The following is a 72089-nucleotide window of genomic DNA, read 5'->3' as shown; positions in this document are numbered from 1 at the left end:
CGGAACCAAGAATCACTGAGCATCACTGGGTGTGGCCCAAAAACGAAACAAAGAAATATAAATAGGGTCGATCTATCAAGGAGAAGACTGTGGTCATACTGGTAGGATCTAAGCTTATTTAGGTAGTGGGTACTTATAAAGTTGGAAGCTGAGAGCCTAGGAAACAGATGTTTCATTCTATGAAAATGGAACCATTTTCTATGGTTTATTCTCTGCTAGAAATACTGCTGTTTTCATGTTTTGGGTTTATGGGCATACTGTTCACACCTTCTCTGGGAAATCATTCCAAGTTTTGGAAGGGCAGGAAGCAATAGAATTAAGGTCCAGTGAACTTTCTACCTTTAGATTCCTTTTTGCGAGTAGGTTAGATGGCTTGGAAAGCAGAAATGCATGCTTTGCACACAGAAGCTCTGGGTTTGTTACCCATAACTATTTGGTCCCTGGGACACAGTGCCAGCAGTGGCTTCCCTAAAAAGATATAGAAATTCCTTTATGCTACCGGCATCTTCTGTGTTGTGTCTTTTAGACATGGTGCAAATAGGCAGGAGTTGGATGTTTTAAGTGTTGTTGCTCTGTCACATGCTGGATTTACTTTTGTTATCAGTATTCCATTTTCTGCCACACTATGGGAGAAGGCAGCATTCTGTTGCTTCGAGGTGAGTATCTGCTCTTCTACAGGTTATGTTATGTGAAGTAAGACTTGCAGTGACACAGAGTTCATGACATTAGGAACTGTAGCACCATCATAGTGGGTCTGTCTTCACATTGGACAGAAAGTTCTGGAGAACAATTCCTGATTAGATGAATAATGGACACATTCTTAGAACTCAAAACAAGACAGCTACTACTACTTACCCCCCAAATAGTCTTATCCTTTTCGGCATAAAAATTTTGAGTGATATTATGTCCAATAAACTTTCTAAAATCATGGAAACAGTTAATACCTATGTCATCCACCAATATAATAGCTGCTAGCCAAAAGTGGCTTTGAGCACTTGATCATTGGTTAGTATGATTGGGAAGTGAATTTTTAATTCCATTGAATTTTATTTAGTGTAAATTTAAATGTATACATATGACTAGGCTACTAAATGCACTTTCAGATAATTTTACTGTGGTTTACAAATGGCATGTTGAAAAAAATAGAAATTACAACATACATATATACACACTGCTAATATTGTATAGAGTTTCTCTCCACCAAGTCTGTGCATATCTATTACTTTTTTTACCATAGCCATTTTCTCATAATCCCCTAGAAGAATAATCTTCTCATTTTTTTATATCTTATAGATGAGAAAACAGTCTCAAAGTACTATGTGCTATGTATAGGTTTACGAAATAATCAAGCAGTGGGACCTGGCCTCTCAGATATGACTCTGAGCCCAGAGAAGCTGAGGTTGAGATTACAAATCTAACAATGTAGTATAGCCTCAAAACCTTTATACATGTACAATCCATCTACTGGGTTTACCTTACTGTGGCTCACCAAAAAAGCAAAGCCTGAGACAGTTTTTTTTTTTTCACGTAATTTTGGGAAACAATCCCCAGTAACAGAATCGGGTGTCTGGTAAGTGAAATATAAAAGAAAATAACACTATTCCAAGAGTGTGTTATTGAGTGTAGGTGACCATGGTTCGATTCTACAGAATTATGTAGTGTGCATATCAGAATTTTGCCACAGACATGCTGAAGATGGATATAATTTGTTCTCCAGATGCTGTTTCCATTAGTCAGAGATTTCTTTGTTTTGTTTTGGGTCACACCTGGAGATGTTCAGGGTTTACTCCTGGCTCTATGCTCAGGGATCACTCCTGGCAGGGCTTGGGAGACCTATATGAAGTGCCAGGTATTAAACTCCAGATGGGTGTGTGTAATGAAAATGCCTTCACTGCTGTACTATTACTTTGGTTCCTGGTAATATTTTTTTGCTTGTTTTTGAGTCATATCTGGAATTACTCAGGGATATAAAAGATGTGCACAGACTAGGGTGAATAGATTAAATAGAATGGTAGGGGAAAGTCAGAAATGGGAATGAGAAGAGACTATGAAGCTCTGAGTATAACTCTAAAACGAATGGGTCTAACCTTTGATTCTGTCAGTGAGCTGGAGTCTACTGGAGTGCTAGACACTGACATTTCTTTTGTACATCAGACATGGCACTGTTTTAATGTATAGCTTCATCACTCTCTTGTCCCTCTTTTCCTGGTTGATTTTATGCCACCTCAATAGAGTGAGTCTAAGGAAAGCAAATGGTTTTAAAACAGGCTTAAACAAAATATAATTTATAATTCAACCACATTCAATATACTGCAAGTATAAATTATTATTATTCCATTTATTTTTGAACACCGTGATATAGAACTTAAGAACATAAACTCTGAAGTCAGCTTTCTGATTCATTCCAGTACTTATACATGCTTGTTTTGTTGACTAGGACAGATTATTAAACCCCTTTGGGAGCTTTAATAATCAGAAGAAAGTGGAAATGCATATTTGCTCTTTATTGATCGTTTGTTCACTGATAAAGAATTATTAAGTATTCTATACATGCAAGGCACTGCTCTGCCTGTTTAGCATGCATGCCTGGGTCTGACAGTGCTTCCATTGTTTATGCCAACGTTTGAAATTCTTTATGCTTTAAATTCTCAAACCATCATCTTCTCTTTTTTGATCCTTCCGTTCCTATTAATGAAACCTTATTTTATGTTTAAGATTCGTCCTCTTTGACAAGCCTTTAAATGTTGGCGTATTCTAGGAGTCACTTAGTTTAGGGTATATTCTCTTACCAAAACATTCTCCTTCAGTACTTTGGTCTTCTGATTTATTTATTTTTTAATTTTATTTTTCATAAAGTTGTTCACAATAATTGATTATATTTAATATTTCAATACCAATCCCACCACCGTTATACCTTCCCACCACTATTATTTTGAATTTTCTCACCTTCACTTAAGCATGCCCCACAGGCAGATGCTAGATAATTTATTTTGTACTGCTTGTTACGAATAGCATGAGATGTCGCGCAGCCGCTTTTGCAGCTGTTCATTCCTGGAATTTTAAAATTTTAAATAATTAGGATCCAGATTATCTCTGCAGCGAGCTCATCAGTTCATTTGTGAATCTCTGAATCATGACCGTTAATGCACTTAAATGGCACCCAGGGCAGTTGGTGAACATGACAGCCAGGACCACAAAGGGGCAGAGGTATGGGAAGGAGCGACTCATCTTTGAGACCTTGAGTTTTCAATCACTGATGGTAGGGCGTTTGCCTTGCACGCAGCCAATATGGCCAACCCGAGTTCGATTCCTCCACCCCTCTCGGAGAGCCTGGGAAGCTACCCGTGATGTATTCGATATGCCAAACACAGTAACAACAAAGCCTCCAATGGAGACGTTACTACGCTCGAGCAAATCTATGAACAATGGGAGGACAGTGATAGTGATAGATCCTGTGTACCGGGTTTTTCATTGGGTTCTGGAGATTTGAGGCCGCCAGGATTCAAATGGGGCAGGTGGGGGAACCCGTCTGAAGCACCCTGGTGAAACTGACCTGGTGCAAGGTCTGGAACATCTCTGAGTGAGATGCTCCATTCCAAGATTCATTGTATTGGTCTTCTGATTTAAAATACATATAAAAGCCAATTATTTTTAAATATGTCCTTCTACCTTTGACTTTTATATTTATTTATTTACTTATTTATTTATTTTTACTTTTGGGGTCACACCCTGGCATGCACAAGAATTACTCCTGGCTCATGAACTCAGGAATTACTCCAGGTGGCGCTCAGGGGACCATATGGGATGCTGGAAATCGAACCTGGGTTGGCCACTTGCAAGAGACACCCCCTACCCACTATGCTATCGCTCTAGTCCCTTTGACGTTCCCCCTAAGTTCTTATCTCTTATAGTTGACTATTACTTTTTATCTGTTTTTCATTTTGGCCATCTCAGAGAGTAAATGTAGGGCTTCACCCATGTAAAGTAAGCCAGTGCTCTATTATTGAGGATAATTTAACTCCCACCTTCACAAACTTAAATTTTGTATTTACAAAATACTTTTAACTTAACATGACCAAAGGAGAGCTATTGATATTCTTTAATCCTGTCTCATCCTTCCATTTTATTTTCCCTCCATCTTCCATGTTTCATCAAATTAATTACCATTACTAATTAACTTTTCAGGTCCTAATTCTGCAGTCAACGAATATTACATACTATATTCAATACTGTGTCAATATTATCTTCGGTTTAAGGGCTTCTGAATATAACCACTTCTAGGATTTTCATGTATGGGGTGTGGGTTGTACAGTGCACAGATAAATACATAGATGCCATAGATATATTCACTTATCAATAAAATTTTTTGTTAGATGGACTAAATATTTCCACCACTTAAAAAAAAAACAAATAAATTCCCAGAATATTTGAATAGAATTTAAATGCCTTGAAAACTGAATGACCTTTTTGAAGTCCAATTATGAACAGCTTTGTAACTGTGTATCTCATGGTGATTCAATAAAATAAATAAAGTAAAACAAATAAACAGAGTTGCTTAAATTAAAAATAAATATTCTTATAATGATGCGAGGAGAACAAACAGTGACCCTACTTACTGCTATAATTCTAGGTCAAGCTACTAAATTCATCTCCTGCTCAGATGCTAAAATTTGTACAGTTTATTTTGTTGTGTCCGCCCCTCTCGGAGAGCCCGGCAAGCTACCGAGAGTATTCAATATGCCAGACACAGTAACAACAAAGTCTCCAATGGAGACGTTACTGGACCCGCTCGAGCAAATCGACGATCAACGGGAGGGCCTTTACCTTTTACCTGATAAAGGTGCTTTTTCAAATTCATTATTTTTCTTCATGTTCACATCTTTCATGGCCTTAGCATAAACAAATTGGAAAGTTTAAAGGCACCATCTTTGGTCATGGAATAAGACAGGAGAATTGATTACTGGAACTTGGCCTCATTCATCTAGTACCAGATTTATTGACATTAACTAGCTGGAGACTCACCCAAATAAGTTAAGCTTATATGAATTGCTTTAAGATTCTTTAACTAAAGACCTGTTTTCCAAAGTAAAAGAATATGCTTCAAAGAATCAATATTTTATGGGAATAATTAAAAGCAAAATTCACTGTACCTTACTGTGTTAGTGGAGTAAGTCCGCACAGTTCTTCCGGTCACCTGGATATTTTGAATTTATATACACTCTTTTTCCTGAGCTTAGTTTTGGACTTTGCTCTTTCTGGAGTCAGTGATTCATGTAACTGTAGCACAAGAATCACCTTTATACAAATCACAACTGAATATCTAAACTCTCAAATCTTTACTCAGCTTGACAGCCTCAGACAGTTCCAAGAAGAAGAAGATGTCTAAGTAGAATAAGTTGTCTCTTAGGACAGAGCTTCTAAACATGATGACGAAAGAAAACAATGCATTGTTGAAAAGGGAATTCCTGAACAGACCCTGTCTCAAAATTAATCCCTTTTGGCCCTAATTATTTCTCTTAGTTGCTACAAACATCAAGATTTCAATTAAAAGTCAGAGCCCATGCCTATGAAATTCCCATTTACTAGATAATAACAAGAACCACACTATTCTGTGAGATGACTTGGGAGAGGAAGAGGAATCGTTACCAATATTTGAAACCAGAGTCTGAGAATTTGTAGTTGCTGGGCATGAGTGTGTCACCAAGATGACCTCCTCACTGTGCTGGGAAACTGACTAGCTCTGCTTGAAATAACAAAATTACAGCACTTGGTGAAAGTGGAGAACAACAGAGACAGAGTTCAAGAACTCAAACACATCAACCAGACAGAAAACCAGAAAATCTCTCTAGAAACTTCTAGGGGAAAATGAGGTGATAGGGTCCACAGTGCACAGAAGTGCTGTGGACCCTATCACCTTATCAGAAATTTCAGTTGTGCTAAAAATGGCAGCAGCCCCAAGCAGAATTTTTTTCCTTGTAGAACTTAAAAAAGAGAGTCTATGACACATCTATGAGTGAGTCAATATAATTTTTTTCTTTTATATTCTTGTGTTATAGGCTCCAGTGAGACTTTGAAGGTGAGAGGATGGAAAAATAATAATAATAATATAATAATAATAATAATAATAATAACATAATTCCTGAGGGCTGAGAGTAAGATGTTATTGAAGTAGGAATGTGATTTGGGTCTAGTTGTGTCTCTGCCATCAACCAGAGCTGCCTCTGTTACTAACTAGTGTTGTTTAAGCCTTCATGAATTATGGAGACATTCTTGTCTTTCTAATAGGAAGGTCTCATGATTTCGGATTGTGAGGGTCTTTCCAGGAAGAACTAAAGATAGCCCCCTTGTTTTATTTTTCTTGGGTCAATAGACCCTTTAGTACACAATCATATTGGATATGAAGCACAAGTAAATCTGCTGCCACCAAGATGGTGTGAAGTTTCCAAATCAAGTCACATGCAGTTAATCTCTGTTATTCTTTAGTTTTCTTTTCAGCAAAGTGAGAGGGTGAATTATGCAATACTTATGACCCTCATAGATATAATTTTTGAGAATAGCCCAAATGAAGTGAAAGTTGAAATGATTATACTGAGAATTTTGCCTCATCATTTATTAACTATATTTACTGAGTTTCGGTCATAATCCAAGAGCCTCTCCTGTGCAGAGCTAAAGAAACATGGGTTCAGTCTTAAGGAGCTTGCCTAAACTAATATGTAGTTAAACAAATATCCTCACAGAGTGGTCATTATTACAATGGTGAGAGCACAGTGGAATGCTCTTCTTTGTAAAATGTGAGTTCAATGAAGTATCTCTCTTGTTTTACTATCTAGTTGTTCAAAGAGTTTGTTTAGTTACTAAATCTATATGTTTTTAGTATTTACTTAGTCATCATGATTTACAAAGCTGTTAATAATAGTTTCAGGCATATAATATTCCAACTTCTAATCCACTACCAGTGTCTGTATCCTTCCAACAATGTCCCAAGATCCCCTCCAACCCCCCACCCTGTCTCCATAGTAAACTCATTTAAGTTACCACTAGTCTACCTCATTATATTCCCACCTCAACTTCCCTTTCCTTGACATTCTCATTTCTGTAATTCAGTACCAAGAATTTGTAGCTACTCTATACTGTCAATTCTATTGTTTTATTACTCTATCTACAATTGATATATGATAATATCCATTATTTGTCCTTTTACCTGTGACTTATTTCACTTTGCATGATGTCCTCCAGTTCTACCCAAGTTGTAGTAAACTGCATGCCTTTATCTTTTCTTGTGGCTGCAAGGTGTATATGCATCACACTTCTTTCTTTCTTTCTTTCTTTCTTTCTTTCTTTCTTTCCTTCCTTCCTTCCTTCCTTCCTTCCTTCTTTCTTTCTTTCTTTCTTTTTCTTTAAATATTGATGAATCATCATGAGCTGCAGTTACAGACTCTACAAATTTTCATTATTATGCTTCAATCAAACAATGTTCGAGTACCCATCCCTCCACTAGTGCCCATCCTCCACCATCAATATCCCCAGTGTCCCTCCCGCTTCCCACCCCTTCCCACCCCCTGCCTCTGTGGCAGACACATTCCATATTACTCTCTCCTTCCTTTTGGATATTATGGTTTGCAATATAGACACTAAGAAATATTCTTGTTTGGTCCATAACCTACTTTAAGCACGCATCTACCTTCCTTAATGATCCCTCCAACCATCATTTGCTTAGTGATCTCTTCTCCATCCCGCCTGCCTTTTCCCCCAGCACAAGAGATCGGCTTCCAAGCCATGGGGCCACTCGCCTAGCCTTTATCTCTATTATCCTTAGGTGTTATTCTCTTATTATGTTACTTTATATTTCACAAATGGGTGCAGTCAATCTGTGTCTGTACTGCTCTTTCTGACTCATTTTTCTTAGCATGATACTTTCCATGTTGATCCACTTATATGCAAACTTCATGGTTTCATCTTCTCTAACAGTTGCATAATATTCCATTGTGTAGATATACCAAAGTTTCTTTAACCAGTAATCTGTTCTCAGGCACTTGGATTTTTTCCAGATTCTGGCTATTGTAAATAGTGCTGCAATAAACATACAAGTGCAGATGTCATTTCTACTGTGCTTTTTTGCATCTTTGGGATATGTTCCCAGAAGTGGTATTGCTGGGTCAAATGGGAGGTCAGTTTCTAGGTTTTTGAGAAACATCCATATTGTTTTCCAAAAAGGCTGGACCATTCGGCATTCCCACCAGAAGTGAAGGAGAATTCCCTTCTCCCCACATCCACACCAACACTGGTTGCTTTTTTTTTTTTGGTTGGGGGGGGGGGGGATGTGTGCCAGTCTCTGTGGTGTACATCACACTTCTTTATCCACTCATTGTTGTTGGAAATTTAGATTATCTACATATTCTGACTATTGTATTAAAATAAGAAAGGTGAACATATATCTTTTTAATTTTTATTAGTTATTGTGTAATTGGACTGGAACTATAGCACAGGAGGTAGGGTGTTTGCCTTGCATGTGGCTGACCCAGGTTCGATTCCTCTGTCTCTCTCAGAGATCCAGGCAAGCTACCGAGAGTATCCCGCCCACACAGCAGAGTCTGGCAAGCTCCCCGTGATGTTTTTGATGTGCCAAATACAGTAAAACAAGTCTCACAATGGAGACATGACTGGGCCTGCTCGAGAAAATCGATGAACAATGGGAGGACAGTGCTACGAGGAAGATCATTCTGTGTTGTTCTCAGTCTCTCTCCTTCTGACTTCACTTAGCGTGATACTTTCCAGGTCCCTCTACCTAGCATGACTTTATCTTTACTTGTGGCTGAGAAACATTCCATTGTGTATATGTACCATAGTTTCTTTTTCAGTCATCTGTTTCATCTGTTCTTGAAACAACTTGGGTTGTTTCTGAATTTTGGCTATTTTGGATATTGCTGTGAGAAACATAGGGGTGCGTTCTCCATTTTGTTTTTGGCTTCTTGGAGTACATTCCAAGAAGTGGGGTTGCTGAATCAAATGGAAGCTCAATTCCTAGATTTTTTTTAGGATTTACGATTGCCCAAATTGTTTTCCTAAAAGACAAGACCAGTTGACATTCCCACCAATAGTAAATGAGAGTCCTTTTGCCTCCACATAAACACTACCACTGGTTGTTGTACTTTTTTGATGTGTGCCAATTTCTGTGGTGCGAGAGGATACCTCGTTGTTTTGATTTGCATCTTCTTGATTGTTGGTGATGCCCAGAATTTATTCATATGCCTTTTGGACATTTGCATTTCTTATTTAAGGAAGTTTCTATTCATCTCTTCTTCCCATTTGTTGATGGGGTTGGATATTTATTTCTTGTAAAGTTTTACCATTGCCTTATATATCTTGGATATTAACCCCTTATCAGGAAAAGGGTTGGGTAAATAATTCTCCCATTCCATGAGCTATTTTGTTTTCTGGTCATTGTTTTATTTGAAGTGCATTCAAATAAATGTTGAATTTGTTTATCCTTGCTTCCACTTACTTGGCCAGTGTTGTTTCATCCTTAAAGATGTCTTTAGTTTCAATACCATGGAGAGTTTTGCCTACATTTTCCTCTATGTATTGTATGATTTTTGGCCTGCTATCAAGATATTTAATCCATTTTGATTTGACTTTTGTTCATGGCATTAGAAAGAGGTCTGAGTTTAGATTATTTTGAATGTAGCTGACCAGTTTTCCCAGCACTACTTGTTGAAGAGGATTTTCTCACTCCCTTTAATTTTTTCATTCCTTTACTGAAGATTACTGGTCAATAGAAGATTAATTGGTCAATTAACTGGTCCTTTATTGAAGAATAAATTGAGGGTTTCAGAATATTCAAATCTATTTCATTGATCTAGGTTTTTTTTTCCTTTTAATTCCCATACCATGGTATTTTAATTACCATCACTTTATGGTACAGTTTGAAAGTTTTGTTTTATTTATTTATGCTTTTTGGGTCACACCCAGTTATGCACAGGGATTACTTTTGGATTTGCACTCAGAAATTACTCCTGGCGGTGGTCGGGGCGGCCATATGGGATGCTGGGACTTGAACCCGGGTCAGCTGTGTGCAAGGCAAACACCCTACCCACTATGCTATCGCTCCAGTCCCTACATTTTGAAGTTGAGGAAAGTGAATTCCTCCTTCTTTTTTATTAATTTTGTAGACTGCCACTTCACTATACAAATCGCTGGCTATAATAATAATAATAAATTATTATTTTATAATAATTTTTCCTCAGCATGGTGAAGGCTGGTCCTGGGGGTCTTTGGCTGCCAGAGCCCTGGTCGGGGTGGGGAGGAAAGCTTGACCGGCTCCCCTCCAAGGGGCTCCGGCGAGGGCAGCCAAGCGCGGGGGCAGGAGACTGCACTGTTCTCTTCCGGAAGCTGGTTTTTATAGTCTCTGGGTCTTGGGTGTTGATGGGATTACACGGTGCCAAACTCCAGTAGGCGGGGTCATACCCACCAACTGGCCCCCTGGCGCTGTGTAATCCCATCAATGGCCAAGACCTAGAGACTATAAAAACCAGCTCCCGGAAGAGAACAGTGCAGTCTCCTGCCCCCGCGCCTGGCTGCCCTCACCGGAGCCCCTTGGAGGGGAGCGGGTGGAGCTTTCCTCCCCACCCCGACCAGGGCTCCGGCAGCCAAAGACCATTCGCGGCCGCGCAACATTTTATTATGACATCTTATTATCTCATTCCTACTTTGGACAAACTGGCAGGCTACTGAATGTAGCCTGCCCACACGGCAGAGTCTGGCAAACTCCCCGTGGCGTACCCAATATGCCAAATACCAGTAACAATGATGGGTCTCATTCTCCTAAAGAACCTTGAATATAATCTCAGAACTAGGATGAAAGAGACGTTACTGAGGCCTGCTCGAGGCAATCGGCGAATAACAGGATGATTTGTGATTTGTGATTGTGAATAATTTTTCCTACAGTCTTTAGGAATTTATAAATATAGTATCATGTCATCTGTAACAAGTGAGAGCTTCAATTCTTCCTCTCCTATATGGATGCCCTTAAATCTTTTTCTTGCCTGATTTCTATGGCAAGTACTTTACTATATTAAATAGAAGAGCTGAGAGCAGGAAACTTGTTTTGTATCTGATTTTAGAGGGAAGGATTTCAGTTTTTCCCTATTATGTACAATGCTTGCTGTGGACTTGTGGTAAATGGCTTTGAGTATGTTGAGCAAAGTTCCTTAAATTCCCATTTTGCTAATTATTTTTATTATGAATGGTTATTGGATCTTGTCAAATACTTTCTCTGCACCTATTAATATGATTTATGATTTTTATTTTTCTTTACTTGATGTGGTAAATTATGTTGGTTGACTTGCATAAGTTAAACTGTCCTTGAATCCTCAGAATGAATCCCACTTGGTCATGGTGTATGGCCTTTTTGGTAAGTGTTGGATTCTATCTACTATCTTTTTTATTTGATAGTAGAGTAGCTTTGCATCTGTGTTTATCAGGGATAATGGCCTGTAATTCTCTTTTTTGTGCTGTCCATGGCTGCTTTTGGTATTTGGATGATATTTGCTTCATAGAGACTGATAGCAATTCTGTTTCTTCAATTGCCTGCAATAACCTGTATAGGAGTGGCTGTAGGTCCTTTTTAAAGATTTGAAATAATTAGCTAGTGAATCTATTTGGAACTGGGCTTTGGTTTTTTTGGAAGACTTTTGATTATCTTTTCAATTTCCTCAAGAGCGATAGGTTTGTTCAGGTATTTAAATCATCTCATCTTGGTTCAACATTGGGATGTTAGATGGGTCCAACAATTTATCCATTTTTTCTAGGTTCTCTCATTTTTGTGGCGTAGTGTTTCTCAAAGTAATATCTGCTGACCCTGTGTATTCCTGTGGAATTTGTTGTTACTTCCCCTTTTTTATTTCTGATTTGGTTTATTAGGGGCCCCTCTCTTTGTGAGTCTTACAAGTTGTTTATTGATCTTACTTTTTCAAAGTATAGTTCTTGGTTTCATTTATCTTTTATATTGTCTTTTTTGGATTACAGCTCATTAAGATTTGCCCTAAGTTTTATTATTTCCTTCCTCCTGCCTGATTTGTACTCTTTTGTTAGTAATTTTACAGTTTCTTCAAATGTACACTCAAATTATTTTTGTGGGCTCTTTCTTCCTTCCTGATTAATGCCTTCACATTATAAAATTTCCTCAACACTGTTTTTGCTGTGTCTCACAAGTTTGGTAGCTCATGTCCTCATTCTTGTTTGGTCCTAGAATCTTTAAGTGTCCTCTTTGATTTCCTCTCTGATCTATTTGTCATTCAATAATGAGCTATTTAATTTCCTGTTACTTTTCCATTTTGGTTTTTCAGTGCATTATGGTTTGAGAAGATAGTTGGTAATATTTCTACCTCCTGACTTTATGGGGGTATGTTTTGTGTCTGAGCATGTGGTCTACCCTGAAGAATGCCCCATATGCTCTGGAGAAAATTGTGTATTTTGCTTTTGGGGGATAGCACTGCAGCACTGTCTCTCGTTGTTCATCAATTTGCTCGAGCGGGCCCAGTAAAGTCTCCATTGTGAGACTTCTTGTTACTGTGTTTGATATATTGAATACATCACGGGTAGCTTGCCAGGCTTTGCTGTGTGGGCGGGATACTCTCGGTAGTTTGCCAGACTCCCCAAGAGGGGCAGAGGAATTGAACCCGGCTTGGCCGTGTGGGCCACATGCAAGGCAAATGCTCTACTGCTTTGCTATCGCTCCAGCCCTAATCATTCCATGTAAACTGGAAATAAGAAGGAAAAAACTCACCTAGCATGCCTGCTCATATACAGAATGATACTAAAGAATGGAAAGTCAACTAGGTGACCGGCTCTAGCTTATATGATAGCCTCAAGGCATAATCATTAATTTAAAGCACTGTTAACACTGCTTAATATTTTATTTTATTTTAAGTTTTTGCTTTTGGGATCACAACCAGCCATGCACAGGTGTTACTTCTGGCTCTGCACTCAGGAACTACTTCTGGCGATGCTCAGGGGATGCTGGGAATCGAACTTGGGTCAGCCACGTGCAAGGCAAACACCAAAGCCACTGTGTTATTGATCCTGCCCCAACTGTTTAATATCTTAAACTGAGATATAATTGACAAGTGACGTTTTTAGTACAATATAATGATTCATCATGGGGGATGAAAAGTCATATATATGTATTTCTTCCTCCATATATATATATATATATATATATATATATATATATATATATACAAACACTGTCCTCCCGTTTTTCATCAATTTGCTCAAGCGGGCCCAGTAACATCTCCATTTTGAGACTTGTTGTTACTGTGTTTGGCATATTGAATATGTCACGGGTAGCTTGCCAGGCTCTGCCGTGCAGGCGAGATACTCTCGGTAGCTTGCCAGGCTCTCATACACACATGGAGAGAGAATTAGAATTGTATCTACACATACCTGTACATATACATATCTTATAAATTTATTACAAAATAAACACATATTATATATATATATGTGTGTATGTGTGTGTGTGTGTGTGTGTGTGTATGTATGTAAAACCCCTATCTTCCTTTTATTCATTCGAAGCAAGTATTTATTTACTGAACTTTAGTCTGGTTGATCTATCAAAAAGATGACAGAATGGTGCTGAATTTTCCAACCACTATTGCATAGCTATCTATGTCTTTCTTCAAGTCTATTGGCAGTTGTTTTATGTAGTTGTTATATGTTCTTTGCTGGTTTCTCAGGGTGCATATATGTTTATGAGTTTGGCGTATTGACATATTCCTGCTGTATAGTCCCCTGATCATTAAGAAATGACCTTCAACTGTTTCTTATTACATTTTGTGTGCTTGAAGTCTATTTTGTAGGATATCAATAGGGCCAGTAGGGTCGTTTTTCGGGGGTTGTTTGCTTGAAAAATTGTCTTCCAACCTTTGACTTTGAGTTTCTGTTTGCTCTAACTATTCAAATACATCTCTTGAAGATAGACGAAAATTGGGCTCAATTTCTTCATCCTGCCACTCTATGTCTCTTAATTGGCTCATTTAGTCCATTGACATTGATAGAGACTATTGTCAAGGAGTTTGTTTCATCTTTATGCAGATGTTTATTGTGTTTGTGGAATTCATCTTACCTTAAAGTAGCTCCTTTAGTTCTTGTATCTATAAACTTCTTGAGCTGTTGTTTATATATGAAGTTCTATACTGTCCCTTCAAATCTGAATGATCTGGGTAAAGTATTCTTGGTGAGTCATTCATTTCATTGAGGTTTTTTTTAAGACTTTTTTTTTATTATATCCCACCATCATTGTCCTTGTGTTTGGAGAGTTTAACTTGGCAGTTCTGGTATAAATCTTTAGGATGCTCCTTTCATATAATTTCCTTCTTTAATCTTGATTCTTTCACTACTATATCAATATCAAGTGTTTTCATCATTCTGATTAGGATGTACCTTGGGTATTTTTATTTGGATGTCTTTTAGCTGGACCATTCTGGTTTTCTGGATCTTGGTGCAAGCACATTTTAACTGTGGGAAATTCTTGGCAATGATGATTTTGACTGTTTTTTCTCCATCAGAGTTGCCTGACTGGCTCTTAAATTCACCCCAAAGCTCTCTTGTCATATGATCATTTATTTTAAAGATTTTATTTTCCATCTTCTGAGGTTTTCTGTACCTCATTCTGGGAAGCTCACTGATTCTGTCTTCAGCAGCTGTCACTGTGCTAATCAGGTCTTCCAGTGAGTTTCTCATTTCACCTACCAGTTTTTCTGTTTGTAGTTTTCTCATTTCTGCTCTCATGTCTTCTTGTGTTTTATTGGATATCCATTGCATAGTTTCTTTGAGGTTATTAAACACCCTACTAACTTACACTCTGAACTACTTTTCAGAGAGATTATATAGCAGATTGTTACTTATAGGGTCTCAAGAATAAAAGTCTTCACCCACTAATAGAGTTGGGGTTCTGTGATGCTTTACCATGGTTCCTTTTGTAGTGGGGGTGTGTCTTTTATACTTCACTGTTGTTATTTTCCTCACTGCTAGTGAGGTCTCTGTAAGAGTTTTATGGGGGAAGGTAGAATATCTTGGGGTTGCATTAGAGGCGCTTGCTCAGGAAGCACACATTTTGGCTTTCCTACTCTGACCTGTGGGAGTAGTGGGGATTGAAAAACCCCAGGATCTATCAGAGATGAATTATAGTGATCCTGCTGGGATACTGATATGTCCCCTATAGCTCCAGTTAAACAGCAAAATACTAATCCTTGGTTCTGCCCCATGGTTCTGGAAGAATTAATAGCAAAGTGGATACACACCAACTGATGAAAATCTTAGAATATTAAGTATCTTAAATGTTAATTATAATTATCCTAAGTTAAATTTTTTATCAAATTATAAATTAAAATGTTAATATTTAATAATTAGAATTTTAAAAATTATTGTGTAAGAGAATTGTATTTATTAATTGTATGTGTTTATTTAATGTGTTAATGTGCATTGTGAGTTTCTGTAAGGAAGGTATAAAATTAAGGGTGAAGGGTTAGAGAGAGTAAGAGCTAGTATAAGGTTTAAGGCAGTTGCCTTGCACAGAGCTCATCCCAGTTCAATCTCCTGCACAGAATATGGTCCCTTGAAAACTACCAGGAGTTATCCCTACGGGCAATGTCATGAGTAAGTCCTGAGTACTGCTGGGTGTGGAACCCAAAAAATACAAAGAATATGGTGTGAACAGTACAGAGCTAAGACTTCTTCACTGCAGCTAAGCAGCTCACCAAGGTTCAGTACCCAGCATAACATATTGTCTTACAAGCCACAACAGGTATGATCCCTGAGCAAAGATCCAGGAGTAAGCCCTGAGCACTGTTAGGTAGGACCACCCCCCTCACACTCACCCACCCACCCCTCAAAAAGTGCCGCTTTAGAGGCAGGCAGGAGAGGGAGGGTAACCTGCACATTGGTGGTAGGAAATGTACACTGGGAAGGGGCAGGTGTTGTAACATTATATTACTGAAACCCAATCATGAACAGCTTTGTAACTGAATCTCACAGTGATTCAATTTAAAAAAAATTAAGGGATAGAATTACACACTTACTTAAAACATCTGTTGAAATTCACTTGGGAAATAAATACATTTTCCAAACTGAATTATTTATAGTTCAAAAATTTCTAGTTCTAAAAATTTTTAAATTTTACTTTCTTGTCCTTACTATTATGGACATACTATTATGTGTGATATCATTTTCTTCTTTGAGAAAAATAGCATGCATAACTGAAAAAGGGCATGGAGCCTATCTAAGCCCAGGTTGTAATTCTTGAGAGGGGGTAAAGAGAGAGACAGAGAGAGAGAGAGAGAGAGAGTGAGAGAGAGCATCTACTTTCTATCCAATATCTTCCCAACTGAAGCAATCCCTCATCACCCAGACACACCGTGTAAGGTCTCAACCTGAGAAAACTAAGTGCTCGTTTGGAAGGTCACAGGCATGAGGTATCAATAGCCAAGGTCAGAACCTTTTATGAGAGAACCAATTGCTGGTTTCCTGACGATGCCAGCTTCTTAGAAAGTTGTCTTTAAACTTGTTAATGTTGGGGTCTTCTGTCCAGGTGGCATAAACATGCAGATACAACAATAGAGCAGTAAATTTTACTTCAATCTAATTTTATCCTCTAAGGTCATGGGCTTAATCTTTTGAGTTCAATAGACCAATCTATTATTTCAGTAAAACTGAGGGTCTGTGCTGACTAATAAGGCCTCAGAAGAACAGTTTTATAGACATCAGTTGTAGCACTTGTCAGAACTTTTCAAGGTCTGCCCTTGTCCCAAATGGAGACTTTTCACATGTTTCCTAGAGCTCAGGACCTTTTTAACTTCAGCAAGCTCTTGTTAACTGCCAGTCCTTGCCAGGCTTTCTCTTTCTTTCGTACAGATTTGCTATTTTTTTCATCTAATTAAAAAACTCATGTCTCCAAACTCTTCATCTCATCTTCTATACTCTCTCTTCTTTTTATGTGGAGAGTATCATGCTAAGTGAAATGAGTCAGAAAGAAAGGGACAGATATAGGACTGCACTCATTTGTGGAATATAAAGTAACAAAATGGGAGGCTAACACCCAAGGATAGTAGAGATACAGACCACGAGGAATGCTCCAGGGCTTGGAAAACAGCCTCACGTGCTGGGGGAAAAGGCACTTCAGATAGAGAAGGAACCATCAAGTAAAGGATGCTTGGAGGGCTTGCTTGGGATTGGAGATGTGTGCTGAAAGTAGACTATATACCGAACATGATGGCCACTTAATGCCTGCATTGCACACTACAACATCCAATGGAAGAGAGAGAGTAAAAGGGAATATGCCTTCCACGGGGGCTGGGGGGGGGGGGTGCGGAATGGCATGGGGGTGGTGGGAGGGATATTGGGATCATTGGTGGTAGAGAATGGGCACTGGTGGAGGGATGGGTACTTGATCATTGTATGACTAAAACGTAAGCATGAAAGTTTGTAAATCTGTAACTATACTTCACGATGATTCATATATATATGTACATATATACATATATGGGCTGGAGCAATAGCACAGCGGTAGGGAGTTTGCCTTGCACAACAGCCAACATGGCCAACCCGACTTCGATTCCTCCGCCCCTCTCAGAGAGCCCGGCAAGCTACCGAGAGTATCTCGCCCGCACGGCAGAGACTGGCAAGCTACCCGAGACGTATTCGATATGTCAAACACAGTAACAACAAGTCTCACAATGGAGACGTTACTGGGCCCGCTCAAGCAAATTGATGAACAACGGGAGGACAGTGCAGTGCTAAAATATACTATATATATATATATATTAATTACTCACCAGGTTGAAGATGCACCTTTACCCACATATTATTTCAAGTATTTCCCACCCAGTATCCATTTCTCCAAATCAGAACTAGACTAGACCCCATCTGGCAGAACTGTAGAAAGTATTAAGTGACAAATTTTTATTTCTGAAAATAAAAAGATGGGAAAAAATAACAGTACATATTAATGGACCCTTCAAACAAGGGCTATTTCCTAACAACCCTTGGTATTTGTCTTTATTTTTAGAATGTCCTCCTGCAGCTTTTATTATCACTCTGCATTTGCTTTTGACAAGGTTCATAGAACAGAGGAGAGAGGCAAGAAGCAGAAGGGATGGGAAACAGTAGTTCATTACCAAAAAATAAAAAATACAAGAATCTACTATGGAAAAATGCCTGGGGAGTACCCTGGAATCTAGTAGTGACAAACGTCACCTCTAGTGACCTTGATTCTTTGTGCTGATCCTTTGAGTCCTAAATGGAATGCACCCTTTGATAACCATTGACTTCTTGGACTGGTAAGTAAAACACAGATCCTAGTGTGGGAGCACAATACCAAAGGGAGACACAAATGTTGAGGTGTTATGATGAAGGCATTGTTTTTTTCCTACCCATCAATAACCAAAGTTATCTTCAGATATTCAAAGTATACCTTCTACAATAGGAACCTATCTAGAAGTCTTTTCTTTTATTTATTTATGTATTTATTTTTAATTTTTATTAGTGAAACACCATGAGGCACAGTTGTAGACTTACAAATTTTTGTGATTGGGTTTCAGTTATACAATGATCAAGTACCCATCCCTCCACCAGTGCCCATTTTCTACCACCACGGTTCCCAGTATCCTTCCAACCCCCCATCCCCCATCCCACCCTGACTCTGTGGCATGGCATTCCCTTTTGTTCTCTCTCTCCTTTTGGGTGCTGTGGTTTGCAAAAGAGGCATTGAGTGGCAATCATGTTCAGTTTATAGTCTACTTTGAGCATGCTTCTCCCATTCTGGGAGGATCCTCAGATCACTGTGAACCTTACAAAGCTGTTCATGATTAGGTTTAAGTCATACAGTGTTTCAACACCCATTCCTCCACCAATGTACATTTCCCAGCACCATTGTCCCCAGATTCGCTCTAATCACCCCCCAGGAAGGCTTTTCTTAAGTAATGATCACTGCATCTCCTCCTCGAAGCTATTTCTTCAGCAAGAAGCCCACAACTATTGTCACAAATTCTCTTCATCATTATCAAAAGTGTTGTAATCTGAAGTTGTAAATACATAATGCACACAAGAATTTGGGTAAATAATGACGCCAGATATTGTGACTCGAAAGTCTTTGTCCTCCCTTATAGTACAGAATCATGTTAAATCAAAATGAACAAAAACAACCAGTTCTGATACAGATGCAGGGAGAAAGGGACTCATTCATTTTTGGTGAGAATGCTGATGGTCCAGCCATTTTGGAAAACAATATGGGCATTCCTCAAAAACCTATGTGTTGAGGCGGAGCAGTGTGGGCCAGGCGTGGGCAGATTTCCTCATATTCTGGATTCTGACTGTTTATAATGAATGATACATTGGAGGTAGATGTCATTGGTTAAAGAGTTGAAGTTAATGGAGAACAGGCAACAGTGTTTTTTTCTGGCATTGTCCCTCCTGTAGCAGGACACTGATTAAGCATAGAATGGGACAATCCAGATAGAGGAAAGCATGATGGAAGCCATGAAGGGACTGTGTATTTTAAATGCAGGCACTCAACAGGCGGGTCCTTTATTAGTCCAAACAAAGAAAAATTTTGGAGCAAACTTTCTGACTGCATTGAAGAATCACTATGTGTTAGAAGATTGATCAGAGGAAGTTGAAAAGGCACACAGTTACCATTGGGAAGAAAACAGTGAAGACCATTGGTTTTGACTCTGTGAAAAAATGGCAGAGTCAACTGAGTAAGTTGCAAGAAATTTCTTTGCGGAGCTGTGCTGTAAAAAGTGCTGGTGACAAAGAATAAGTTGCCAAAGTGTGTCCTAACATTAGGGAGCTAGATATGTCGAAAAACCTGCTGACATCCTGGGATGAAGTGGTCCATATTGCTCATCAGCTGGAACATCTGGAAGCTCTTAATCTCAGTGAAAATAAACTCAATTTTCCCTCTGGTCCACCATCTCTAATTGGAACATTTTCAACACTGAAGATTCCAGTCCTTAACCACACAGGAATAACCTGGGCTGAGCTGCTCCAGTGCGCCTCTGAGTGGCCAGTCCTTGAGGAATTGTACCTGGAAGCTAACGATATTTGCATTTCAGAAAGGCCAACTGATGTTCTACAGATGGTCAAGATACTAGATCTTTCAGTTAATTGATTAATTGATGAAAACCAGCTATTTCTGATAGCACAACTGCCCAGATTAGAACAATTAATCCTTTCTGACATTGGAATTTCTAAAATACATATTCCAGATGCTGGAATTGGGTATAAAACATCAATGTTTCCTGCCTTGCAATACTTTGTAGTAAATGACAATCGAATATCACAATGTTCATTAATTAGTGAGCTGGATAAATTACAGAGTCTTCACTCTTTGTCCTGCAAGAGAAACCCTCTGACTAAAGAAAGCAAAAAGGAGACCAATTGTCAAGTTCATCTTTGTCCCTGAAGACCCTGAACAAATGTGAGATTCTGCCAGAGGAAAGGAGAAGAGCTGATTTGGATTATCGAAAGAATTTTGGAAATGAATGGAAAAAGGCTGGTGAACATCAGGGTCCAGAAAAAAACAGACAAAATGAAGAATTTCTTGCAGCCCATCCGAGATATGAGCTACTCTGCTACACATATGGCATACCTGAAGATGGGGAACTCAAGACGTAACAACCATTTCTGCTCAAAAACCAACTCCTAACACTGAAGATAAAAGTTTCTAATCAACTTGATCAGAAAGACATAGAAAAACAATTGCCAGGTATGAGCCGGCGGTTATGGGACAACTGCGGCCTCATGGAATGGGGGGCAGAACCATCACATCTTTCACGCCCTACCAAGGCCACGAGTTGCCCCCCATGAGTGGCTCTCCAGCACAACCATAACCCCAAAGTCACATGGACCTAAATCAGAACTCAGCAGCTTGTGGCAGAAATATGAATGGACTATGTATTAAACCTTGGCATGGTGCCCCCCTCCACACCGGGAGGGAAAGGGTGTCTGAGACTTCCACCTCCACACCCCCCTCCCCAGAAGCATGGTGGCCGCCACCTCAGAACTTATTGGACAGCTAGGTATGAGCCAGCAGTGACAGGGCAACTGCAGCCTCATGGTATGAGGGGTGGAACGGGCACATCCTTCATGCCCTACTGAGGCCATGAGTTGCACCACATGAGAGGCTCTCCAGCACGGCCATGGCCCTAGAGGCACACAAACCAAGATTGTAATTATCTGACTTTTGGCAGAAATCCCTCCAGACTTAATAAGTAAAATATCAGAAATCCGAAATTGCGTGGCCCATTATATGGTCTGCATAGCCAGCAATAGAAAACAAATTATTTCACAATGCCTTTTCAGAAGTTCTGATTTTTGGGAGGGAATTACAAATAATAATGACTCATCTTTTGTCGAAATAATGAAGGTAGTTAAAGTAGAGAGAGAGTTAAGTAAAAATCATCTGCCTCACAGGCATTGGGAGGGGTGGAAAAGGGGGTGTATTGGGGATCTTGGTGGTGAAGAATGTGCAGCAGTGAAGGAATGGGTGTTTGATCTTTGTATGACCGAGACTTAAACCTGAAAGCTTTGTAACTTTTCTCATGGTAATTCAATAAATAAATTTTAAAAACCCTATATATTGAGCTTCCATATGATCCAGCATTGCTACTTCTAGGAATATATCCCAGGGATGTAAAGAAGCACAGTAGAAATGACATTTGCACTTGTATGTTCATTGCAGCACTGTTTGCAATTGGAAACAACCCAAGTGCCTGAGAGCACTTTTTAAATATATCTGTTTAAAAATATCTGTTTAAATATATCTATCTGCACAATGAGACTGTTTAAATATATCTGCACAAAGAGACTGTTTAAATATATCTGCACAATGAAATACTATGCAGCTCTTAGAAAAGATGAAATCATTAAATTTGAGTATAAGTGGATGGATATGGAGAGTATCATGCTAAGTGATATGAGTCAGAAACAGAGGAAAAGGCATAGAATGATTGCACTCATTTGTGGAATGTATATTAACATAGTATGAGACTAACACCCAAGGACAATAGAGTCAAGTAGCCTGTCTCCGGTGCTGGGTGAGAAGGCAGTTGGGAAAGAGAAGGGACGACTAAGTCAATGATGGTTGGAGGGCTCACTCGGGAGATGTGTGCTGAAAGTGGACAAAGGACCAAACATGATGGCCTCCACAGTATCTGTATTGCAAACCATAATGCAATATTATGGAGATAGAGAGAGAGAGAAAAAGAAAAGTGCCTGCCATAAAGGCAGTGGGTGGGGTGGGAGTGGTGGGAGGGATACCGGGGACACTGGTAGTAGGAAATGTGCCCTGGTGGAGGGATGGGTGTTCGATCATTGTATGACTGAAACTCAATCATGAATGCTTTGTAACTGTATCTCATGGTGATTCAATAAAAAAATAAATAAACCTTAAAAAAAGGCTAAAACAGAAATGTACAGTTTCCTCCAACATGAATATGAAACCACCTCTTATCCCATGCAGACTACAATACCCAACACAAACACACACACACACACACACACACACACACATTTGTCTCCATCCAAGTAAGATATTCCTTATACCAATGAATTCTAGCCCCTTAGAACTGCCCATACAGCCCTCTGATCCAGAATACCCACAGTTTAAATGTTTTTAACATAACACCTATGACACTGTATTGATAGGTGTTTAAGCACATCATTCTTTCTTATCTACCTGACTCTTAAAACTTAGATAACTAGGTTTGTGACCTTAGACAATTTACTTTCTCTGAGTTCTAGATTCCACATTATTCAATAGGGAGCCATACAGTTCTTATTGAATTGTGTGGGTGCTGAGGCTGCACTTAGTCAATAAAGATAACCCATGAAGCCTAACATCTGGAGTAAAGTAGGCAGGAAAGGATAGATGGAAGACAAAAGTGAATTGTCTTCATTCTCAATGTGAATGCAGTCTGTGCTTGTACTTCAAGCATTCTCAGTACTGTCCAGTGAATGAATTAAGTGCTTTATTCAAGATGCTTTATTCAAAAGTGCTGAATTTACCTATGGGTGATCAGTTTCTAAATGAATTGTTCTCCTGCTGGAAACAAATCGTGGTATGTACTGGATTTTTTTTCCAATTATGTGTGAATTAGCATGCATTTTTTTTTCTGATTCCTTAAAAGAAAGAAATGTAAACTGGGTTATGAAGGAAACAGGGAACAGAGACCCACTGAATAGCTTGGAAGGAATTGCTAAGCAGGCAAAACAAAAACAAAACAAAACACCAGTGCTGGTTGATCTGAAAATTTGGGCAATGCAGCACTGCACAGAGGTTGAAGGGTGGTCCGGTTGTACTTGAAACCAATTCTAGCATGAATGGAATCCCCCATTCCAGCCCCTGGGTCTTGACTTGGTGCGCAGCACATCTCTCCATTCCTATGGAATGGAAAAGGAGGTGAATTGAGGTCAGGGTGTTCATAGTATGCTAGTAATAAGTGGGCAGTAATCTGCCCTTCTAGTCCAGAACTAATTAATTTTGAAATAAAAAACTAGAATTCAAGTAGAGTTTAGTATTTTATTAGTAAGAAGACAATAGAAAATTGGGTAGAATATGTTGGTTACCATTCTGTTTTAGTCTTCTTTCTGGGAACTCCCTCCTCCCTACATTTGCCCATTTTCCCATTACCACTAAGTCTTCTAAATCCTCGGTCCTGCTATGCTTTCTTCACCTTCTGAGGTGATATAAAAGAGGTGTGGTATCTAGGAGAATAGTTGTAAGGACTCATGCATTGAATTAAACCAGGGAGACTCACATTAGAAAGGGAAGCTCTGTGGCCAGGGATCACAGAGTTGGCAGGAACAGTGCATTTGTCTTTGTCCTCTGCTCTAAAAGCATTGAGCAGACATTTTGGTCCAAATGGTATGGAAAATTGTGAGGTGATTCTTTAAGTTAAATCCCACCTGATATATTAAATTTCCACTGACAGGGTCATACATCTGGGCTCAAGTGATAGCACAGCGATAGGGCATTTGCCTTGCATGCGACTGGCTCGGCCAACCCAGATTCAATTCCTCTGCCCCTCTAGGAGAGTCCAGCAAGCTATTGAGAGTATCTCACCCGCAGGGCAAAGCCTGGCAAGCTACCCATGTTGTATTTGATATGCCAAAAAGTAACAACAAGTCTCACAATGGAGACATTACTGGGTCCGCTCAAGCAAATCAGTGAACAACAGGAGGACAGTGCTACAGTGCTACAGGGTTATACATCTAATTCAAATCCAGGTTCATCATTTCTATTGAACCTTTTCATCCAAATGGTAACTTCTTACTTCCTAGGTTGAAAATTCATGGTTGGATAATTTCCTATATTGTATATTGTAAAGATTTTAGTTTTGTTGCATATGTATCTATCTATCCATGTTGCATATTTATGTATTTATATATTTGTTCTTATTATGAAATATATATTATAAATATATAAAATTTATTTGCGTTTATTATTTATTTATATAATTTATATTTATATATTGTGAACCAATGAATTTTTAGTATATCCCTCTTATAAATGACTATTTTTTTACCTGTCTCTAATACTGAGCAATTTGTATGTTAAAGTTTTTTTTTTAATTTTTTATTTATTGAATCACTGTGAGAACAGTTACAAAGTCTTTCAGTTTAAGTCTCGGTTGGTCATACAATGATCAAACACCCATCCATTCACCAATGCACATTCTCCACCACCAAGGACCCCAGTATATCCCTCCTCCCATCATCCCTCTCCCTGCTTGTGTGGCAGATTTCCACTTTACTTTCTCTCTCTCTACATTGATCACATTCAATATTATGACAAAAGACCCACCATTATTATTTGGAATTTCCCCCAACAATTAGACCTGTCAAAAAGACATCATTAAATAATTTCTTTTCTATTGCTGATTATGAAGAGCATATGATGTCGCACAGCCACTACTGTGGCCACATGATTTTGGATTTATAATATTCTAGTAATAAGTCTGGAGGGATTACTGCCAAAAGCCGCTGGGTTTTGAGATTGGTTTGTGTGCCTCTGGGATCATGGTTGTTCAGGAGCTGGAGGAGTCATTTGTGGGTAGCAACTCGGGGCCTTGTTAGGGTGGGGAGTAGGGCCGGTTCCACCCCCCATCCCATTAGGCCACGCGTGCCTTGTCACTGCAGTCTCATATATGGATGTCCATTAGGCTCTGAAAGATAGTGGCCACAGTGTCGCCGCTGCCAGGGAGAAAAGGTAGAGGGACAAACTCCCTTTGTTGTAGTTTAAAGCACAGTCCAGATGCATTTTGATTGGGCATTATATTTTGCTGGAATTTTCCCACTGCCATTGAAACCTGCCTTCCAGTGACAGACGCTAGATAATTTATTTTCCGTTGCTCACTTTGCATATCAGGAAAGGTTGTGCAGCCACTTACACAGCCAGGCAATTCGGAAGAATAGTCCTGGTGCCCACATACTGAACTCATGCTGGTAGAAGCTCATGGTCACCGGGATTCCATCTGGAGAAGGCGGGGAGACAGCACCTGCCCCATCTGGAACCTCCCAGCAATATTGGCTTGGTATGGAGCCTGGAGAAATCTGCGGGTGTTGTGGAGCCTGCCAGTCAGGTTTCTTCACTGCTGTGTGCTACAAGATGACACTGGGGATAGGTTGAGGGTGTGACTTCTGGGGTCAGGGGCTGACTGAGGAGCTGGGATGGAACTGCCCGGTCCAGTGCCCCTTTGCGGTTCTGAACAATAGTTCTGGTGCCCACTTACCAGAGCCATGCTTGTAGAAGCTCATGGTCTCCGGGATTCCATCTGGAGAAGACGTGTATGTTAAAGTTTTATTCTTTAATTTGATATATCTTTGGAGGATGATTAAGATAGATGAATTCATGAGAATTGGACCCTCACTGTAAAACCAAAATTCTTGTACAAAGAGACACCAGAAAGCTTGCTATCCCTCCCTTTATTATGTGAGAACTCACTGAGAAACAGTCTCTGTTGCTAAGAAGAGAGCTCACACCAGGAATTAAATCGGACTGGTCCTTGATGTTGGATTTTTAACTTTCAGAGCTGAGAAAGAAATATCTGTTGTTTAAGTCATCACATTTATAGTATTTTATAAAGGCATCTTAGCTTTATATTTCCCTAATCTTGGTCTTATCTTCTTTTCAACAGAAAGTAAATTAGCAATGAGAGAGAGAATCCAAAGTTTAAAACTCATGGTAGTGCTCAGAGGACCTTATCAGATGAGAGAGATCAAACCCAGGTCAGCCACATGCAAGTAAAATGCCCTATCTGCTGTACTATTGCTCTGGCCCCAAAAAGTGATGGTGGGATTTTTATGCTCTATTGACTGATGATTATCTGTGGAACTGGTCGGGAGTTATATTATATAGAGAATATTGATCTTCCTTCCCCTTTTCAAATAAGTGGTGGTGACTCTAGTGACAACCAAAACTGCTCTGGTAAAAAATCTATTTGGTAGATTAACATTTATATATGCTTTGCTTTGGCTTTCCTCTTATATCAAAGGGTTTTTGCTAATTTTAAATGACATTGCTTCTTCATTGTAGATTAACAAGATATGAAGCAATCCCAATATTTTAATCAGTGTTTGGGGATGATTCTTGCTGAATAGCAGAAAATGTGGTTCTTCTGTTGTAAATCCATTTTTCATTTGTTTTCTCATTTGCATCTCTAGTTTAAAGAAAATTGACTTTTTAAAAGTGTGTGATAATTAATCTTTGAAAATACTGCAGTTGGTTGGCTTTACTTACGTTAAAAATAATCAGTGTTTAGCCAAGCCAAATGAACTCTGCCACGGGAGGAGAAGGAATGACAGAGAGAGGCATGGTACATCAGCAGGTTCATGCTTTGGCATTAGGCAGTGTGCCAGTCCATCTGGTGAGGAGGGGTCGGGAGGCTTGAGACCATATCTCTGCAGCACCTTTAAGTGGGCTAAAATGCCTGTGCTCCTCTGAGGCACTTGCCAGTTTTTCTACAAGTGGAAAAATGGCCCGTGCAATTTGGATTCACTGCAAGGCCAGACTGATGGATGGTTCAGAAGTGTGCTGTAAAAATTAAATTATAAAGGAATAAATTTCATCTCCAGCAATATGATGCTAGATGGGTAGATAAACCCCTCTAGGTATAGAACAGATACGAATTCTGGCTGAAATACTTCAACTTGTATTTGTAAAGTCAGGTTGACCTGGCACTAAAGAAAGGAAACAAAAACTATAAATTAGAGCATATTATTTAACACAGGTAGGCAAACTGCTGGTGATTATCCTGGAAGCATGATCTTCTAGGAATACTTGACCAAAGGCATCTCTCTCTGTGTCTCTCTGTCTCTCTCTTCCTCTCCCCCCACCTTTTAAGGCCATACCTGCAGTGTTCCACAGGACTTACCTCTTACCTGTGCTCAGGGATTACTCCTGAAAGGCCCCCCCAGAGACCATTAGGGCACCAAGTATTAAGCCCTGGTCATCCACGAATAAGACAAATGCCTTATTCACTGTACTATCTCACTGCCCTCCCCTCCCCCCCCGCCCCCGTCCCCGTAGGCATCTTTCTACATACCACAAATGCCTACAATATTATATGTTCCCTGGATCCTGGATTCTTAGGTAAAGGTGTGTGATATGCAGGTGATTTTGTTTGGCGCTTGAGTAATATGGAAGTTGAACGAAATATTCCTCCACCCCTCTCGGAGAGCCTGGCAAGCTACCGAGTATCTCGCCCACACGGCAAAGCCTGGCAAGCTACCCATGGCGTATTCGATATACCAAAAAACAGTAACAACGAGTCTCACGATAGAGACGTTACTGTGCCCGCTTGAGCAAATCGAGGAACAACGGGAGGACAGTGACAGTGACAGAATGAAAAATTACTGCAGAAAGTTTTAAAGATTCAGCACATTTGATAAATGAACTGGAATGTACTTTGCTCTGCAGGAACATTGTCTATCTCTGCCTTGGCTCTGTGTAAAGTGAATAGAAAGTTGCACCAAGAATCCCTACTTTATGTTTACTCATAAAGTCTTATGAGTAAATTCATGCCATCTGTGTGATTAAAATGAAAGAAACCCACATATACATTCTATATAATTTTGCATTTCCTAGTAGATAAACATGAAATCCTGACCACATAACAGGAATGATCCCCGAGTCGCAGTGAGCATGGGGACTCCCCCAAATTTGTATATCTAGCCAAGAACTCTTCTTTTCGTTTAAACCAGATAAACCAGATAAACTCAAGATAAACCAGACATTCTAGTCACAGACATCATAGTCAATATTTTTAAGTGACTCTGATGGTGGGATTGGTATTGAAATATTATATGCCTAAAACTCAGCTATAAATAACTTTGTAAATCTCAATTCTTTAATTGCATGAATAATTTTTAATTAAAAAATAAATTCTTACCTCCAAATCTTTTGGTAGTTCCACTTCCCTTCAGTCTCTGTATGTCATTGATTCCTACTTGTTTTCCACATCTAAATTTCCTTGACCAAGAAGATTTTCCTCAACTACCTTTTCCCTTACGAAAATTGGAGTTATCTGTCCATCCTCCCCATTCACTAGACTCCTGTAATTTTCAGCGTAACAGCTATCATGTGACATTCTGATGATTGTGTCCTTTCCTCTCATTCTTCATAGATGTTTCTTGAGAGAGTGACTTTTTTTTTTGTTAAAAAGTATCAGCTGCAAGCTAATACAATCTCTGGCATTTAGTTGAAAATTTCCTGTAAATATTAATTGGCTAAGTGGTTAGAATGGGTTAAATGATTTAGTAGAGTAATATGCAGGACAATGAGTGATTCAGGAGAGGAAAAGAACGATAGCACAGCGGGTAGGGCGTTTGCCTTACAAGCGGCCAACATGGCCGACCCGAGTTCGATTCCTCCGCCCCTCTTGGAGAGCCCGGCAAGCTACCGAGAGTATTCGATGTGCCAGACACAGTAACAACAAAGTCTCCAATGGAGATGTTACTGGGCCCGCTCGAGCAAACACTAAAACCCCCCAAAAAAAATCTGAGAGATACAACCTAGAGAATGTTTGAAAGGACTCTGTTTATATAAGTTTAAGCTTTGCTCATCTTGAGACGAAGGGCTGGAATCCAGAGTAGTGCTTTCCGCATAAACTGTACCACTGTAGCACTGTCCTCCCATTATTCATCGATTTGCTCGAGCGGGCACCAGTAATGTCTCACAACAAATTGTGAGACTTGTTGTTACTGTGTTTGGCATATCGAATATGTCATGGGTAGCTTGCCAGGCTTTGCCATGCGAGCGAGACACTCTTGGTAGCATGCAGGGTCTCTGAGAGGGGCGGAGGAGCAAAACCCAGGTAGGCCTCGTGTGAGTCAAACACCCTACCTGTTATCGCTGCAGCCCTCCACAGAAACTACCATAATGAAAAGTTTCTCTGAGGAATATAATCAAGATAACTGAGGCTGAGAATATGTGTTTGGACTATGTAAAAGTGTATTTGGTAAAGTCAAGTTGTCCAGAACTCTGGAGCTCAAGTCTTAATTGGATCATTTTCTTTTGGGGTGAAGAAACTCCTGCAAGATATATACCCCAGAATGATCACTACACATGAAGTGAGGAGAAAAATCCAGAGGGATGCGGAAATAGACACAGGATTACATTCTGTAGGCCTTGCAATCACCCAGTTGATAAATGACTAGGGGTAAGCGAGGACAATGACAGGTGAATGACTGCCCCGACTGGAATGTAGTGGGAAAGTGCTTGCCGAGAACCTGAATGTTCTGTTAGCACGCCATTCTACATATGTGGCTGCTGGCACATTTGCTGTCCTGACTGGAGCTAAGCAGATAGTGTTTGTGTCTCCCAGAGTCAGCAGAGACATCTCCCCCACCTTCAAGAACCATCTGGAGAAGGTCAATACAACCTGAGGGATTTATTTTCATTAAATGCCCACAAAAGCACAAGTCATTGCTCAGAAAGGGAGAGATTACAACTACTGTGATCCATTCTGTTCTTCATTGTCTTCCGTTGTTTTTATTATCATTTTGGCACCATTTGTGATTTCAAAACTGAAAACAAATAGTGGGTACATGTCTGATAGGAGTTAACTGTGAGAAGATATATTAATCTTCGGGGATTTAGTTTTGATGTTAAAACAAAAACTCCTGCAGACTATTTTTTTTAGCATCTTGAATGGCTTTTGTGGAAACCAGTGACTAATTGTTATTGAGAATATCGGTTCATTGTTCACTCCCTATTATCTACTTTTTATATAACATTTTAGAAAAAGTTAATTAAACAAACAGTAATTTCAACCATTATCTAAATATTTAATTAAGATATTGAATTCTATATCTGATAGGATGGAATAAATGCGATTAAATTAATTAATATAGATGTTCCCAGGCAAATGTTTTCCTTGCTGCACCAGGACATTTTTCAACACAGGTTTGTAATAGAGCCCACAGACTCTTAATGTCACACTTCACTATCTCCTATCTTGAATAGAAAATATTGTAAATAACATTAAGCAAGCAAGGTTTGGTTGAGGAGTTGTGGATACACTCAGCTCTCAGGAGGAGATGAGATTAATGGAGGAGGCTGATACAAGAGTATCCATCAGTCTCATGGAGACCTTGAGTCAGCATTGTGGAGCAGCACTTTGCTCTACCAAGCAGAGTGGAACAGTCGTCAGGCTATTTGGGAGACATCAGCTCCAAGAAAGACTGCAGTAGGAAATAGTTCATTGTCTAAACCAATATTAAGAGATTACAACATACTATAGTCTACAACACAGACGTATTTTCTTACATTTACAGAGAAGTGGGGCTGGAGTGATAGCACAGCAGATAGGGCATGTGCCTTGCACGCAGCTGACCCGGGTTTGATTCCTCCACCCCTCTCAGAGAGACTGGCAAGCTACCAAGAGTATCCCGCCCACATGGCAGAGACTGGCAGCTCCCCATGGCATATTCTATATGCCAAGAATAGTAACAACAAGTCTCATAATTTGTTGTGAGATGTTACTGGTGCCCGCTAGAGCAAATCGATGAGCAATGGCAGTACAGTGACACGGTGCTACAGAGAAGTGATAAGACAGAGAAGTTAAGGGAATAGAAACTGAACTCAGATTTTCTACTTTCTGATTAATTGTCATGCTACTCATTGATATATGGGGGTTAAAATCTCCCTCAGAGTTTTTGTGAGAATTGAATGAGTGACTAGAGAGAGTACCTAGAAATAGCAAGTCACTATGAGAAGACAAATACTGTTTCCACTAACATGGAACAAAACATAATTGAAGTCTTGTTTTCAATTTATGTTGTTTCACTTAAATTGGAAACGAAAAAAAAAGAAAGAAAGAAAGAAAGAAAGGAAGGAAGGAAGGAAGGAAGGAAGGAAGAAAGAAAGAAAGAAAGAAAGAAAGAAAGAAAGAAAGAAAGAAAGAGTCAGTCATAGTGATGTAAGCAGATAGATAGGGAAAGGTCCTTGGCAATGAAACTCAGTCAACAAAACTTCTGGGAGGAAAATTCCAAGGCTGATCCACTTTGTGGGTACAGATAAGACCTTGAGCAGCAGATCCTTAGGAGACTGGACCCCTCCCCATGAAGGAAATTTCTCAAATACCCTAACTTAGTGATTCAGCCCAAAGAAAACCACACCACTCCCAACCTCCCTGGAAACCTCTTTAGCAATAGACTTTTACCTAGGAAGAAGTCCCACATGGGGGCAGGTTGGAGAAACCCTATAAAAGCCACCTTGAACAAATGAAGGACGCGCATATGCTGCCTGAGCCCATGTGCTTTTTATGCCCACGTGGCCAAGAACATGGCTCCTGGGCACATGTGTCACCCACATCTCCTCTCTTGAGATGTGTACTTTCATGCTTTTGTGTCTAATGCTAGGATGTATGTTGGGTCTGATGCTAGGATGGATGTAGGGACTCGCTCCACCCTTGGAGAAGCCTGTGTTCTCTCCTGAGCACATTTCTCTCTCTCTGTCTCTCTCTCTCTCTCTCTGTCTCTCTCTCTCTCTCTCTCTCTCCCCCTCCACACCTTAAAACCCTCCAAATAAAACCTATTTACTTTGCTGCTTATCTACTCCTGATATTTCTTTCTGCGAGGCAAGACAAGAACCCAGTAACCCTGGGTCTTGGGTGGCAGAAACATATGGGGAGAAAGCGACCGTCGTTTTGCTCCCCATTTCCCACAAGTCACCCGTGGAACCCACCGACATCAATAGCATAACCAGTTGTCACTCATTTGCCCATTGACGTCTGACTCACTAGCAAAGGCTCTGGCCTAAATTCAAACCACTGGCACTCAGTACACCCATTGAACACCTACTTGGTGCCAAAACCTGAAATAGGCACTAGGACAAAATAATAAATAAGACATACTGTCTTCCTCAGAAGAAGGTAAAGTCAATAGAGGAGACAGCAAGATCATCAGTTTTGTGATGGAAGAAATATATGAGGTACAAGTATAGAATTTCAGACGTAGTAGAACAAAAGGAGACTCAATCAGATCTAGGAGATTTCCCAACACTCCCATGTCACTGCTGATTTTTGAGATGGATCTACAGGTTGTATTATTAGGCACTGAGTTGATAAGGGGGAGTGACAGGATTAAAGAAAACAGGTTTGGAAAAAAGGAAAAAATAATGGCAGAAATTGTGCCCTATTTTCATCTATTTTGTTTCTCTGATTTGGCCATGAGATTTATGGTCCTGGCGTATTACCAGTTCTCAATCTAAGTTTGGAAAAAGTTGTTGTATGCCTAATGGAAGCATCAAATTGTAGAATTCCCTCCTATTCTGGGAACTAGTATTCTGATGCACTGCAGCATGTGAACTAGCATTTATAGACCACTGGCTTCTTTCCAATGATGGCGTCTAGACTTGGTGCATCAATGTACTTCTGAGATGAACTGCTGGCCAAACCAAATAAAACTGTTTGCATATTAATTCCAAGTGTTTAATTTCTCTGAGCTTCCTTCTTTGGGACAGAAATGGGATGATCAAAAATTTAAGACAATTTATGGATTTCAAAATATAACAATCTCCTTTGTGGGAGGGAGAATGTAGAATGGGAGAAACAATTCTCACAATCACCTTTTCTGTTTCTTCTGCCCTTTGTCACTTGCCTGTCTCTCAACATGCTATCACAACACGAAATGGATTTTTTTTTAAAAAATCGGTTTCCAATTCATTAAAATTAAATGTGTCACATCTTCAAGTGAAAATACAATTTTCAGATGGAAAATGAAAACACTTTTCCCTCCTATTTTGCTATTACTGTCCCTGCAGTCTCACAGTTGACAGTTTTAACTTTAAAAGGCTGATTCACACAGATATGCACAGAATTTATATTGTGTTCATTAGAAATGGAGGGGTGCACATTTTTTCTCTGGGGGAGACAAGCTATGTGAAGAAGCTCAAAGCCAATAATAAAAACCACATTCTTTTTCTATGTTCCTGTCTGGCTAAAGAAGGGATCACTTAAGTTATATCAACTAGTATCAACATGTCCACAGGCTGTTTACCCAATTCTGTTAAATAGAAATGGATGTGTATTATTTCCAGACTGCTTTTATTCTTTTTTCTGCTTCTACCTACTTATAGCAAAAGATAAAGTATGAAAGTATTCATTTGCCTCTCCATATTTTTTCTCTTTTTGAATTCCAGTTTTAATGATGCCACCATCTTATCTTGTGAAAAATATGGGAGTCAATTCTCTTGCCTTTAATTTCTTGACCTAATCAGTCACTGCTCTTACTATTTCTTTAGTGATTTGGTCACAGTTCTATATGTGTTTGTATAGCTACATAGATGTTCTTAAATGCAGAAACATATTTTAATATCATACCATATCTTTAATATATTTTTAAATTTTTTAATATATTTCTTATTTTGATTTTTAGTAGCCTAACATTGGTTCTTCTTGTTTATGATCACATAGTAAAATGTCAGATTTAGAAACTAAATTATGTTTTGTACTTTAATGAATCAAATAACTCATTTCAAATAATCAAATAACAACTTCTTAGTATGACACAGTCTTTCTGTCATCTAACCTTACCCACCCTGCCAATGTTTTTCCTATTTCCTCATGTATAGCTTAGGCATCAGGCATAATTAATGACTAGAAATTCATCCAAAAACTTTTCTCTTCCTTTCCTTGTATATATTCTTCCTTCTACTTAATTTCTCTTTCTCTTTTAATCTCCCTCTCAAATCCTTTTAACTCATTTCTGTAACTTCTTCCTTTAGTCACTATGTCGGTCACCTTTGGCAGGAAAGAGCTCAAAGTGGGAAACTTGAAGAAAGTTAAATAAAGATAAGTTTAGAAAGAGTTGAGTGGGAAAAATCACTAGGGACAGAGTGGCAATTACTAAGTACCTTGAGGTTAACACAGGGAAAATTATCTGTTCCCTCCCTGGATAAAAAGTCTGTTACCTAAACACAAAGACAAATTGGGTGGCATGAAAAATGCAGTGCTACTACAGTCATCTACCTACACTCATCCTTTGAAGAAATATGGAAAAATGAACAAATATTCTCACTTTCACTCTCTTTCTTCAATCTCCTGCTACTCACCCTTGACTGAACCCGGTAGGACCAGGACAGGAAAGGGCACAGGTGAGACTGAGGACTTGGATCCAACTTTGGTGAATAAAGGGGGGGAAAGTGTTCTGAATGAACCTAGATGAAAATTTTTCTTGTTTGGTTTCTTTTCCAGAGGGGATTCTGTAGCATGACCCCAGTAGTAAATTTTGTTATTTTTAGTGATATCTACAGATCATTGAGTTAGAATTTTGTATGTTTCAGAATCATTTTTTTGTGCATCATTGCCATTAAATACAACATATGAATTGGGCACCAGGGATTGTCATCTGTGAACCTATTGCATATTTTAGTGGTGTCTATGGAGATAAGCTTCACTCCCCCTCTTGGAATGGAAAATAGTTAAAGAGAGAAAGTGATAAAAATAACTCAGGAGAAAGGGAAGTATGCAATAAATCTCTGATGTGGTTATTTGAGCTTAGGGTGCTGTTCTTGTTATGGACTTTCTGTATTTTTTCTATAAGAACACTAATTCTTTATCATGAATACCTCTTTAATGTTTATCATTTTCCCTGCACTACCAATGAGGACAAGAACTTTGTTCTTGACATAACTCCAGTGCTTATACATTATCAGACCCTTAACAGATACTTAACAATTTTTCAAATTAGTGGATTTATATTGTTTGAATAATATCTTTGTACCACTGGGAAACTTTCAGTTGTTCAATAAATGAATTCAAATTTAGAGTATTTTTGGTGTGATGTGGCTGTGAAAAGAAAGATTTATAATTTATTCTTACTTTTAGTGAGAGATTTGTCGGCCTCTCCTTTCTCATCCTTCTCAGTGCTGCCATGTCGGTGAAGCCTTCAGGGTCAGGTGAATGAGACCAGTTGTAGTTACTGGTTTTGGCATATCGAATACACAGTGGATAGCTTGCCAGGCTCTTCCGTGCGGGCGGAATACTCTCGGTAGCTTGCCAGTCTTTCCGAGAGGTATAGAGGCTTTTGGGGTGACCTCTAATCACCCTTGTAGGTGTTACCATATTTGAACCCTATCAAATATGGTATGACAATTCCAGAAGACGGGTATTTAGTGTCTTATGATGTGTCGCGCGGCCGCAAGCGGCCGCGCGGGTCCCGAAAGCGTCCTGGAGTGTGGCGACGGCTGGGTAGTGGAAGTAGTGTCGAGAGTGGAAGTCTGCCAGTGGGGTATTTATCTGGGTAGGGTGGGTCTCCTGTGCACAATTCAATCCCTGGGTGGTTGATGGAAGCAGACAGGGCAGGGTAGGGTGGGGCTCCTGATTAGAATCCCTTTGTCACCTGTGGTGGTGGGAGCAAGCAGAGAAGCTCTGTCCCTGGGTCCGCCCAGCCTGGAGTCCAAGGTCTCAGAGAGTTCCGCTTACCTTGTTCTGTGGGTCTTCAGTTGTGCGTGGGTCTCGGCCGGAGCTGCCGTGCGGGTCCGGAAAGCGTCCTGGAGTGTGGCGACGGCTGGGTAGTGGAAGTAGGATCCTCCGTGAGCTGTATTGCGGATTCACTACCAGGATCTCACCATTCTACAAAGAAGTGATCGTTGATGTCAAGAGAGGGGTGCGGCAGGGTGATACCATTTCACCAAAACTCTTCAGTGCCACCCTCGAGAACATCATGCGACGACTGGAATGGGAAGGAATGGGAGTGAAGATAGATGGTCGGCAACTACACCACCTCCGCTTTGCTGATGACATTGTTTTAATAACACCAAACATCAGCCAAGCGGCACAAATGCTGGCCGACTTTGACCGTGAGTGTGGAAAGGTAGGACTACAGCTGAATCTTACGAAGACAATGTTTATGAGAAACAGCCTTGTTCCTGACGCCCCATTCGCTCTCAATGGAACGACCATCTCCGAATGCAACAGCTATGTGTACCTAGGTCGAGAGGTCAACATGACAAATGACCTGGCACCCGAGCTGCGCAGGAGGAAGAGAGCGGCTTGGAACGCCTTCAAGAACGTCGAAGAAATAGCTAAGAGGACGAAGAACCTCCGGCTCCGGGCACATCTCTTTGATTCCACTGTTCTTCCTGCATTAACATATGCCTCAGAGACCTGGGCCCTACGCAAACAAGATGAGAACGCCATTCAGGTCTCCCAAAGAAGAATAGAAAGAGCTCTGCTTGGAATATCACGTTTCACTCAAATGAGAGAACGAATCCGGAGTTCTGACATCCGTCGACGATCAAGGATCAGGGACGCTGTCTCATTTGCCAAGGTGTCGAAAATCAGATGGGCTGGTCACGTAATGAGATTTAAAGACGACCGTTGGACTAGAGCTGTTACTGATTGGATTCCACGGGATGTCAAGAGACCGCGTGGCCGCCCACCTACCAGATGGTCAGACTTCTTTGTCAAGGTCATGAACGATCGGTTTGAGGCCCTCCATGTTCCCGGAGCGAAGAGATGCCATTGGGCTACACTAGCACGCGACAGGGACAAATGGAGACGTTACTGGCGCCCGCTCGAGCAAATCGACGACTAACGGGAAGTTAAGTGATTAAGTGATTAAGTAAGTGAGAGATAACTGCTTTTTTGGTATAACAAGATACAGGTAAAAGAGACATAATGATGGCATAATCTACTTGTATTCTGGTTTGAAGTTTCTTGTGGTCTCAAAATACATGTGCTTACATTTGGTCAATCATTATTGGGTCAGTCATTATCAGTCTCAGTCTGAGTTAAGCTGTATAATAAAGAAATAGAAGTATGATGACTCATTTTAAACCATAGACTTACTCCATTATTTTATCAGCTAGAATAAAACGTAAACCCCAGACACAGATAGCCATGCTATGAAATGGTGAACAAGAAATAAAAAAAATTTCAGTAAAAATTCTCTGTATAAGGTGCCCAGAAAAGATGACAATTCTAGGGAGAAGAAAGAAGGTAAGCTGGTCCTCGGACCAAGAGGGGGACTGTTACAATGGAGCAGGTCAGGTTGGAATGCTTCAAACATTAGGCTGGAGAGCCAGAAGAAAGGAACATGATGGGAGAAGTGAAAGTACTTCAAATTTTTCCTGTGAAAGGTGTGAAAAAAGGCATCTATCTTTTATGTCACTGATCCTAGAAATATATGCCCAACCCTGAATGAGCACAGGTGGGAAATGGAGCAGAAAGAAATTTATTGAACAAATTAGTCTCAAAATAGTACTGAGTCTTTGTGAGCATCTGTTAAGTATCTGTATAACACAACTTGGTTTGATAGTTGTGCACACACATACAAGTCACATGAGATAACCATCCATTCCCCAAGAAATGTTACACTATGACTTGAAGACTTTTTAACAGAGTGTCAAACCAAACATTTCTTTGCCTTGTATTTAAAACGTATCAATCTTTGTTCAATCAATAACATAGGCATTCTTCCTTCCAGACTCTTGTCAGAAAAAATGACCTCAAATTGTCACTTGTCTGGCCTTTATCCGAATCCAGTCTGAAAGAAAGGAGAGTTAACAAGGATAGTCTCCAAGGAATGATTTTGAAAGTACTTTCCACCTGAAACATGTATTTTTCTTCCAATGTTATATTACCTGGAAGCACAGCTAGGGGAATAGAGAAGTATGGGGAGTTCTCTGACTCAAGGGGTAAGAAATGCCAAAACTCTCACGTCCTATTTTGATTTTTCTTTTGGTACCCAAAGCACCGGACTGTGGCCTTACTGTCTCTAAGTGAGTTTTGAAAGACACAGATCTTAGGGAAATGTGAGATATGTTCTTTTCCCAAGTTCCTCTCTTTGTAACATTGAGTGGGAAGTGACAACATGGACTTATTCATTTAGCATGTGCAAATTGACTGGTTTTGAACCATGTGCTTAGTTGATCCTGAGAGCAAGAGTAGGGTTGTCATTGTTATATATATATATATATATATATATATATATATATATATGTATACATATATGTGTATATATGTATACATATATGTATAAATTTCATTATGTGTTTATTTTATTTTGGGATCACAACATCAGTATTCAGGGATAGCTCCTGACATTATTTGTGTGTTACTAGTGATATAATCCAGATCTCCAGCATGCAAAATACATGCACAGTCTACTGTGCTATCACTCCAGTCCATCCTTTATGTAATTTTGAAATCTTGGAAAGAATTACGAAGACTGTGTTCCTATTATATAGTAAACATAGAAAAATGGATGATGTAATAAAAGCAGTAGTTTAGAAAGAAAGATGTGTCAGTAAACCTAAAGGGAGATAAAGATATTGGAATCTGCTTCTAGTATCAATTCTGTAAAAGATTGTTAAGTGGAATGACAGAGACAATAGTAGAACAGGACCAAGTTGTAGAAATAAAATAGTAGGTATTGTGGGGAAATCCTGAGCAATTTGATCAGATATATTTGTACAAGGAAGGGATGGGGGTGTCAGCATCAGAGAAGAGCCACAATTTTGTAAATGAACAAGCTCCCTTGTGTCAGGAGGCCACAGAAGAAAAGAGGACATGAACGAATGGCACACTTGCAAGGGATAATACCAAACACTGATTGGAATGTCCTGTTTTTAATATATGTTGCTAAAACTTTCAGATAAGAAATTTCCCTATGTCTTGAAATCTGCTCTGAATAATGCAGTTTAACCAGAGTGTAGACATTCAACAATAACAGTCACCTTTTACATTCATATGCATTGTGTATGATAAATCTCTTCCCTAGAATTTCACATCTATTTTCTGGTTAGCTGCTCCAACAATTTTGGAACCAAAGTAAAACTTAGCTTGTCTTGACTCTGTGAAAAGAGATACAGCTAATATTATATTTCTAAGAAACGGTAGAATCAACAGTAAGAGCCACCCTCTGGAAAGAAAGATGACAGCCGCTTGGGAGCCTTGTGGAAAGGCAGGTATGTGCCGGTGGTGATGGGGCGACTAAAACCTCCATGGAAGGGAGGCGTTCCAGGCTCGCCCTTCACACCCTATTGAGGTCACCAGTTGCCCCCCATGAGCGGCTCTTTGGCACGGCCACGGCTCCAGAAGCACAAGGACTTAATGCAGTGCCCAGCAGCTTGCAGCAGAAAAGTGAAGGAACGATGCGTTAATCCACACCACCATGTATGCCCAGAGGGGAAAGGGTGTTGGTCCCTTCTGCCTTCTTCCCTCAGGAAAGAAAGATGGCAGCTGCTTGGGAGCCTTGTGGAAAGCCAGGTATGAGCCAGTGGTGATGGGGCGACTAAAACCTCATGGGAAGGGGGGCGTTCCCGGCTCATCCTTCACGCCCTACCAAGGTCACCAATCGCCCTCCCCCCCACCGCCCCCCCACCCCCGAGCGGCTCTCCAGCACGGCCATGGCTCCAGAGCACAGAAACCAATCTCTTAATTATCTGACTCTCAGTAGAAATACTTCCAGGGTTAATAAGTGAAACAGCAGAAATCCAAAACTGTGCGGCACAATTGTGGCCGCACGACATCATTCAATTCTTAAACCCAGCTGTAGAAAGCAAATCATTTCACAATGCTTTTTCAGCATGTCTGATTTGGGGGTGTAAACTCTAAATAATAACGGTGCATCTTTTATCAAAACAATGAACCTAGTCAAAGTAGATCGAGTGTTAACTAGAATTCATCTGCCTCACAGGCATTGGGAGGGGTTTGGGGATGGGGGTTTATTGGGGTTCTTCGTGGTGAAAAATAAGTATTGGTAAAGGGAAATGTGTTTGATATTTGCATGACTGAGACCTAAAACTGAAAGCTTTGTATCTTTTCCCACAGTAATTCAATAAATAAATAAATTAAAAAAAAAAAACAGCACAGCACTGTAAAAAAAAAGAAAAAAAAAGAGTAAGAGCCAGACTTTTGACTCACAGCCTGCTCTGTTTATCCTTCATCACACAGGCTCACCCAGTAGTCTCCAGAGTTGTCCATTTCTGTATACGAAACAGAATACAAAAAGTATCAGAATTTGGGTTTCTTCTGTTTGGAAGTCTGCACATCACCTTTGCAAACTTTTCTCAATTGGATATTGATATTAGCCACTTGTATCAAAGGGCTGTGTTTCGTTTTTCCAATGTTTCAATTATATTCACTTAGTTGGTATTTGGTATTTCCTTATCCATATTTTATCCACATTAGCACCATATCATGCATCTGGGCTCTCATTTAGTATGTAAAGGCAGTTATGGTCTGCATGTAGATGTCTTTGAGGATGACATCCTTGAAGTTTCCTGTCCTCCCACTCTGGATTACTTTGCTGGTCCTGTGGCCTGTCTCTGTCTGGTTCTTGTCAATGCTGAAGTAAATGTTCTATATATTTTGTGTAAATGTGACCTTTGTAATTTTTAATTGTTCTCTTTTACTAATATAGAATAATTGCTCTTGCTTGTGGTACTGAAAAACACACAAACACACACATATAATATCTTTATAAATATATATAGTACATAAAATATATACTACATAGCTTATAAATATGTATGCCTGTCTATATATTTATAATTCTATTTATTCATCCATCCATATATTCATCACTAATCCATCATATTTCACACTCAATCCAAACTAATATATATACATATATATACACATGTACATATGTTATACATAGGTGACTAAGTCCTGAAGTATAATTATAATATACTCCTATGTATTTGTGTCTTGTGACCTTGAATATGATATATCTGTGGGGGGGAAGTGGCCCATATCATTTCTTTTGTTCCCTGAATGGGCCTTTTGTACTGAAAGGAAATTACTAAGAAGAACTGAATTTTAGCTATAAAAGTGACCTTTAAAGACCCTGGAGTCTAAAACCTCATTTTATTGTTAATGTAAAAGTAATGGAATTAGTTTAGCTTTACCCAAACCACTATGACTCAACAGGGATTGGAACCTAGGTATTTTCTAATACCTAATTCAATTTCTTTCCTACCTATATTTTTGTTTTCAAAAGACATATTTGGGGAAAGAAATTAAAATTAGAGTTAACTCCACGATCCCTATAAGATTTTAGTATGGATGTTATTAGAAATAATCAAGTTTGACCCTGAAATCTCCTGGACCACAGTGTATCCAGGAACATAGAAGTGAGGTAGAAAATTAAGATAAAAAGAAAAAAGTTTTAAGGTAGTAAGAAAGAAACAGAAGCTTAGCTCTGCCACTAATCAGAGACACCAATTCTCTAGTTTTTCTGATGAAGATTTAATCATTTTCTCTTTTAACTTTCTGTTCCTTGTTATCCCAGCATATCGGAGCTCACTAGTGCTGTGAAGACACACGTTACTCTGTTGCATAAAAACGACATAATTACTGAACACCTTCAGTTCTCAACATCTGAACCTGTCTTTTTGTTGTTGTTGTTGTTTCCTACCAGGCCTAGAGATTTTGGCATCATGTAGTATGGCATCATGTAGACAACCCAGTTTATGCAATTTGGTCAGACACCCACTGTACTATTGCTCCAGCCGTTAGACCTTTTGAAACTTTTGACTTGATAGCTTGGCTGCCAGTGAACTTGTCATTATTTAGTGATTTAGTTCAGCTAAATGAATTAGGCATAGTCAAAAGCCCCTTATTTTTGTGATTTTGTGCATAAAGCAGGTCTAATCTGTATTCCTGCCTCATAGTTCTAGGAACTAAAATACCCGTAAGCTGACTGAAAGCACTCAGATAAATGGAGTCTAGTTTCTATCATCAAGTATCCACAGGACCATTTCTCTCTCTAATTACTAATCATGTATAATTAATTTATTTAATCATTTTCAAACTTTGATTATGCAATGATTTTAGATTTACAGAAGTTATTTATTTCTTTCTCATTTCTTCAAACACTTTAGTGTGTATTTCTATAAAATAGCAATACATATGATTATCCTATTTCTATAAAAAATTCACCCATTAATTCAATTTTACTTACTTAATTAACTTTTATTTGGGGTTTGCAGTCAGCTGTGGTCAGGTTTACTCCTGCCTCTGTGCTCAGGTACTCCACCTGATAAGTCTTAGAAGACCATATACAGTGGCCGGTGATCCAACTAGGGTTGGTTGTGTGCAAGTCATGTGTCTTAATCCCTGTAACAACTCTGGCCCTCATAAACATTTAGTTTCCATTCATAATTTTCACCTTATCCATTCTGAATGGCAATTTTTGATAGTACAGACAGTTTTTGAGCTATTGGACTATTTGTACAGATATATACAGATAGAGTTGCAAGTGCTCAAGAAAACAGCAAAAAAAGTTGGTTAATAATTGGTTAGGATGAACTGTCTGGAGAGGGAAGTCAGAGATACCTTCGCAGGAGAGTCAATTTCTTGAAGAAATGTTTAGGATTAAAGCTGGATTTTAGTTCTTATATACTTTTGCAATAATGACATCCCACTTCTAAATTTAAGGTGAGTTCCTACATCTTAAATCTCATTATTTCTGTGGTTTCTTGCCTCTCAGAAAGAAGTACAGTTAACATAGTTCTACATGCATACACATATACACATTTACTCACAGAAAGAAAATTTCAACTTTATATTTTCTGTTCAGTTCTCTTTAGTCCTATTCTGTTCATTTAGTAAATTCAAAATTAATATGCTCAATATGGGGGAATTATGATATGAAATTTATATTTCTAACAAGTTAGCTGTGTCATTCTTTTATTTCTTTTCTAGTCTACTGGTATAGGGTAAATGGAAAATAAGACCATAGAAATGACTGCGGGTGATTCTATTTAATAGAGCCAGTGGATCTCAAAATTCACCCACGGAGAACTGCTCTAGTTGAAATGTTTCTATGTCATCAGAACATTCAATTGCTGACTTACAGCTACTGGCACAGGTAAGAAAATCAATGTCATGATCCCTTGAAAGATGAGGCCCATCTCTATCTGGAAGAATGACAGTAAATGGTTAGAATTCTTTGGAAAATGTGGAAGAGAGATGGTTAAAGTTGTGTAACTATTTCTTCTATTAAGTTAATGCCTCATACCTTCCACCATATTGTTTTAAATTTTAAAGTTTGTGTGTTGAAAGGCAGTTGGAAGTTGAGAAAGTGATCCTTTGACTATGAAATGAAACTCTCTGTATCTATAATAGATGCTTAAAAATGTTGACAATTATAATAAGTTAATAGGCCAATATATCATTAATCTATTGTAACATAGTGACTTTTACTAGTATAGTATATTCATTCATTCATCATTCATCATCCTGTTATTCGTCAATTGCCTCGAGCAGACCTCAGTAACATCTCTTTCATCTTAGCCCTGAGATTTTATTCAAGACTCATTAGGAGAATGAGACCCATCATTGTTACTGGTATTTGGCATATTTGGTATGCCACTGGGAGTTTGCCAGACTCTGCCCTGTGGGCAGGCTACATTCGATAGCCTGCAAGTTTGTCCAAAATAGAAATGAGATAATAAGATGTCATAAAAAGATGTCCTGATAAGATGTCGCGCGGCCGTGGTTCCTGGAGCTGGATTTTATAGTCTCTTAGTCTTGGCCGCTGATGGGATTACACAGCGCCAGGGGGCCAGGTGGTGGGTGTGACCCCCGCCTACTGGAATTTGGAGGATCTGGGTGGAGGATGCTCAACTCCAATCCGAGTAGGCTTGGAGATCTTGGCCCCGGAACCCGCGTGGCTTTGTCCCTCTGCCAGTACCTTCATATGTGCGGAGAGTGGTTTCGGCATGGTGGTGGCTGGTCCTGGAGGTCTTCGGCTGCCGGAGCCCTGGTCAGGGCAGGGAGGAAAGCTCTGTACTGGCCCCCTGGTGCCGTGTAATCCCATCAGCGGCCAAGACTCAGAGACTATAAAATCCAGCTCCCGGACAAGACCAGTGCAGTCTCCTGCCCCTGCGCCTGGCTGTTCCTCGCCGGGGTCTCTTGGAGAGGAGTGGGTTGAGTATAGTATATGTTCCAACATATTATATTACCTATGACATATTTTTCTCTGCATATATATTATAACCTGATTGATAAAACGATCACAATTTTTGTAAATTAAATTGTCTTTTATATAAGAACACAGGATACCAAAGGCCAGAATTACAACAAAGGGATTGCTATAAAGTAATATATAATTCTGTGGAATAGTTAAAGAGAAGGATAAAATACTTTCAGATAAAGGATCATGTGGAAAATGAAGCAATATACCACAAGATATGCTGGAATAAAAAATTTTGGAATTCTGGCAGAAGACATTTCAAGGAGATTATGGATTACTTTATAAATTTTTATAAGATGACTTTATAAATTTCACTAATGACATCTTAGACTTTATTGTATAGTAAAATAGATTTCATTTAGGGTGTCTGATAGTAAACAGATGTAGTTTTTCATTAATTCTTACATAAAAATATCCACATCTCCTTCACACAAGAAGGTACAATGAAGAAAATAAAAGAATATATAAAAGGGGAATGAAAAATAATCTGCAAGTTATATACACAACAAAGACCCAATCATTAATAAAGAAACTCTAATTCAACTTTATAAAATTTGTATGATCAGTAAGAGAGAGTACAGTGGGCAAAGCATTTGTCTTCCAAGTCACCAAACCAGATTCAATCCCTTTCGCCCCATGTCTTCCCTGCAATAACAACAGGGCGATCCCTGAGTACAAAATCAGGATTAAACTCTGAGCACAAAATTGAGCCAGGAGTAAGTGCAGAGCACAGCCAGATGTACATACACACACACACACACACACACACACACATATATGTATATATATGTACACATATATTCAGACAAAATGGGCAAAGATATGCAAACGGTACAAAAGCTTATGAAAAGATGTCCACTGTCATTAGCTATCAGGTTAATGCAAATTTCAACCACAACAGTATATTTCTACATATAGGGTAATAAAGGGTATCTAATTTTTTTAAATATTAGGAAATTTTTTAGAAATTCAAGGAAGGAGGGAGAGAAATGGACTTTATCAAACTTCTGGTAAGTGTATCATTCTACAATGATACATTTTCTTTGAAAAGAAATTTGCCAGTTTCTTATGAAACTGTCCTTTGATCCAGCAAATGCACTTTAAGGCATTTGTTCAAAGTTGTGAAAACTTATTTTCATCAAAGAAGTAATACTTAAATATTCAAAGGAGTTTTATTTGTAATTGACTAAAAGATGAAATGATTCAAATGTCCTTCCATGGGTGACTGGTCTGATTGTGGTACATCCATATTGTAGAACACTGTTCAACAATAAAAAAGGAATAAAATATTGAGACCTGAAGCTAGTTAGATGAATCTCAAGGGAATGATGCAAAATGTAGTAAACGTTAATTTGAAATGATTGTATAGTGTATACTTTCATTTGACAATTTTGGACTGACAAAACTATAAAAACAAGAGAAGAGGTCAGTCATCATCCATTAAGGAAGGGAAGGGGGAAAAGTGGTTATGAAAGAGCAATGGGAGGGAGCCTAACAGAGATGGAGCTGAGAGCTGTAACTTTAAATTTAATTGTCTCTAAGCTGTATCAGTGTCAGTGTTCTGGTTGTCAGATTTTGCTATATTTTAGTAAAATGTTACCATAAGGTGAAACGTGTTAGTGACAAACAAAATTTATTGCTTATTTCAAAAGTACATCATTTTTAGCACTCTTAAAATAAAAATTAAATATTAATCAAAATCAAGCAGTGCTCTTTAAAAATATTAATGATTAGATCTCCTAACATGTCTTTCTACTCAGATGCTGGTATAATTAATCTTGGGTAGCACCTAGCCAACTCTTTTCTTTTAATTTCTCATGAGATTTTTTTTTTGTTAGAATTGAATACTTCTGTCCTAGTTATGGTCCAATCAAGGCTGTTGGGACCTGCCTCATCTGGACATACGTTTTGGTTCTTTCTTCCCCTAGGTGTGCCACTTTGATGAACTTTTCAAGCACAAACACACTGTCCGAATCCCTGGTAAGGCACTTTTTTCTCAGAAAAGTAGTTATCATACTGTATGGGGATGATAGTGCTAATGGTTCTCCTAGTTCTGAATGACACAGTAGCAGTGAAATTATTGATCTAACTGTATCTCTATTAGCTATTTAGGTAAACCTGAAAAGTGAAAATACACAATGTGTTCAACTATTTTAATTTTATATCAACAGCAGATCTGAGAATGGGAAAAGGATAAACAGTCATGCTGCCTTCAGTCATCCTGCACAAATCATTGCTACTGGTTTATGCATTCTGAACATATGTTTGCTAACAGTTATGAGTTGAGCATATGTTGTTTTAGGAAATTATTTATATCTTCTTCAAAATCCAAAGGAATTTTATATGAATAGAAATAGGCTACCTATATGCTCTTGAGCATCTGGAGGTGGTGTCACAAAAAAGACTTTTTTCCCCCACCTCTAATAACATTCAATCATATAGTTTCTGTATATGATTATCTTGGTTATCTTTGTTGATCGAGGTCTATTATGAGAAATCACTCTACTGAAGTGATTGACTATTACTTTTAATTGTTAGTAATTTGTTTTTTATTAGGATGTCAGTTTTATTATCGAATGCACTGTATAGCTGTGAAGACGAGACAGAAGTAGGAGTAAGGGAATTGACTACATCCAGGAATCGCACAGAAATCATTGCTGGGTGTCTGTCATGATCCAGGGAGCCTGGAAGATAGTCAGAGATAAATAGCAATGGAGTTTCTGGGGTACTATGGAGTGATAATAATTTGGGGAAATATATTTAGTATCTTTTCTGATCATAGTACAGATTTTTATGGCACATTGACTTGATGGATTTTACCTTCTATTTTAAAGTTATAGCTCCAGGGCTGAGGAGGAATCTCAAGTGGTGAAGCAAATGCCTTGCATGGATTGAATCTTTGACACTGCATGTCCCCACTTCCTGCGTGCACCACTGGAGAGGACCCTGGTGACCCTTATCACCACCAGACTTATAATCACCAGGTGTTTCACCATATAAAAGACTAAAGATGTATAGTGTTATCCTAACTTTTTGTTTAAGGTTTTTTCTTATTTAAATTATTTCAAAGTATTTAAAATATACTACATGCTAGCTTGATCTGAAAAAATGTCTATTGCCACCTATATGTCAGAAACTTTCACTCTCCTATCCCTTCACTCCCCTTCAGAGAAATTTCTGTTCATACTCGTCATCTGTATCATGAGCAGTGAACAGGTTCTTCACCTCCTGTCCACAGCTCATTCTTTAAAGTTACTCCATCCCATTCAGTCTTCTCTGCGACTTTGCTTCATCACTTTTCCCCTCTCCACATCAATATCAACTGCAACTTTAACCTTTGTGCACTTCTGCAAAAAATCATGCCCAAATCTCCTTTTATAAATGAAAACCTTGGACCTCTCTAATGTTCTCCCTCCATTTCTCTTTTCATTTCACCAAAATTTCTTGAAAGGATTTTCCTCAACTCGCTGTCCTTCCTTCCAAATCTCACATTCATTTCTCAACATATTGTCGATGGGTCCTTTCTCTTTGAATCTGCCCACGCTGATGTTTCTGCTTGTGTGATGTTTTCCTGAAGGTCTGCACTATTAAACTCTCTCTTAACCTGCCAGTTGGATTGAGTGCCCTTTCTCTGACCTTCCTAGATATACCTTCCAGAGAACTTACTATATATGAGACATTTCATAAAGCTCTAAGTCTCTTGAAGGTGTTCTGGGTAGCTAACCTATAGTCTAGCATTAGTAATGTAGCTATTCAGTTGTTTAAAGAATGTTTAAAGAATGAGTCAATAAAGAAGAGAATGTAAATTCCCAAGTCTGATCTACAGTCTGCTTCTTTTTCATGTGTAATCCTGAGATACACTGGCAAAGATTTCCTGAATGTCTGGATATTTTGACAGATTTTAAAGCTTCGCTCATACAATATTAAGTTCATTTAAAATTAATTCATTATTTTTATGATAGTGCCAATATTACTATTTTATACTAAGTTTTATCATTATCCACTAAAATCAAACTTGTACTGAATTTTTGTGACTAATGCCATAATAAATTCTATTAGACAAGAAAAAAGAGCGTTTCTAGGCTCTTACTCCTCGCCATATTTGCTTGAATCTGTCATTTAGACACATCAATTTCTGTGACTATTTCAAAAATCATATCCTATTCTCTATTCTCACTGCTATTATTTTAGTTTGAAAATAATTCATCTCAGACAACGTATCACTTGGAGTGGATCCTATAAAAACATATCTCTCATACATTAACAATTTTAGTTTTTCCATTGAAAAATAGTCATTTGTGTGTGTCCCCTGCAAATCATTTTACTTCTTGACAAAATTCATCTTAGAACTCAAATCAGATTCATGTATTTAATGTGCATTTATTGAATTTCTACAAATTCCATATTATTTTAAGGTTCTAAGGGCATAAACAAAATATGATAAACCTTTACCCTTTTGGAGTTAACAGCCTCTAAGTCAGGATCATGTTATTTCCCTAATTATTATCTTTTACCAGTTTCCAATCATCTGCCTGAGTAAAATAAAATAAACAAATCTTAAAACATCACACAGAGTCTTTTCACTATCAATCCAGGTAGCTTTAAATTCAGATCACATGAATTCTTCTTAAAAATGTGCCTTTATGGTCTTCTTATGTAACCCTGATTATGCATTCTTGAAGTTGCATCTTCAGGTTGATTCTTAAATAATTCTACTATGGTAGATAAGGGGAAACACTTTGAGAAATTCTTATTCATTCTTTGGTTCTCCAGTTTTACCTCCTGTCACTTTCTCCACTTCATCTTACCTTTTAACAGCATAAGCTGCTTTAGTTTCTAAATTAAAAAAATGATATTTCTTGTCTTCTGTACTCATTGATGCTGGTTGTATTGGGCTAATTAACATTAGCTGCTTTCACAACAACAAAAATCACAGTGATGGGACGCAATAAAAGTTTTCTTTTACTCTAGGTCCAATGTAGCTATTCCAGAACAGATTTTCTAGATATTCCTTTTCCTGAATGTATCTAGTGATACATTCAAGTGTTACTTTGTTACCTAAATCCCCCTTTAAGAGGATTTAGGATCACCTAAGAGACTGCTAAGATGTGACCTCCAATGTGTTAAGGTAGAGGGGGAAATGTGGAAGGAAGGCACATGGGTCCTTAACCATCAGGAACTGGAAGGGATGTATGCCATTTCTGTTCATATTCCACTAGGAAGAAGTACCCATATGGACAGCCCTACTGATGCAAGGAAATGTGGTCTTGGCCAGAAGGCTTTTTCCTAGACAAAATTCTGCAATACACTTAGCTGGTAATATAGATGTTCCTGCCACCCTCTGCTTATCAGTCACCAAGTGTTCTCTTACTCTTGCCCAAATCACCCATTCACTTATTTCCATACGAAGTCTGACTCAATTTTCTATTAATTCAACATCACATCTAGTTCATAGCCTGTGATTTCTGAAGTGATGTGGGTTCTCTCTTTCAAGTCCAAGGGTTGTTCCTCTTAGTTTGGAACTTGTGAACTAAAAACAAAAATCAAACAAACAAAAACATTCTGGGGGCTGGAGCAATAGCACAGTGGATAGGGCGTTTGCCTTGCACAGGGCCAACCCGAGTTAGATTCCCAGCATCCCATATGGTCCCCCGAGCACCGCCAAGAGTGACTCCTTAGTGCAAAGCCAGGAGTAACCCCTGAGCATCGCCGGGTGTGACCCAAAAAGCAAAAACAAAGCAAAATTTAAAAAAACATTCTTCTCACCCCAGACCACACATTCAATATGCAATGATGAAGTTATAAGGAGGATTCTCAGATCAGACAGTCACTTGGAGAAAGGAAAGAATATAAGACAGAATGACCTTATCATTAGCAGTTATGGAATCACAGGCATTTTAAATACCCTTTACCTTAAAGTTGGTGGATCTTCTTATTTTCTTATTTTCAAAAATTTTATCTTTCCCTTTCTCCTTCCCTTTCTTTTTGCTATGACGTTGGAGGGGGTTGCATAGACCTAAGTGCCATGCTTGCACATTTGGGAGGTGGAGGTTGGGTCACACTGGCCATGCTCAGAGGAAATTCTTGGCTCTGGCTCGGGGACTGCTGAAAGTGTTTGGGGGACCATGCATAGTGCTGGGGATTGAGTCTGTGTTAGTTGCGTGCTTGCACATTTTTAGCTATGCTGCTTCATGAGAGCCACACATCAGATTGCAGTGCTTGCATCCTTGCTTGCGAGGCTGACCTTAGTCTGCACTCCTTTGCTTGCAGTGCTTGAGTTTGTGACCACTGAAGGTCGTTCTCTCAGTTGGAGCACACAGGCTATAATTGAGGTGCTCAGCCCATAGCAGGTCACAATAATGCTCCTATGTGTGCTCATCAGAGGTTTTATTTCCTGGTCATGATGCTCGGACATCTTTCTCATATGTGGTAACAAGGAAAAACACCCCTTTTTTGTGATTCTTTCACACACTTCACCATGGTATGGCCAGAAATCAGTTGGCAACATCAGTTACTGCAGACAATCCAGCAGCCAGGCTTAAATAGAAGGACCTGGAACTCATGACCAGCTGCTGAGAAGACGGGTTTATCTCTAAGTCACTGCATTATTCTGCAAGATCTGGGATGCTTTCCTTTTTATTGGGGGAGATGGTTTTGGGGGGCACACCTGGCTATGCTAAGGGCTTTCTTTGGCCTCTGTGCTCTGGGATGACTCCTGGCATGATTTGAGGACCAGATGGGGTGCTGAAAATTAAACCTGGGTTAGATTAGCTGCAAGCAAAGTAAGCCCCCTAGCCACTATGTTGTTGCTCCTTTCTTGTTGTTGTTCTCCTTTGTCCCTGAATATGTCTCCTGGGGGATATTTTTTCTTCTACTTCCCTTTACCTACCTTTCTTCATCACAATGGAATGATGCATTTCGGGGTAAATTCCCTTGGGAGATGGAAAAATGTACCACCTTTATTCTGTTCATAGAAACTGTAGAATCTATGAGTTTCATTAAGGTTGTTTAACAATAAGATTTCTTCAGAATTTGGTATCCTAGTTATGTATTTGCTTTTAGTTATTTCCAGGTGATCTTAAACATGCTTAAGGACGTAATTACTGGAAGATACTCTGTACTTCTTATTTCAAACAGACTATGACCAACTTATGGATATCTAAAACCATGTGTTGGTCAAGTTTAATCTTAACAGGATCTTTACACTGTTACTTCAGTTAATCAAAACAGGTTTTAAATGCTCATGATTCAAAACTATTTCTATTCTTCGAATGTCTGTTTCTTAGTGTTTGGAGTCCTAAAATTATAAGGTTTACAACCATATCTCTATCTCATATTTCTGCTTCAGCCAATTCTTTTCAAGTTGCTCATATATCATAAATCTGCTTTTCTGCTTCTTTTAGAAATGTAGACTGATTTGACATGTCTGCCTCCAAACAATGACATGAAAAACGTTGACAGTTTTATTTCCATAATCACATGAACTACCATCTTTCCAATTTCTGATAAGATATTTTGCCACGTAATATCCAAACTAGTGTCACATTTTTTATCATACATTTCTGTAAATACCTATAACTCCAATTTCCCTGGACCTCACCAACCTGGAGGTATCGCTGGTATACTAATTATAATTACACTGAAGCAGATTCACAACCAGCAAAAAGAATGGGAAGGGCCCACAAATTTTATACTTGTAGAAGCCACAGTGGTTTCGTGGGTCTTACTTGCCCTTAACTATTTCTGCTGCTGTGCCAACATCATCTGGTGACTGCCTGTTGACCCAATTTCCACAATATCCTGTTAGTCACCTGCTATAATCTTAGACAAGTCCTATGAGCATCTGCTGTCTCCTGCTGAGCATCTCACGAATTGCTAGTTTCTTCTAGTGTTCCTCTAATTTGCCTTTATACTATGAATTAAGTTTTTCATTGCTAATGAGGTGTTGTGTATGTCACTGGTTTGTCTCTACTACTTGGAATAACTAACTCTAGTGTCATTCACAAAGACCTGGTACCATGTTTCCAAATTCCCTCATCTTTTTTGCATTTACATCTTATTTTTATGCCACCCTCTTCATTAAGCACAGAACACATCATCTGGTAATCCTTGGACCAGATGGTACATTTTATATGTACTGAATTTCTCATTTCTGTCTCCAGTCACAAAATTTTATCCTTGCTTGTTCTCTTCTTATGAATACTTGAGCTTATTCATCTGAACCCTAAGGATCCCTTAAACAATATCTCTCATTAATTAAAAAAATCTAAGGTACATTCTTCTATACCCACTAAGATATATATTGTAAAATCATATGCCATGAAATCGGCAAGCTATTTCTTTTTCTAGATTTTCCCTCTTATTGTTTGTTTATTTGGAAAGCTATTTAGCTTTTAAACCCCTAAATGAAGTATGGCCCACTTGATGAATCATTTCTATCTCTCATCAGAGAGTTTCACGTATGGATGTATTTACTTAGTTTATAATTTATTAGACTGCTCGGTGAATATTACCTTGCTTATTTATCTCCTCTATGTTACAATAAGAGCCTTCAGTATATTCTCCATGTCATATAAAAGGTATTTGACCAGGAGCCAGAGTACGAGTAGAGTTTGTAGGTACTTGCCTTGCATATGGCCAACCCAGGTTTAATCCTCCGCATCACAGAGGATTGAGCCCTGCAATCTCTGAATGCAGAGTCAGTAATAATTCCTGAGCACCACTAGGTGTGGCCCAAATGAAGGAACTTAGCCAGTGTTCACTGAGTCTAGTCGTACCTAACTGCTTGCATAAGAATGCATCTCATCTTCACAGGTGGTGAAGTGAAGTTTTTTTCAGTTTGGGCTCCTTCCATCATATTTATATGTATTAACTGATGCCTCCAGCCTGCTCATGGAGAGTTGTAAAGTAAATGAAGCACGCTAATTTTGAGAGCATCATAGAAAAGGACATGCCCACCTCCCCACCTCTTGCCGGAATGGTTGACTATTCTGCCGATAACGGTTTTATTTGTTCCCTGTGTTTCACAACTTTTAAGTTGATCATCTTAAGTTGCTCCATGTGGCAAGGAACAATATTTTGTCTCACAACCTTATTTGAGTTGTGACACAAGATTTCTTGACCTAATTCATGAGAAAAAATAATGCCATTTTGATCGGAAAAACTGTTCCCAAAAGTAATTGTCCTCTGAAACACATCTCAGACAAAGCAGATACCAACTTAATTTTTCTCCTTCACCACTGTTATTTATGAGGCCGAGGCTAGGAGAAGAGAGATGCATTTAGATGAAAGGTGAAATATTCTATTGTGGAGTGTGTTTTATGAGGAAGAGAAAGAGATATATAATTTCTGACTCTGGGTTTGCATAGGCTTCAGATATCTTTTAAGTTACCATCTCAACACATTATTTAAAGCTCTGTTCTCAGGGATCTTGAAGTCCTAGTTTATTTTTTGATATAAAGTCCCATCATTCATAGGGCAAACTCTCTGCTAACAATCCCTAGCCAAGGACATTTTTTTCTCTATGTATTATCAGGGTTCAAGATTTCCATTTACTTTATCTCATCTTAAATAAGCTTTTAGTAATATTTGGCTTATAAGTTCTCCTTTCTACAAGTGTCTTTAATAATGATACTCTTTTCTGTGGTTTGGATTCCAGAGAAGGACTATGAGTCAAATGAAGGATTTAAAAACATGTTTGAGGAAAACACAGTTACAAACCATGAACTCAGACTTGAGAGTTGTGGTTATTGGAGGCTAAAAAGGCAGGAGAACCAAAGATGGTAAAGAGGTCCAGTTGTCTATGGTAGAGAATATAGGTACATTAGTGATGGCTATAATATGGTAAAAATATACTTTAAAGGGCTGTGAAACATATACAGGTATGTAAACTTTTAATGTTATATTGATTCAAAGAAGTAAACAGGTATAATTTTATTCATTTAATGGGGAGGGGGCTTGGGGCTATACCTGAATGGTGTTCAGGGTGTATTCTAGGTTCTGTGCTCAGAGATAACTCTTGGTAGGGCTTGGGGAGAGCATAAAGGGTATTAGGGATTAAATTTGGGTTAGCTTATACAAGGCAAATGTTCTACACCCACTGTAACATATTTCCAGCCTCAGACAAAACAAAATTTTAAACGTTAAAGAAAATGCTTCAAATATTAAAAGAGCAGCAGAAAAACGTCTGAAGCCTTATATAAGGAAAGCATATTTAAGGAGTTCTCCCAATAAAACTTGATATAGCACTGATTGGTCATGGGGTCTCACTCAAAACCTGTGCCAGACCTTAACATTACTCAGGGAAGGTAATTGCTATAGGGATAGCAGCAGAAGCAGGGCTGGAAGCATTTGAGAATCTTGAGCTGAGAAAGTTCCCTTCCTTGCTGTCTCTCTTTATGAAATGAGCTGGGGGTGCAAGCTGGCACACGTTGAGATAAATGTGTGACATACCATAAAGACATGAAAGAATTATTACAGAGCTGGTGATAACAGAATGAAGAGTAGGACATGAAAGAAGGAAACAGGGTGGGGGTGGGGGTGGAAACTGGGAGTAACAGAAAAGCCAGATGAGGGTGTTCAATGACAAGGCCAAAGGTCATATGGAAACACTCTGGGAGGCATCAGATGTGGGATGTGGTCTGAGGATTCCAGGAGTATCTCCTTAGAATACCCTGCAGACCCCATCCGCATGGCCGCAAAGGTATTTGGCATGACCTTAAAAACCTCCTCTTACTATTCTTGCTTAGTTCCCAAGCCAAAAGTTGACATCAGCCAAAGGAAGAAGTGATCGGTCATTTTAATATCCAGAGTACTCACGACAAAGATGGTTCAGTTTGCCTGATAAAGGAATTGCATGATATTTTCCATGTAGTACCACTTGTATGTAAATTTCATGACTTCATCTTTTCTAACAGCTACATACTACTCCATTGTGTAGATGTACCATACTGAAAGTATACTATAGACCAAACATGATTGCCATTCAATTACCTCTTTTGCAAATGACAGCACCCAAAAGGAGAGAGAGAACAAAAAGGAATGCCCTGCCACAGATGCAGGGTGGGTTGGGGGGGAAGGGGGGTGGGAGGGATACTAGGATCAGTGGTGGTAGAAAATGGGCACTGGTGGAGGGATGGGTACTCGAACATTGTATAATTAAAACCCAAGCACAAAAAATTGTAAGTCTACAACTGTACCTCATGGTGCTTCACTAATAAAAATTTTAAAAAAGGAATTGCAAAAGCTTGCTTCCCTCTAGATCAGCGCTTTCTAATTCAGCAGTAATTATCGTTTTTTGATTGACAATTCTTAGTTTAGGAGGAGTTGTCAGTGTGCATTGTAAGATGCCTATCATTTTTGATCTCTACTGGATGCCACTAAACAATATCTTCCTTCTTACTTGTCACAATAAATTGTATCTTTAGATATTTTCAAATGATTCCTGAAGGGCAAAGGGTACCTCATTAGGGAATCACTTCTCTAGACCAGCATGGAGACAGTGAGGTTTATCCCTAAGCCTGGACTTCCATTTACAGGACTGTTATTTTTCTTGAGCTAATTCGCCAGCGTGGTTTGGCGCATGCCTCAGGCAATCGCAAGCTAACGTCCGAGCTTGCAAAGCAGTGCAGAGATGCGATCAAGGAAGACCTCAAAGAGAGAAGAGCAGAAGTACTGGTAGATGCGGCAGAAGCCGGGAAAAGTATTTGTAACGCCCACCTGTCCTTCGCCAACTATAAGACCAAGATGACTGCCCTCCGACATCCTGATGGATCCATCACATCCTCCAGAACGGCAATGGAGAAGATTATCCATGACTTCTACTCAAATCTCTTCGATAGCCATGTCTACTTGCCGACATACCAAATTCCACAGGATGGATATGTCGTTCCCAACATTCTCCCTTCCGAAATCCGACACGCCATTTCGTTGGTAAAGAAACAAACAGCACCCGGCCCAGACAAGGTCAGACCTGAACACCTGAAGAACCTGCCGTCAGTACTCATCAATACACTGGCTCGGCTCTTCACTCGCTACCTGTCTGAATGCAAGGTTCCGTCCCAATGGAAAACCAGCAGGACCGTACTACTGTTCAAGAAGGGAGACATCCATGATATTGGCAACTATCGCCCAATCTGCCTATTGTCTGTCATATACAAGTTGTTCACTCGAGTCATCCTAAATAGGATTGGCAGAACACTAGATGAAGGACAACCATGCGAGCAAGCAGGGTTCTGCAAAGGATTCAGCACCATTGACCATATCCACACAATAACCAAGCTCATTGAGGTTTCTCGGGAGTTCAAGATGCCGCTCTGTTTAACGTTCATTGATTTAAAGAAGGCCTTTGATTCTGTTGAGACGGAAGCAGTCATTGAAGCCCTAGCCAATCAGGGCATTCAAGCCCAATACATCAGGATCCTCCGTGAGCTGTATTACGGATTCACTAACAGGATCTCACCATTCTACAAAGAAGTGATCGTTGATGTCAAGAGAGGAGTGCGGCAGGGTGATACCATTTCACCGAAACTCTTCAGTGCCACCCTCGAGAACATCATGCGACGACTGGAATGGGAAGTAATGGGAGTGAAGATAGATGGTTGGCAACTACACCACCTCCGCTTTGCTGATGACTTTGTTTTAATAACACCAAACATCAGCCAAGTGGCACAAATGCTGGCCGACTTTGACCGTGAGTGTGGAAAGGTAGGATTACAGCTGAATCTTATGAAGACAATGTTTATGAGAAACAGCCTTGTTCCTGACGCCCCATTCGCTCTCAATGGAATGACCATCTCCGAATGCAATAGCTATGTGTACCTAGGTCGAGAGGTCAACATGACAAATGACCTGGCACCCGAGCTGCGCAGGAGGAAGAGAGCGGCTTGGAACGCCTTCAAGAACGTCGAAGAAATAGCTAAGAGGACGAAGAACCTCCGGCTCCGGGCACATCTCTTTGATTCCACTGTTCTTCCTGCTTTAACATATGCCTCAGAGACCTGGGCCCTACGCAAACAAGATGAGAACGCTATTCAGGTCTCCCAAAGAAGAATAGAAAGAGCTATGCTTGGAATATCACGTTTCACTCAACTGAGAGAAAGAATTCGGAGTTCTGACATCTGTCGATCATCAACAATCAGGGATGCTGTCTCATTTGCCAAGGTGTCGAAAATCAGATGGGCTGGTCACGTAATGAGATTTAAAGACGACCGCTGGACTAGAGCTGTTACCAACTGGATTCCACGGGATGTCAAAAGACCGCGTGGCCACCCACCTTCCAGATGGTCAGACTTCTTCGTCAAGATCATGAACGATCGGTTTGAGGCCCTTCATGTTCCCGGAGTGAACAGATGCCATTGGGCTACACTAGCACGCAACAGGGACAAATGGAGATGTTACTGGCGCCCACTCGAGCAAATCGACGACTAACGGGAAGTTAAGTGATTAAGTGATTAAGTGATTTTTCTGTAAATAAAAATATCCTTGATAAGTAAATAAGGAGCTGGAATCTGGGTGGTTTTTGAGAAAAGTTCTTCTAAAATAAAAAATGCTTTCTAAAATAAAATATAGAAAGTCCTCACACACCTGATTTCTTTTTCTCTTTTGGTCAAGTAATAGCTACATGATCTTGAGCAACTTCATGTTTCACTCCTATTTTCATAAGGGCAAACTATAATTTTTTAAAGAAATAATTATTCATTCTTCAATGAGGCATTCTTAGAGCTAATGATACATACTTATATATTTATATCATTATATATAGTGATTTAAAGTGATTTATGCATACCACATTGCCAAGGAATAATTTTATGGTCATCTTTGTGAGCAAGAAAAATATTTTAGAGTAGTTCTAACCATTGAGTACAGACAGACTTTAGATATGAGCTAGTAAAGAAGGGATAATAGTTGTTGTCAGTATGGTTCGTTAGTAAAAAAAATATTGTAGCCCCAACTTCTTATTGTAGCACATCAGGATCAGAATATAAAGAAGTACAAACTCAGGCCATGTACTCTGGGAGCATCAGAAAACTAAATGGCTATGCCAAACAAACGGGCAGGTGTCATATAGATTGAATCTCAGGGAAGGTGGAACTGAAAGGCAGGAAGAACAGAGAAAAGCATTTTTTATTTTAGAAGAATGTCTTATTTGTTTGGAGAAGAAAGAAGAGCTAAGTGGCTCTCTTTGACAGACTAGAGGAAAGGCCAGGCATAATATGAAATTCTTATGTGATCAGGGTTGGATTGGTAGCAAAATGCTGATCATGGTTCAGAGTGAGTCAGCTCATAGGAGGTAGACACACGAATATCACTTAAATACTAAAATCTCAGAGAATGTAATGCTGAGAATCAGATTGAGGCATAATGACGGAGATGAGTATGCATATACAATCATTGTTCAAATTATAGAGATTTGAAGAACTCAATTTTAGCTCATAACTAATGATATGGTAGCCAAAGTTTGGATTGTTAAAATATTACTAAACTTTTGCACTAGCTTGCCCTTTTCTATTTTATTTTAGCCAATAGTTTCTTCCGTGATATTCATCTCCTTTTTAATCTCAGTGTAGCCTTATTGAGAATATACCCTCTTTAAACCTTACCATTTTATAGTGCAGAAAATGCGACCTCATTTATTTTGTAATATATTTTGAAAGAGCAATAATGAATTTTTGGAATTTTTAACTGGCTATTTAATGGTAGACTTACTTTGAGCTCTAAATTCTGCTACACAATCAATAATTGTTATATAAAATGCAAGGATATTCATTATTACTGATACTAACTCTCTCATCTTCCCAAGCTGCATGATCCAATTCATTTAAAGCATTACTTGTTTCACACATGAGCCTGGAAATAAATAGGACAAGGATGTGCTAAATTAATGATCACCTCATTGGAAGACAATCAGACTCTTCCCTTTTCCTGAATGTGTTTCTAAGATCAGAGAAAAACACTGATTCCTGTGTTGCTGGTAGGAAATTATGTTTTAAGCAGTATGATTTGGGGAGTCAGAGACAATATAAGGATTAAGGAGTTTAGCTTGCTCTTGGTTGACCTTAATTTGATCCCTACCTGTCATTGATATGTTTTCCCCCAGTACCACATATGTTCCTCCAGCATTATATATGTTCCCCTGAGTATTTCCAGGAATGACTCCTGTGTGCACAGTCAGGAATAAACCCTGACCAATGGTTATGACACTCCTCATCTTAAAAAAATAAAAAGAAGTGAGTTTTTGAAATTCAGAAAAATTTGTTGTGCAAGGTTGGAAAAGGGTGTGTGTGTGTGTGTGTGTGTGTGTGTGTGTGTGTGTGTGTGTGTGTGTGTGTGAACGAACCTATGGAAGAAGAGGAGGGACAAAGAGATATTGGTCAGATTTGGATCACAGGGTAAACCCATAAGGAATCATCAGCACTGGTAGTAAAAGGAAAAGTGCTTTAATAAACATCATTATAAGATCTTGGCCACCAAAATCAAGCTCAGAAAAGTCATATTTTCAAGTACGTATTGAAGAAGTATTATGTATTAATGTCAGACACAATTGTAGATACTGAAGATACGGTAGTAAACAAAACAGACAAGGTTCTGTCCTCATGAAATTTATGTTAAAATGGAGAGATTTTTATATACACAAAATTACATATACAAGATAATTCTAGAGGGTGATGAGTGTCACGAGGAGAACGAAATAGGGTAATGTGTTGAAATATGCATGAGCTTTAGGTTCTCAAAGTGATGATGGGGGGGAAAATCCCTTTATATTTCAGAGAGAGAGAGAGAGAGAGAGAGAGAGAGAGAGAGAAGAGACACATCTGGAGTCTTTATTCTGCTCTCTTTAACAAATGTCTGCCCTCAAGAAACACTGTTTACCACAGCTAAACCACAATGGGGCAAAGGAAATATGTAACACCTGCCCCTGCTAGCCTGTTTGCATCACCTCAGGGGAAAAAGCTGGGAAGCACTTGTGAAGGTCACAGCCGGGGGGCACAGACTTGCTAAGAGCCTGAGACCTAATCATAGCTCATAAAATGCCTTCCCTCTCCACTCTTTTACCTACCACAGCCACCAGCTCCTGGATTGAAATAGGGGATTTCAAAACAAAGTTCTCTACAAGGGAACACAAAGAACCCAGAGAAAAGAAAAACACAGGGAAATTTTAGTTTCTGATAATACCTCTACAGCAAACAGTAAGCACAGCCCCACTCCTAGCCAAATAACCATTAAAATCTTTTTAAAAGGCTAGTATGCCTTTTTAGATGTTGGTTCATAGACAACTAAGATAGAAACTGCTGGCAGTGAGCCACATCAATTCAAATGTAAACGTCCAATCCCTGTTGTTAGGCATTTGAATGAATCAATGCTCATGGCCAAGTTTGTGTTGACAAGGACACCTACTCCTCCAACACCTCTTTTATCACATGTTCTGAGGAACAATTCTTCTCCAGTGTCAAAAATGGCATGATGAGATTGGCGCCTTCTTGTCTCCCTTAGACCAATGATGTCTTACTTGATCTTTCACACTTGTACCATCAGGACCTTGATGGCTGCATCTGATGCAAGCGTAAGTGCATTGAAAGTACAGATGATCATTTTGTATTCCTTCATTGTGGCAGCCTAGTTCGGCCTTGATATTTTATCAGCCTCTCCTTTCTCATCCTTCTCAATGCTGCCATATTGTTGAAGGCTTCAGGGTCAGGAGAATGAGACCCATTATGATTACTGGTTTTGGCATATTGAATACACAACGGATAGCTTGCGAGGCTCTGCCATGCTGGCGGAATACTCTTGGTAGCTTGCCAGGCTTTCCGAGAGGGATAGAGGCTTTTGGGGTGGCCTCTAATTGCCCTTGTAGGTGTTACCATATTTGAACCCTATCAAATATGGTACAGCAATTCTGGAAGATGGGTATTTAGTGTCTTATAATGTGTAGCGTGGCCGCAAAGCGGCCGCGCAGGTCTGGAAAGCATCCTGGAGTATGGCAGCGGCTGGGTAGTGGAGGTAGTGTCGGTAGTGGAGGTCTGCCAGTGAGCTATTTATCTAGAGAAATTGAGAAGTTCTACATGGAGCTGGAGAAGTTCTATAAAGAAGACCACACCTTCTACAAGATCATTGTGGGTGATTTTAATACCAAGATAGGACCAAGAAGATCAGCCGAAGAACTTCACATCAGGACCCAGGGCCTAGAATGGAAAGAACAGGGTGAGAGACTGTCTGAGTTCATCATGTCGACCAAGACCATCCATGGTAACTCAAGGTTCCAGAAGACCGAATCTAAACGTTGGACATGGGAGTCTCCCGGTGGACGATTCCACAATGAAATATACCACATCATATTCAATCGACGGCTTTTCCTGACCAATGTCGCTGTTGTCCCAAAATTCCAAACCGGAGTGGACCACCGTCTCCTTCGTGCAAAATTCTACTTCACAGAGCAGGGAGAAAAGGCTGCAAAGTTTAAAAACAGAACTCCCAGAATGACCACCAACTGGGAGCTCTTTGGCACTATTGCAGCAACATGGCGAGATGCCATTGTTGACAACATTGATGAGGAATATGACTGACGAGGAATATGACTGGTTCAGCACCTCCATGATTGTGTGAGGAATGCCGAGAGAGATAGCCACAAGAAAAACGCCTGTCTTCGAAAACTCTTGAGCTTATTCGCCAATGTGTTTTGGCGCATGCCTCAGGCAACTGCAAGTGAACGTCTGAGCTTGCAAAGCAGTGCAGAAATGCAATCAAGGAAGACCTCAAAGAGAGAAGAGCAGAAGTGCTGGTAGATGCTGCAGAAGCCGGGAAAAGAATTCGTAATGCCCGCCTGTCCTTCGCCAACTACAAGACCAAGATGACTGCCCTCCAACGTCCTGATGGATCTATCACATCTTCCAGAAAGGCAATGGAGAAGATTATCCATGACTTCTACTCAAATCTCTTCAATAGTCATGTCCACTTGCCGACATACCAAATTCTACAGGATGGATATGTCGTTCACAATGTTCTCCCTTCTGAAATCCAACACGCCATTTTGTCAGTAAAGAAACAAACAGCACCTGGCCCAGACAAGGTCAGACCTGAGCACCTGAAGAACCTGCCGTCAGTACTCATCAATACACTGGCTCGGCTCTTCACATGCTACCTGTCTGAATGCGAGGTTACGTCCCAGTGGAAAACCAGCATGACTGTACTACTGTACAAGAAGGGAGACATCCATGACATTGGCAACTATTGCCCGATCTGCCTATTGTCTGTCATCTACAAGTTGTTCACCTGAGTCATCCTAAATAGGATTGGCAGAACACTAGATGAAGGAGCACCATGCGAGCAAGCTGGGTTCCACAAAGGATTCAGCAATATTGGCAATATCGACCATATCCACACAATAACCAAGCTCATTGAGGTTTCTCAGGAGTTCAAGATGCCACTCTGTCTAACGTTCATTGATTTAAAAAAGGCATTTGATTCTGTGGAGACGGAAGCGGTCATTGAAGCCCTAACCAATCAGGGCATTCAAGCTCAATACATCAAGATCCTCCATGAGCTGTATTACGGATTCACTACCAGGATCTCACCATTCTACAAAGAAGTAATCATTGATGTCAAGAGAGGGGTTTGGCAAGGTGATACCATTTCAACGAAACTCTTCAGCGCCACCCTCGAGAACATCATGCGATGACTGGAATGGGAAGGAATGGGAGTAAAGATAGATGGTCTGCAACTAAATCACCTCCGCTTTGCTGATGACATTGTTTTAATAACACCAAACATTAGCCAAGTGGCACAAATGCTGGCCGACTTTGACCGTGAGTGTGGAAAGGTAGGATTACAGCTGAATCTTATGAAGACAATGTTTATGAGAAACAGCCTTGTTCCTGACGCCCCATTCGCTCTCAATGGAATGACCATCTCCGAATGCAACAGCTATGTGTACCTAGGTCGAGAGGTCAACATAACAAATGACCTGGCACCCGAGCTGCGCAGGAGGAAGAGAGCGGCTTGGAACGCCTTCAAGAACGTCGAAGAAATAGCTAAGAGGACAAAGAACCTCCGGCTCCGGGCACATCTCTTTGATTCCACTGTTCTTCCTGCATTAACATATGCCTCAGAGACCTGGGCCCTATGCAAACAGGTTGAGAACGCTATTCGGGTTTCCCAAAGAGGAATTGAAAGACCTAAGCTTGGAATATCATGTTTCATTCAAATGAGAGAGTTCTGACTTCCGTCGACGATCAAGAATCAAGGACGGACGCTGTCTCCTTTGCCAAGGTATCAAAAATCAGATGGACTGGTCACGTAATGAGATTTAAAGATGACCACTGGACTAGAGCTATTACCGACTGGATTCCACGGGATGTCAAATGACTGTGTGGACGCCCACCTACCAGATGTTCAGACTTCTTCATCAAGATCGTGAACGATCCATTTGAGGCTCTTTGTGATCCTAGATCGAACAGACGCCATTGGACTACACTAACACGTGACAGGGACAAATGGAGATATTACTGACGCCCACTCAAGCAAATCGACAATTAACGGGAAGTCAAGTGATCAAGTGATCTAGTATGCCTTTTAATTAGTGAATCACCTTGGGAGCACAGTTACAAAGTTATGAACTTTCCTATCTGCATTACAGTCATACAATGATCCTTAAGCCACCCCTCCACTAGTGCCCATTCTCGTCCACCAATGTTCCCAGAATCCCCCCCCCCATCCCTAACCACACCACCCCGCCTCAGCTGCAGGGCATTCCCTTTTATTCTCTCTCCTTTTGGGTGTTGTGGTTTGCAATAGAGGTATTGAGCAGCCATCATGTTCAGTCTATAGTCTACTTTCAGCACACATATTTCAACCCGAATGGGTCCTCCCAACATCCTTTACTTGGTGTTCCCTTCTCTGTTTGAGCTGCCTTTTCCCGTAGCATGAGCCTCACTTTCTTTTTTAACCAATAATTGTGTCTGATTTTTCAATAAAAAATGTAGGGTGTGTGATACATATATAAATATTTTATCTTTTTTGTGTTTTGCAGAGAGAGCCTCAAAACTTCTTGGGATTTCTGGAAAAAGCATAAGAGTGGAACTGTCTTTTGTATACTACTGGTAAGGTGAATGGATCTTTGATGCTGTCTGGATGGAGGCTGGGCATCAGAATGTGGAGGCACTATTAGAAAACTTTAAACCAAGTCCCTCAATCTCTGGGGAGTGAAGAGGGTATGAGCATTGAATTGGTCACTTTGGGATGATGATTTAATCAATGATGCATACATAAGCTTTTATAAAAAGCCTAAATAACTGATGAGTACTGAATAGCAAAAAAATCCATTTTAAAGCTAAAGATTTATATCTTATAATACACAATTATAAGATATTGTAGTTTTTCTTGTTCCCAGGCACAATTAAGGATACAGAAAGTCATCACGAAACCCACCAGAAGATAGAAGTGATGCATTTCATAGGCAACTACAGTGGGAATATTAACCCCTAGGATCTTTCCTCCAGGGGATCTTAACAGGTTTCCATTCCCCTGAGACAAGTCCCAGAGGTTGAGCAGAATACTTACAGTATAAGTCAGGTGTCATCTGAACAAAAGAGAAATGCTATATCAGCACTATTTCTGGTAATGCCTGCCAGTCACATTTTGACATCATCCCTGGCTCCTTAGAGCAATTCTCTGCATAAGCACATAGAAATCCAATATATAAATCAAAAAGAAGCACAAGGCTTGGTCTTATGCTTTAGGTATTTTATTTAAAAATCCAGCTATTCTTTCTCTGAATACATTCTATTTCCTTAATACATTTTCTTATACCTATTGTCATGGTGAATTCTTTCACAAATCCATACACACCCACTGACCACCCCAGACACTAGCAAGATTCAGAAAATTTCTGTACTGAACTCATTAAGGTACTGCTCAGGGACAGTATGAAACCCCACATCCTTTCCCCTACACTTTGTCCCAGGAATCGCTTCCACTTGGCCTTTGCTCAATAATAAATCAGATAATGTAAGTAAAGTACGTGATTCAGTTCTGTGGGTCATTATAGTAAATCATAGAGCCTGAGAAGGAGCAAGGAGGAATAGTTCACTTGTAGCTGGATGGTCAGAAGTAAGAGATGCTGAAGATTAACAATAGTGGGTAACAGAATGAGCTTCCACACGTGTGAGGTCTGTCCTAATTCAAGGTACTTCATATCAGAAGTAAATTGAATTATAAGTCTTCTAGTGTTTAGAGAGATGGAAATTAGGTTGGTGATGGGGGTACCCAGAACATTCAATTGATTCTGAAAATAAGATAAACTGACACAGCATGATAAAAAGGCAATAGAACTCCAGTACCTAGTGATTCCACGTGTATCTCTGGAGGGTTTCTCTAAGAAAACCCTATGCCACTGGATGACAAATGAGTGAGCCATTTGACTGGAGAAAGAGTAAAGTGAATGAGACATTACAAGTAATGGCGAGGTCCTGACATGGGATCATGTTCTGCCCAATCAAAAATCTGGAATAAGAACTGGTGGAGAGAAAGTGTAAGGTCCCTAGGGACCCTGAGAAAAATTCCAGAGCTAAACTCTGCTAATTAGTAACTCTCCCTTTCTTGCCCCCTCCCTAGTAGAGCCTTAGCTGTGAGGCCCTTCCTTATTGAGATGTAAATTATGAAACCATTTGTTGACTCTTCCTTGTTGGGATGTAAATTCAGAAACCATTTGTTAGCCCTTCCTTATCTGTTACCTCTGTTAGGAACTTTTTTCCCTTATCAGCCTCCACTGGAATGCAGGAGCCATGAGCTGAGAATCAGAGGGAGCCAGGTGATAACCAAATGTCTGAGTTACCAGATACCCACCAGCCACCTTGCCTATGTACATAAATGCTGATCTTTGAATCTATAGGCTAAGGAGTGATGTACTTTTAGATGGATTGCTTAGAGAAAGTATATGTTGTTACAAATCTATTGGCTATGAAATGCGCGGGCTTTGCTGTAATGGCCAGTGAAGGCCTATATAAGATCCCTTTTGAAGAAGTTCGGGGTCTTGCCTCACCTATCTGACCTGTGTGTCTGTGTAGCGGCTTGACCCTGCCTAGCCAGTCTCACAATAAACCTTGCTTTCTATTTGCAGTCTCTGGAGTCTCTTTGTCGTTAAAGGGAGATCATGATCCTCATTCTAACAAAAGTAAAGTAGAAATTCCCATGAGAGGAGATCACAGAAGTGAGTTGGGGACATGCCATATGGATTTTGTTGTGGTCTTTGGCTTTTTAGTTAGTTTTTGGTGTGTGTGTTTGTGTGTGTGTGTCTGTCTGTCTGTGTCTTTTGTGGTTCACACCCTGCAGTGCTCACAGCTTACTCTTGACTCTGTGCTAAGGGATCATTATTATTGTACTCAGGTCAGTTGCATGCCAGAGAAGTATCTTTCCTCCTCTATTTTCTCTCCAGTCCAGGATTTTGTAGAATGTGCTTAAAACTTTGATTTTATGTCACTCTAATCAGGTATCGTTAAATTTCCACAATAAAATCAGCATGAATGTTCCAGAAAAATATGGTGTGGGATCTTAAAGTGAGATGGCCATTGCTCAGTGAAACCAGATTCTTTTCTCTTTTCTGATCCTGTTTGCCAACAAACTGAGCTGCCATCCTCTCGTACAGTCAAATCCAGGCTGACGTGTAAAACCCTGATCAGTCCCATCAGTCGCAGTACAGGTCACCAGTGGCAGCAAATTTCCATTGATCCAGTTTCTCTTGAAGCCTGTGCTCTCCTGTCCTGGGTACATGAGTGCCTCTAAGTACAAAGGCCCTGGTGATGACCTTCTTCCTGCCAATCCTGGAGAGCTCCATCCTGTCCGTTAGATCTCATTATCCTGTTTTAATAAGGATGATCCCAGGATATAATGGAGGGTTGATCCTGTTCTTTGACTTTTGTCTAAAACTATCTTCTCTGACTAGCCCTGCCTTATCCAGACTGATCTGCCATCTGTGCAGCCTAATGTCTGCTTGCCCCTTCCTTCTATTCCTGAGCTTCAAATCTTCTCCAGTGAGGTAAAACCCCTTGAGCCTACTTACCTTAGGTATGTTTGTGACAAATGGCAGAGAAACAGATAAATAGATCAAATACAATTATTATCAGGCTGTTGTCATTTCTGTATTCTTTATTTTATTGATTGATTTTCATAGAATAGACCTACTTTTTAATATACTGCATTTATCTGAATATAGTAGCTGACAGAGATAATCACAAGTTCCATACACCAAAAGAGGCACATTTATGGTTTTAAGTATAGCAGATATTTAGCTCTGTGTTCTGTCTTACGTTTATTCTTTATGAGCTATCTTTATCTATTGTGGAAAGTTAAAGATCACTCTCAATATATTACAGGACTGTTAGAAAATTTCTCAAAGTTGCATATCATGAAAGTAGTTGAGTTAAAATTCAAACCTTGTCCTTTTAGTGTAAAGAAAAATAAGGTAAAGGTAAAGGTAAAGGTAAAGGCCCTCCCGTTGATCGTCGATTTGCTCGAGTGGGCCCAGTAACGTCTCCATTGGAGACTTTGTTGTTACTGTGTCTGGCATATCGAATACTCTCGGTAGCTTGCCGGGCTCTCCGAGAGGGGCAGAGGAATCGAACTCGGGTCGGCCATGTTGGCCGCTTGTAAGGCGAACGCCCTACCCGCTGTGCTATTGCTCCAGCCCTGTAAAGAAAAACAACACCTTATATTCTTACAAGGGTCCCTAGATGAATGGAACAAGTAAGTCAAACCATCTTGGTTCAATATCCACAGGGTAGGTACATGAATTTATTTTGCAACAAGTAAATATTTATCTTTTAAAAATAATTGAATGAGAAAATCTACTATGCTATTTGCTTCTTTTATTGTCTACCTGCTCTTTATGTTTTTGTTTTTTGACTACATTCATTCAAGCTCAGGTCATAGTTGTGACTCTGTGCTCAGGCAACACTCTTGGCAGGGCTCAAGAAACCATACAGAGTGCTGTGGATTCAATTGGGTCAGCAATGTGCAAGGCAAGAGTCCTGACTGCCTTACTATCTCTCCAGCCCCCTATTCTATATTTTAGTTTCTCCTAGGATTCTGCATATTCTGCTCATCTCAGACTTTTCTAGCACATTCATCACGCCTCCTGCTTCCCTTGTGAATTAAGATACACTTGACACAGAATCCACATTCTGTTGGATGTGTCTCTTATCCCATTTTATTTAGTGGCAGTTCCTCCTCTGGGCCTCAATTTTTACCCACACCAAGGAAGACCCTACTCATTTAAACCTTTAGAAAACCACTGTGCTTTTAATTTATTTGGTACCATGTAAAGTAAAGGCCCTAGTAAAGTAAAGGCCCTCCCGTTGATCATTGATTTGCTCGAGCGGGCCCAGTAACGTCTCTATTGGAGACTTTGTTGTTACTGTGTCTGGCATATCGAATACGTCACGGGGAGCTTGCCAGGCCCTGCTGTGTGGGCGAGATACTCTCGGTAGCTTGCCAGGCTCTCCCGGAGGGGCGGAGGAATAGAACTCGGGTCGGCCATGTTGGCTGCGTGCAAGGCTTACCGCTGTGCTATCGTAATGGAAAAATATATGAAATGATGTTTATTTGAAGATTTTATGGTTCAAAAATTTCTAAAGTGTATGTGCTGATAAGTCTAGCCTAAGTTCTTTCTCATGTGTGCTCCTATTTCTGATGTCCTCACAGAGATAATCTATGCATACATAAGCAAATATGATGTAGTGTTTCGGTGGGGTCTTCTCCAGGCCTCTGTTCAGTGCACTCCCTTATCCAGCAAAGGGCTCAAGGTCCTAAGGATAGGGCCGAGCTTCCCTCCAGCTAAGGGGAGGGGTCTGGGGAAAAGAACAAACCTTGTCACTGCCTCCTCCAAAGAAAAAGAAATAAGCAGATGAACACAGTGGGGGTCCTATAAAACAGATCCACTTTGTTGAGGGACATCAAGCCTTTATATAAGTTGAGGAGGGTTGTGGGCGAGTGCAACTGGTCACGTACACAGGGTGATCAGAACAAACGTGTTTTCTGTAGATAGGATCACACCTTCACAGCACATTTGCCAGAAACATCCTGTCCCCAGGCAACATTGAACTGTGATATACATTGCAATAGGCTTCCTTTCAAAGTAGACCAAAAGGTGTTTCTCTTTCAACACATCTACCCACTGAGCCCAGAGATTAGTGTTACACTTCAAAGCAGACTAAAATGGGTTTTTCTCCCAACAATGTTTGAGAATTTGATGTGCAGCATGCTATCACTTGATCACTTGACCACTTGACATCCTGTTACTCATCGATTTGCTCTAGCAGTCACTGGTAACATCTCCATTTGTCTCTGTCACGTGCTAGTGTATCCCAATGGCGTCTGATCACTCCAGGGACATGAGCAGCCTCAAACCAATCGTTCAGGGTCTTGAAGAAGAAATCAGATCATCTCATAGGTGGGAGGCCACTTGATCCTTCGACATCCCGTGAATCCAGTCAGTAATGGCTCTAGTCCAGCGGTCATCTCCAAATTGCATTATGTGTCCAGCCCATCTGATTTTCAATGCCTTGGCAAATGAGACAGCATCCCTGATTCTTGATCATCGACTGATGTCAGAACTCCAGATTCTTCCTCTCACTTGAATGAAATGTGATACTCCAAGCATAGCTCTTTCAATTCCTCTTTGGGAGGCCCAAATAGCATTCTCATCCAGTTTTAATAGGGCCCAGGTCTATGGGGCGTATGTTACTGCAGGAAGAATAGTGGAATCAAAGAGATGTGCCTGGAGCCGGAGGTTCTTTGTCCTCTTAGCTAATTTTTTTATGCTCTTGAAGGTGTTCCAAGCCGCTCTCTTCCTCCTGCGCCACTCAGGTGCCAGGTCATTCATCATGTTGATTTCTCGACCTAGGTACACATAACTGCTGCATTCGGAAATGTTCATTCTGTTGAGAGAAAATGGAATGTCAGGAACAAGTCCATTTCTCATAAACATTGTCTTTGTGAGATTTAACTGTAGTTCAACCTTTGCACACTCATGATCAAAGTCAGCCAGCATTTGTGCTGCTTGGCTAATGTTTGGTGTTATTAGAACAATGTCATCAGCAAAGCGAAGGTGGTGTAGTTGCCGACTGTCTATCTTCACTCCCATTCCTTCCCATTCCAGTCACCGCTTGTCATTCTCAAGGGTAGCACTAAAGAGTTTCAGTAAAATGGCATCACCCTGCCTAACCCATCCCTTCATGTTGATGATCACATCCTTGTAGAATGATGATATCTTGGTAGTTAATCCATAGTACAGCTCACGGAGGATCCTGATGTATTGAGTTTGAACGCCCTGTTTGGCTAGGGTTACGATGACCACTTCCATTTCAACAGAATCAAAGGCCTTCTTTAAATCAATAAACATTAGACAGAGCAGCATCTTGAACTCCTGAAAAAACTCAATGAGCTGGGTTAGCGTGTGAATATGGTCAATCATGCTGAATCCTTTTTGGAACCTGGCTTGCTCTCATGGTTGTCCTTCATCTAGTGTTCTGCCAATCTTATTCAGGATGACTGGAGTGAATAGATGGCAGACGACAGTCAAAAGGCAGATCGGGCAATAGTTGCCAATGTCGTGGATGTCTCCCTTCTTGTACAGTAGTACAGTCCTGCTTGTTTTCCACTGGGATGGAACCTTGCATTCAGACAGGTAGCCTGTGAAGAGCTGAGCCAGCTTATTGATGAGTACTGATAGCAGGTTCTTCAGATATTCAGGTCTGACCATGTCTGGGTTGGGTGCTGTTCACGTCTTTACTGATGAAATGGCATGTCAGATTTCGGAAGGGAAAATGTTCGGAATGACATATCCATACTGTAGAATTTGGTATATGTGCAGGAGGATGTGGCTATCAAAGAGATATGAGTAGAAGTCATGGATAATCTTCTCCATTGCCCTTCTGGAAGATGTGATAGATGCATCGGTATGTCAGAGGACAGTCATCTTGGTCTTGTAGTTGACAAAGGATAGGCAGGCATTTTGAATGCTTTTCCTGGCTTCTGTCCCATTGGTCAGCACTGCTGCTCTTCTCTCTTTGAGGTCTTCCTTTATCGCTTCACTGCACGCTTTGTGAGCTTAGACCTTTGCTTATGGTTGCCTGAGGCTCAGGCAAAGTCACCTTAGCAGATAAGCTCAAGAGTTTTCGAAGACAGGTGTGTTTTGGGGACTATCTCTCTCTCAGCATTCCTCACACAATCATGGAGGTGCTGACCAGTCGATCGTATTCTTTGTCAATGTTGTCAATGGAGGAATCTTCCCATGTTGCTGCAGTAGCACCAAAGAAATTCCAGTTGATGGTTGTTCTGGTAGGTCTCTTTTTAAACTTTGCAGACCTTCCTCCCCACTTCGTGAAGTAGAATTTTGCATGAAGGAGATGGTGGTCCAATCACATTTGGAATTTTGGGACAACAGACATTGTTTAGACAAAACCATTGATTGAATATGATGTGGTCAATTTTGTTGTCGAACTGTCCACCGGGAGACTCCCATGTCCAGAGTTTATATTCAGCCTTCTGGAATTGTGAGTTACCATGAATGGTCTTGGTTGACATGATGAACTCAGATAGTCTCTCACCCT

General features: G+C 39.8%; 1 pseudogene; it reads left to right on the top strand.

The window, feature by feature from the left end:
* Positions 1 to 19376: 19376 nt before the first annotated feature.
* LOC130026849 (tubulin-specific chaperone E-like) lies at positions 19377 to 34350 on the top strand (annotated as a pseudogene).
* Positions 34351 to 72089: the final 37739 nt, after the last annotated feature.

Source organism: Sorex fumeus, unplaced genomic scaffold (assembly GCF_029834395.1).
Source record: "Sorex fumeus unplaced genomic scaffold, SorFum_2.1 ptg000035l, whole genome shotgun sequence".
NCBI classification, from domain to species: Eukaryota; Metazoa; Chordata; class Mammalia; order Eulipotyphla; family Soricidae; genus Sorex; species Sorex fumeus.
This window is presented reverse-complemented; position numbering and strand designations above follow the sequence as displayed.